General features: G+C 46.1%; 1 protein-coding gene across 2 annotated transcripts; it reads left to right on the forward strand.

Moving 5' to 3' along the window:
• Window positions 1-14,062: 14,062 nt before the first annotated feature.
• Window positions 14,063-39,422, forward strand: EMC3 (ER membrane protein complex subunit 3). Of its 2 annotated transcripts, XM_032785388.2 has the most exons (9): window positions 14,063-14,113; window positions 16,995-17,163; window positions 18,858-18,915; window positions 20,858-20,951; window positions 24,095-24,199; window positions 30,133-30,214; window positions 30,400-30,479; window positions 33,485-33,567; window positions 39,165-39,422. In XM_032785388.2, exons 2-9 carry the CDS (start codon window positions 17,009-17,011, stop codon window positions 39,291-39,293), a joined length of 786 nt encoding a protein of 261 aa, XP_032641279.1. In that variant the 5' UTR covers window positions 14,063-14,113; window positions 16,995-17,008; the 3' UTR covers window positions 39,294-39,422. The 2 variants fall into 2 exon arrangements, with proteins under 2 accessions (XP_032641279.1, XP_074929068.1); XM_075072967.1 differs by lacking the exons at window positions 30,133-30,214; window positions 30,400-30,479; window positions 33,485-33,567; window positions 39,165-39,422 and adding an exon at window positions 26,681-29,554.
• Window positions 39,423-57,090: the final 17,668 nt, after the last annotated feature.

The raw sequence follows: 57,090 nt of genomic DNA on the forward strand, positions 1-57,090 counted from the left end.
ACTGGGAGCCAGTGGGGTAGGGGTTGGGGCAACAGAGGAGAGAGGAGAGGCACGATGGCAGAGGACACCAAAATACCAGCCGTAGTGGAGACTGGGCTCAGGGAGACAGAGGACTGACATTGTGGATGGGGAGTTGAGACTAAGGGGCTAGGATGGGCTAGCAAGGAGACTGCAATTGGGGAGGCAAGCCTGAGGAGTGAGGACTGACTATGTGAGGAGAATGGACTGGTGGGAAGGAGAGCAAAAGGAATGGGAATGTGGGGAGGCACAGGGAAAAGTCAAGTTTGGAGGGAATGGCAGAGAGTCTGTACCAATAGACACACTTCTCTCACAGCTGTAATGGAACTAAAAATTACTGATCCACCATTCTTCTTGGCTGTTCAGCAATTCCATGAAACTCAATGCAAGTGTCTCATTCTGTCTAGAGATGACAAATTTACTATTTGCTATCCGCTCAAGTGGCAGAGGGCCATTGAGTGGATCTAAAGATTCAGGACATGTGAGTGTCAATATGATGGCACATATGGAATTGTTTTTTCGGGTTAGTATTTTTAAACTAGGAAATTACAGGTACAAAAAAATGTTAAAAGAACATTACTAAGCTGCAAAGTCAAGCACTCAAAAGTTACAGTTGAGTAAACTTGCAACCTTAAATCAGTCCCCTTGTGCTATATGCATAACGACAGTCTTTAACACATGCAATCCGTACTATTTTTTCTACAGGACCCTGGCCTCATTTGAGTGCACGGATGTACCTGCACTCGGGATGAATCAGGACTGTGTAATGAAGAAGGTGTTTGTCTGTAGGACCCCTTCCTCTTGTGAATGAGTCGAAGGTGTAAGTGATTGAGCAGAGGACTGGCAGGGACAGAAAGGATGGTCTCGTGGTTAAGGCAGTGGGTCACTGTTTGTGTGTTCTTCACTTTATGCATGCCTGACTGAGACCCTGCGGTCCGATTAGGCAGCAGCATTCACATCTGCAAATGAAGTCAATGGAAGCTGTGCTCTGAATGTATAAAATGCTATATAACACAAAGTACTCTGAAAATCAGATCCTAGTTGTTCTCAAATTGGGAAACTTAATCTTACTCCTCTGGGCCATCATCACCGTTCCACTTCATTGGGATGCTGTGAAGATAATTTAATATTTCAAGCACTTGAAATTATGTTAATGACCACCACAGAAAGTTCTTTGAGGAATTAATCATGCTATCTTCGAGCAGGGTTTGTGCAGATTAGAATCTAGGGCCACACACTGAACATGACACAAAAAAATAAGTGAACAGTTTCTTATAAAGTGAGCACTGTCCATCTGAACATGTAATGAGGCACAAATCCATTTGAAAAAAAACAGTTAAGAGCATGTAATTAAAGACTGCATCATAACTGCATATGCGACAAGGGGTGAATTAAGATTAATGGCATTTCCTGACTTTTTTGCTGCTAGTCTTGCATCTCAATAACGATCTTTTAAATCATTTTGTGCGCTTTGCATATAATAGTCTATGTGTTTGCATAAATTTTTCATGGATTACATAGGATGGAGTGTTTTATCTTACTTTCTGAGACTCTTAACAAATGGACTATTATAGCTTTTTATAAAACAGGCTCTCCACCCTCCACCCTAGAAACAGACTATGTTAATCTTATTGCCAAAAAACCTGAAGAATATTTTTCGCAAAGAAACATATACCATATCTCACTTTTCTACAATCACTCATATGAACAGCACTGAATTCAGCAACACCTGGGGCCACAAAACTTCAGAACAACCTTCCCTTTTACTGCCTTTTAACAAATTTGCATTTTAATCTAGTTCTCTCTCCAAAAAACATGTGAATTAGTAAAAATGTGTTGATTTCAAGGACCATCAACTTTGACAGCTAGTGTTCCCTTTCATGGCATGGATTTAAAGAGTTTGTCTGTGGATCCAACAGCTTTCCCATTCCAATGTGGCATTCCTGCGGCTACTATGGCCTTGCTTTCTACTAGTGTTACTTTTTACATGGAAGTAGCGTATTTTAATTTCTTTCATGCGTTAGCTGGAACAAGGTGGAAGGCTGAATGTGTGCGTACTATTTCTGTAGACTACGTGTGCAACTTTTGATACAGGTTAAAAAGTTAAATGTACATTTAACACTATTACTGTCTTTGAGTCCCTCTGTAAGTTACAATTTTCAATGTTTTCTTCTGTCGTTACCATCTGAAGATAAGCAAAAACAGAGAAAACGTGTACATCGAGCATCATTATTTCTAATGTGCTCAGAGCAGGTAAACTGAAAATATTTTTTTCTTTCAAATTTATTTACAATCGTAGGTACAGAATGGGATTTTAAGATTGGTAATGATTTTCCCTTCAGCAATTTTTTTCTAGCATAGATCAAAGTGATAGTTAAATTTTACACTCCGGTTTCTCCATGTCAAAGGCCAATGTTGCCTGGTAATTCGCACACCAGTGTGCAGTGAGTTTATTTCATCAAAAAGGAGACATTTCATCACTTTCCTAGAGAATTGTGCATTTTATGGCTATTCTGCCAAAGATATCCTTTTACCCCTGAACATTTTGACATATCTCTAGCTCTAACTCTGTTTTTAAATAACCACTTCTTTAACTCCTGCCTTCTAGCTGATCCCAGTTTGCAACATTTTGGAAGAAAAAACCTGCAAGTTGTTGTCATATACTGAAATCCACAGGGAATCACATTCTCAAATATACACACCCCCCAAATTAGTATTGCCCTTTTACCACCAGCTCCTGACTTGATTTTCCAATGTTCTTGAAATCACTCAGAATACAGTAACATGCAATTCAGAAAAAGAAACACCACCAGGGGAATCACACACACATTGATTGCAAACACGGAGCCAAACAGATTTCCTGCCCCCAAACCCTGAAGGTCTCCTTCTTTCATTTACATCCCTCTTACATGATCCCGTTGTTGAGTCTCCCACCTCAACTTAATTGGCTGAAGCAACTTAAAATGATCAACTGAAGCCAAATGTCGTCCCATTAGGAACAGTCTGGAGGCATTTCCCCCTCCCTCGCTTATCTTGGGGGAAACTCGTGATGATGGGGGTATGGGGGGGGGCTTACATCTGCCTCCCATAGCGAGATCCACTACTCTCATTGGAACCTGAGATTAGGGAGAGGCACCGTGCATCCCCTCTTCTCTCCCCACTACACAGGGTGTGTGGGGCAATCTCTAGGACTTGAGGACTGGGCCACACAGACCTCTCGAGTTAGGATTGGGACCCCGGCGGGGGAACGACAACTGGACCTCTTTCCCCCTTTATTTGGAAGTTGGGAATGGGGGCACTTGGGTTGGGACAAGGGCGGGCGGGTGGCACGCTCTCGGCCTGGAGTTCACCCCGCCAAAACAGATGGCCCCGGAAGATTTGCGGGCTGCTACAATGAACAACGCGCTCTTCGGTTCGCCCCATCTCCCCGTTGTCAGCACAGCGTCTCCGACTCCGAGGCGAGTGTCTCGCAGCGACGGTCGCATCATGGGAATATACTCTCATTACCTCCAGATGTCGAGAGGCATGCGTGCTGGGAGTCTAATATCGATAAATAATGTGAAGAGTGTGGGATTAAGGAGGAGGGCTGTTAAGGAGAGGAGACTTCCAACGAGTCATATACTGCCAAGGCTCGTGCCCTTCCCCCCCGCTCACGGTGCGGCCATAGGCCCAAAGGGTACCGCCGATTCCTACTAGTGGGAGGTCCTCACAGTGCATCAGTTTGGTCCGCAACCCGCAGCTTCCTATTTCACCTCTTAACTTATGTACTGATCTTTGCCTACGACAGAGACGCCCCCGGCGCCTCGGCTGGCAGCGCGCAACGTGCTAAAAGCAGCATCGTGGCGGAGTGGACACAAAGAGCTGGCGCGGCGGGCTCAGGCGGGTCCCCGCCGGGGAGCGCCGGCCCGGGGCTCGGCTCCATCTGCTCAACTCAGATGACCTGCCGACCGCCGGCGAGTACTGCATCTCACTCCCGACGAAGAGTCCGGCGCCCGATGACCTTCTCGTGGCGCCCCCCCGTTGCCATCGCGGTGAGTAATCCCGAGTCGAGTAGTGCATTGACAACTTTAACTATGTGACAACCCAGCTGCCGGGTCCCGGTGCACTGGAATAATAATGGAGCCTCTTAATACTGATACATTGGGACACCTCGACCGGTCAGGCTGACCTCCATGCAACGCAGGCGCGGAGACAGGGACTCGGTGAAGCGTACACTTGGTGTGACTTCGGGATGACTTGAGCTCCAGCCAGTGGCGCCGACCTACTGGCGCCTTTGGTGGTAAAGAGTCTGCAGTGGCAGCGTTATACTAGATGCATCCCGGCCGACCCTTTGGTGCTTGGTTCCCTAGGCGATAACCTGATAAGGGACTGCGGCGCTGAGTGCACTGGTGCCATTCCTAAACCGAATCATAGATACTAAAGGGCAACATCGGTGAGCACCTCAACTGAGCCAAGACTGTGGCTGTAGCAGTCTGGGTGCTCCCATGTTTAAGAAGGGATGGGAATTCAAAACTGGAACAGGTTCGCGGGGGCGGAGTACGGGTAGGACTGTATTAACCGAAGGACTGCGTAAAAACTGTCTATTGCAAAGGAAGACGTTAGGAGGCTTGGGTGTCCGTTAGTATAGTATAAATAATACACAAAATAGAACCCTAGCAAGGAAAGAATACCGGCAGACGACTGGCGAAGTTCGGACTATGTTGCTGATCAAAACTATCAGTGGAGAACAGAGAATCTCAACAAGATATAATTAGGGGATGGATGAGAAATTATTTAAGCTTAGTACCAATGTAGACTATGTAGACCAATGAGGTGTAACGAAACTGGTACTTTACGTCGGAGCTGAAAGGTCATAGGTACGGAAAGTTGTCGAGCAATAACTAGTGGACGAGAGAATGAGAGTTTCTGGGTAATCGTCTCACAATTGAGAGTGTAGGATGGGATTAAAGAGGTCAAGAGACGTCATCTGGCTGAATGAGCGCTGCATCGTGTGTATTCCAGTTTTATGTGATATGAAGAATGTGAATAAATGCTATACTAGTTGAGTATTATCAATTAATGCATCATTGACTCTTCTCATTGTCGACTAGGCAGTCGAGTCCATACAGATCGCCCAATGGTCTGTGATGGGATGGGATCTGAGTTCTTGCAGAATTACTTTCTGAGTGTGGGCTGGTGAGTCTTGCCCACATGCTCAGGATTTAGTCTGATCCGCCTTTGGGGTCGGGAAGAATTTTCCTCCGGGGCAGATTGGCCGGGGGCCTTGGAGGTTTTTCGCTTCTCTGCATCGTGGGGCTTGGGTCATTTGGCATGGTGGATTCTCTGACAGCTTGAGGTCTTCAACACAATTTGAAGACTTCAGTAACTCGGACATAGGTTAGGGGTTTGTTATAGAAGTGGATGGGTAGGGTTCTGTGGCCTGCTTTGTGCAGGAGGTCAGACTAGATGATCATATTGGTCCCTTCTGACCTATGAGTCTATGAGGTCAGTAGAGGGCACTTGCTAAGGCTGATTGTACTGTGGTTCTTCTAGCTCCTGTCTGGAGATTGATGGATCAACCAGAGGGGAAGATTCCAGGGCAGCTGAAGACCTAGAAGATCAGTGACATAAGGCAGCTGTCCCTGGGTGGCTGGCCATGGTGACACTGCAGTTTGGTCTATCTCAGTTTAAGATCTACAGGACTTAGTATATAGTGAATACACAAGTTACACCACTGCTGAATCTGTGACATCAGTTTTTTCAATAACAAGAACTGCCCTACCGCAAGGTCTGGAAATCAACCACATGCGTTTGAGGGCCATCATTAGTTTTACAACTTTCTTTGTTCTCCAAATCAAGAGAGCTAATTTAGCTCAGACTTGGCTCAAAAATATCACCCTGAATCAGAGACTAGGTCTGGAAATATCAGCTCCAAAAGCAAGGCTTGGATTGGCCCACTGTGCATGCATGTGTCACACTGGCACCTCTTTGAGCTGCCCACTATCTTGCCCCTCTCATCAGTTCCACAGGCCAGAGACAGTGATACTAAAATTCAGAAGTGCTACTACCTGACACTATGGAATAGAAACCTCAGCTCAGACAGCTACTTTGCCATCAGAGGGAGAACTAACAACCACCAAAGGAAAGTCAGAGTTGTCACTGAGGGATCAGCAGGAGCCACCAATGCCACAGACCATTTCCTGTAGGTAAGCAACAGGAGGAGCAAGTCTGAGGAGCTCCTGTTGCCTGCCTACTGCCGCTCAGGAGTACCACTGTGCTCCCTGCATACAGAGAGAAGGAGCATCTGTACAGTATCAACACAGCACCCAAAGAGCAGTGAGTTCATCCAAGCACACTTGGGTCCAGAGACCTGACCCTCTGCTCCCCCCCACCCTGTCACAGCAGAGGATGCGAGACTTCCAGCACTTAATCCAGAGACCATCAGTGCACCCAGCAAGAGACCAGAGTCCTCCACTGAACTGAGAGCTGGAACCTAAGACCTTCAGTGCTTGGAACATCAGACTTCTACTGGAGCCATTTACCCCTAGGTAGGGGGCAAGTCACTGCTTTTACCATCCCCATCCAGTACAGACTGCCACCAGGAAAGGCTACTTTAATATACTATCTAATCTCTAACAGGTGAAATTCACTTCTATTCTATTCTTTCTATGTGCTGAGGTTGTGCCCATCACCATATTACCTGAGGATGTTAGCGGATGGAGCTTAGGTTGTAGGGATAGTTGGTGGAGTACCAGCTCCTATTTTCCCCCAGTTTGACCCCAGCTAAAAGGTAAGAGTTTTCAACAATACAAGAGGACGTAGGCTTGTCATAAATAGATAGCTACGGGTTAATGTTTCTTTTACCTGTAAAGGGTTAACAAAGGGAACCAAACACCTGACCAGAGGACCAATCAGGAAACCGGATTTTTCAAAGTGAGGGAGGGAATGCTGGGGTTTGTCTTTGTCGGCCTGTGTTTCTTGGTCATAGGAAGAGCTTTTTCTATCTCCAACTTCCTTCTACCTCTTACCATTGGAGAAAAGAAAGCATGGTTTCTAGTGGTATTTTGTTGTACTGTGGTTAACCTTGTGAGTCTGCAAAATGTGCTATCTTGTTCGAATCAGACTGTTTATGTAGTCTTTAAGCAATAGCCTCGGGTTATGTCATCTTGAACAGAGTTTATTCGTTATGTCGTTTTCTTTCTTTTTTTTTTTTTATTATCAAGCTTGCTTTAAGACGTTTGAGTTTTCTAGAATAAGCCGGAAGCTACAGGGGAATTGATGCGAGGCGGGAAAGAGATAAAAATCAGCTCTGTTCCTTGTGTTGAGGTTGCTCTTGTGAGAAGAGAGGGAACAGGCTCTTGGTATGGATGTAAAGAGACGCATCAATACGCTCAAGGTACCCCAGAGAGGAAATCTGGGTGGAAGAGGAGGGGAAGGGATGGTATTGCCCTTGCCGTAAACTCAGATCTGGTTCTTGGGGGTCTCCCAGGAAGGTCTGGGAGACCCAGAGGGGCCAACCTGGAAGTTGGATGTGCCAGCGAGCGATCCAAGCTGGTAATTAGCTTGGGACAATACAGCACCCAGATTTGGACGCTAAGGCCATTTGGGAAGAGCGATGAGAAGCTGGAAACACTTAAGCACCTAGGACTATCACTAGATTCAAGAGTTTAAAGCAAAAGACCATTAGATCATTTAGTCTGACTTTAAACACCGAGTGACCTGGAACCAGCAAAGGTGGAACTAGCAGGCAATAACTCAGATTCAACTTGAGAGAGATATAATAGATACGATTGTATTTTGTGTGTGTTACATAACCCTCTACCCGATGAAATACGCGTCCTCGGAGCCAAAAAACCTTACCTGATTTATAGGTGAAACCAGTAAGAGGAACTGCTGATCCCGGAGCACGCTTTACCACGTATCCGAATCCGTGTTATGTCGGCTCGCCTTATATGGTGGTAGAAGGTGGATTTGTAAACGGTTTGCACTATGGTCCAACGGTCCGTGTCAGGTATAAGTTATTCAGAATCAAAGGGATTTAACATTACATGAACTGCAATGTAGTAAGATCCTGTCTTATTCTCTTTGAAGTAGGTAGTAAACTACCTGGAAAGGTGGAATTGGGCAGTTGCCTATGGTAACCATGCAGCTAATACCAGTGGACTTAGGAAATAGAAGATCTACTTCAAAGCCACGAGACTCGATTCACCCAGGCAACCTGATAAGAGAAAGAAACCTGATAAGTTCACAAGGACAAGGTGCAGAGTCCTGCACTAGGACGAAGAAGCCCATTCAGTACGACATAGGGACCGAATGGTCGAGAAGCAGTTCTGCGAAAACGGACTAAGGTTACAGTGGACGAAGCTGGCTATGATCCACAGTGTGGCCGTGTGCCAGAGAGCTAATGGCATTATGGGCGTTATAGTAGAGGAGTCAGCAAATCGAGCGATGTGATCATCCCGCTAGTGACATTGGTGAGGCCTCATCTGGAGTACCTAGTCCATTTGGGCCCCCACCTACAAGAGGATGTGAAATTGGAAAAGAGTCCAGCGGAGGGCAACAAAAATGATTAGGGGGCTGAAGCACATGACTTATGAGGAGAGGTTGAGGGAACTGGGATTGTTTAGTCTGGAGAAGAGAAGAATGGGAGAGGGAGGGATTTGATAGCTGCTTTCAGCTACCTGAAAGGATTTTCCAAAGAGGATGGATCTAGACTGTTCTCAGTGGTACCCGATGACAGAACAAGGAGTAATGTTCTCAAGTTGCACTGGAGGAGGTTTAGGTTGGATATTAGGAAAAACTTTTTAACTCAGAGAGTGGTGAAGCACTAGAATGGGTTACCTAGGAAGGTGGTGGAATCTCCTTCCTTAGAGGTTTTTAAGGTCAGGCTTGACGAAGCCCTGGCTGGGATCATTTAGTTGTAGATTGGTCCTGCTTTGAGCAGGTGGTTGGACTAGATGACCTCCTGAGGTCCCTTCCAACCCTGATATTCTATGATTCTAAGAGGATGTCAATAGCCTGCCAGAGATCTATAAAAGAACTCGAGGGCCCTGGTCCTGTTATCTCAGATCTGCTTAAGCTTCGACACGGGAAGTTTGAGTCGTAAGACTGAGGTCTCCTGCTCCAGTCTGAATCACCCTGATATATGGAACTAATTCTGAAAGAACTCTTTGCAACTCTACAGCGCACCATCTTTACTATGAAACTGACCTAAGAACTTTATTCAAGTCTGTATGTATAATGATCTTTTATCCAATACTTTGTCTCTCTTCTTTTTTAATAAAATTTTAGTTTAGTTAATAAAAATTGGCTGTAAGCATGTATTTGGGTAAGATCTGAAATATTCATTGACTTGGTGAGTAATGTGTCCAATCCTTTGGGATTGGTAGAACTTTTTATATGATGAACAAGATTTTCAATAATCCTCATCATATTTGACTTGGCTGTCTGGGTGGGAGCCCAAGGCTGGATTGTTTTAAGGGACCTGTATTTTTGGCTTCTGGGTAACCAGTAAGGTATGTCGAAGCTGTTTTGTTGTTGGCTTGGTGAATCCAAGGCTATGTCTCTACTACTGCAGTAAGTCGACCTAAGTTACGCTACTTCACCTACATGAATAACGTAGCTGTGTATGGGGAGATTTTGGCAAACCAGTAAAGTGCCTGAAACCACTATGTCTTATTGCTAAAAGCAGCCTAGTCAGCAGACTTTAGCTTAACCAAGGCAGGAGAGGAGGTGGTTTTGGGTGCCACAGAAAGGGCAGCTTGACCCTGTGTCCTTCCTGATAAGAATTGTGTTGAAGTTGCTGATACATGCATTTTAGAAGAGCGGCATGTGCCCCAGAAATGTCTATTGGGGCCTCGATGCTGCAAACTCTGGAAAAACCCACACCTGGTTAATCAATAATCAGAAGGAACTTCTTGCTTGACAATTGAAATTGCTTACTTAAGTTTTCTTTAAGGGATATGTCATTCTATTACTAATGTATAAATAAGGGGAAAAGTTTGAGGTAGTTGGACTCCTTTGGACTCTCTCTCCAGATACATCTTGCAGTCTCCACCAGCAGACGGAAGATTTGGCCACCAGAAGCCTGCCGCTGTGTCACTCAAGAGCCACACTCAGCTTTGGTAATTATCAAGGGTTGGGGGTGTTTTACTAACCTGTTGTGGACGTGTGTAAGTGCTTGAGACTAAGTAAAGTTTAGCTTTAAGTGAAAGCACTCTTGTGTTGTCCTGTTTGTGCCAGTCATCTATTGGTCAGACAGCCATGTCTCCCCTGATTTATTTCATGATGCTACCTTGTATAGAGTAAAAGTTATCAAGAACTTTGTGTTGAAAGAACCCTGGGTCACAGCTGGAGTCAGTGTAGCTTAGATCGACTTACTGTGGTGTCTACACTGCACTGGGTGGATGGGAGACACTTTCCCATCAACTTACCTTACTCTTCTCATTCGGGGTGGAGTACTGGGGTCCACGGGAGTGCAATCTGCAATCGATCTGGCAGGTCTTCACTGGACCCACTAAATCAATCCCCAGTGCATTGATCGCCAGAGCGCCGATCCAGTTGTAGTGTAGATATATCCTAATATTTAGGATATCCAGCAGTTTTGGGATCATCTGTGAAGGGTTAAAATCCATGTGCATTTTATATAACAATCTGGTATATGGATTGTGCCAGCTTTTTTCCAGACCCAAAGTCCACAGTTTGGTCAAGAGACCAGAGGCCTAGCAAATAGTGATCAGCTAAGAGAAAGCTGGGGTAAACAAGATAACATTGCCTTTGCTAAGCTCTGCTTGGTCAGTAGAAATGCCAGAATTCAATATATATATTTTACACTAATAACATTTTATCAAAGTATAAATTAAATGTTAACTTGCTAACTTGAGACCATGGGCTGAGACATTATGTAACCTTTTAACCATTGGCTAACGTGCTATCTTGTCTTGCTGCAAAACCTATCCCGGGATGTGGAACTGCCTACCCCGTCATTTTCCCCCGCCCATGGAAAATCTATATATTCTATTGTAATCAATTGATTGACAGTGTCTCTGAGCCTAATAAGCAAGGTGACACTCCGCCAGCGCTATGTGTAATAAACTCCTATGCTTGACCTCTACACGGTGTGGATTTATGTCCTTCAATCTGCCCCATTCTTTGCAGTTTGCCCTGATTGAGCAATCTCAGTGTTGGCCCCGCTAGGATCCCAGTCACACAGGCCATTACATTTCACCCAGTTTCCACTGTACTGATCCCAAAAACTTGTGTTTGGCTAAACTGTATCTTCCAGAAAGGCATCCAGTCTCAATGTGATGATATCAAGAGAGCCATTTCCTTCGGCAGTTTGTTCAAATGGTTCATCACCCTCACTGTTAAAAATTTGTGCCTAATTTCTAATTTGAACTTGTCTGGCTTCAGCTTCCAGACATTGGTTCTTGTTATGTCTTTCTTCATTAGATGAAAGAATCCTTTAATATCCAGTATTTTCTTCCTGTGAAGCTACTTATACACTGTTGTCAAGGTATTATTCCCACTTTGAACTTTAGCGTCCAGAAAGTGGGGACCTGCATGTACCCCTCTAAACTTAATTCCTAGCTAATCGACAGCGCTGCCACCAACCAAAAATATAGTGTTTGGTACCTCCTGTCCCCCAAAAACCTCCTGGGGAACCGACCCAAATCCCTTGGGTCAAAACAGAGACAAATAAACCATCCCCTCTTCCCCTCCCAGACTTTCCCTGAGAGGTACACGATCCAAACCTGCCAAAACAGAGAGGAAGAACCTTCCCCTCCTTCCTCCCCACCACTCCCTGTAGATCCAGACCCAATCCCTTGAGTCACACAAGAAAAAAAAATCAATCAGGTCTGAAAAAGAAACTTTTATTAAAGAAAGAAAAATGAATAAACACCTATCTCGGTAAATCAAGATGGAAAATGTTTACAGGGTCTTCAGCTTATATAGACTAGAGGGATTCCCTCCCCCCAGCCTAAGATACAAGTTACAGCAAACAGAGGTAAAATATCCTTCCAGCAAAATACACATTTGCAAATAAAGAAAACAACCATAAAGACTAATCCACTTTCTATCTAGTACTTACTATTTTGAACATGAGAGACTATTTCAGAAAGATTGGAGAAAGATCTGGTTGCACGTCTAGCCCCTCTTAGCTCCAAGAGAGAACAAAGAACAAAACAAACAGCACAAACAAGACTTCCCTCCACCAAGATTTGAAAGTATCTTGTCCCCCAATTGGTCCTTTGGTCAGGTGTCAGCCAGGTTCGCTAAGCTTGTTAACCCTTTACAGGTAAAAGAGACATTAACCCTTAACTATCTGTTTATGACAACTGTAATCAAGTCACCTCTCAATCTTCTTTTTGATAAGATAAACAAATCTCTTTAAGTCTCTCATTGAAAACAATTTCTCCAACCCTTAAATAACTTTTGTGTACGTTTTCTGACTCTCCCCAGTTTTTCAAGATTCTTTTTAAAATGTGGAGACCAGAACTGGACGCATTATTCTAGTATTAGTCTAACCAATGTGGTATACACAAGTGAAATCACCTCCCTGCTCCTACCCCCATTTATACATCCAAGGATTTCCACAGCATCACACAAAGAGCTCACAGTCAGTTGCTTGTCCACTATGATCTGTACATTAGACCTATAAATAAATTACCCTTCACAGGCATACTTGTGTCCAAAGAGGACAGGGAAATCCCATTCATGACAAATTAAGATACATTGTTTTTAGACTTGAACTGTATAGGTTCTGGTATTGGCACTAGGTCCACACAGATGGAGCTGTGCGCCTATTTGGAGCCCCAAAGGGTTGTCCTACACAGCAGTACTGGAGACCTAAGTCACTAACAATATACACTGTAATGAACTGAAAGAATGCAACAGGGACAGAATCTATTGTTTCAGGTGCTGCCTGTGGCTAGCACTTTGCAAACTTATTACAAATGATGACATGATGGAAGATGGTATCACAATAACACACACGCCTCCAAGACAGAGTTAAGATGACACACAGTATGGACAGTGGGATCACCAGACCCAGAGCACTTCCTCTGCAGCCTTTCCCTCCCATCAAGGCAGCCTGGACACTCCACAAGCAGGGCTGCCAAAATTTAATCTCCAACAGGCTCTTACAATAAGGGTGAAGAGCACCACAGTACCCAGGGTTATCATAGAGATATGGGGGGGTCACCCCTCCACACACACCCCATTACCATGGAGATAGGAGTCACCATCCGCACACACACCCTGCTACCATGAAGACAGAGAGCACCATCCCCACACACACCCTGCTATCACAAAGACATGGGAGGGCACCATCCCCTCATACACTCCGCTGCCACAGAGACGTGGGGGGCACCATACCCCCACACACCCCGCTAACACAGAAATGTGGGGGGCACCTTCCTACACACACACACCTTGTTACCATGGAGATGTGGGGGCACCATCCCCACATACATCCTGCTGCAACAGAGACATGGGGGCCACCATCCCCCACACATCCTGCTGCAACAGGGACATGGGGACCACCATCCCCACACTCACCCCACTACCACAGAGACATGGGAGGGCACTATACCCCACACACCCCACTACCACAGAGACATGAAAGAACACCATCCCCCACAAACCCCATGACCAGGGAGATGCGGTGGGGGTGGGGGAAGCACCATCCCTGCACACACCCCGCTACCACGGAGACATGGGAGGGCACCATCCCCCTCACACACCGTTACCACAGAGATGTGGGAGAGCACCATCCCCCCCACATCGCATTACCACAGAGACGGGGGCACCATACCCCCCACACACCCCGTTACCACAGAGACGGGGGCACCATACCCCCCCACACCCCGTTACCACGGAGACCGGGCCGGGGAGGGGAGGAGGAAGGGAAGCGCAAGGCCCCGTTGCCAGTAGGAAACAGCCCCACGGCCATAGAACCGCGGTTACCGTTCGCGCCGACAGCTCCAGACTCTACTCAAGTTTCCCGCCAGGCAGTGAGTCCTGTCTCGCCGTGATGACCTCACGATTACGTATTTCCGGGACCCTGCGGAAGGACTACGTTCAATCAGTCCCGGAAGCGAAGGCAAGGCGAAGGGTGAGGAGGAGCTAAGGCCCGGGCAGGGGACAGCAGGCGGCTGTGGGGCCGGGGAGGGCGCTGGGGTCTCGGTGCCGGGCGGGGGCAGCAGGCAGCTGTGGGGCCGGGGGGGGCACTGGGGTCTGTGATGTTCCCCTCTGGTGTTATCTGGATTGGTGATCTGCTAGGTCACCCCAATCCTTGCTCTGGGAGCCAGCCCTACCCTGCTCTGCTGTGAGAACCCCCACTCCTGGGCTGTTCATGCACAGCCTCTGGCATGTAAGCTGCTCCTAGCTACTTGCAACCAAATGACGCTAGCCAGTGTTTCCAGTCCCAGACACAACCCTAGGAACCTCTGTCTTGTAGTATCCAGTTATGCCTGCTGGATGCTGCAACATTATATGAATTCGTCAATTTATGTACCACGCTTGTTATCCCAAGAGGAGTCTCAGACATGCTTCAAACCAAAAACACTGCTTCAAGTAGAATAAACAAATTATTAACTATGAAAAACAGATTTTAAGTGATTTTAAATCAAAGCACAAGAGGTCAGATTTGGTCAAATGAAATAAAAGCAAAATGCATTCTAAGCTGAGTTTAACACTTTCAGTCGCCTTACAAATTTAGATGCTTCTCACCACAGGCTGGCTGGTTGCCCTTCAGCCAAGCTCTCCCCTTTGATCAGTGCTTCAGTCGCTTGGTAGTGATGTCTGTAGATGGAGGTGGAAGAGAGGGGAAGGGCATGGCAAACATCTCTCCCTTTTATCGTGTACATTCTTCCCTCCTGGCTTTGCCCCCTGCTCCCTTTCAGAGTCAAGTGGGCATTACCTCATCGCATTCCTGAACTGACCAAAGGAAAGGGGGTGACTCACTCAAGAATCCAACAGATCCTTTGTTGTTGCCTAGGCCAATGTCCTTCATTCCTGTGAGGCTAGGCTCGGTTTGTCCCATAGATGCCCTGATGAGGTGTGAGCTCCCCCTCTGCTTCTGGAGAGTTTTTGCCTGGGCTTGCTTTAAGCCATGAGGGCACATTTTCAACCTCATAACTATATACATAAAATTACAACCTATAACATTACTATAACAATTACTACAACATTACCATAACAACAATGCTCAGTACATCATGAGCCTTCCAAAGACACCTGACATGACAAACTTAGTATTAGATACCACACTATCATATAAGGATGAACATGGGGGTGCTTGGTGTTCCCCCGAGGTGCAAAATGTCACAGGGTCTCTGTGCCGGATTGGGGGCACCAAGTGACTGTCAGCAAGGAAGGGGGTTGGGGTCTCTGAACTGGCCACAGGGCAGTAGGTGGCTGTCGGCCTGGGGTCTCTGTGCTGGACTGGGGGCAGCTGTCAGGCCTGGGGTCTCTGTGCCTGGGGGGGGCAGTTGGTGGTTATCACGCTGCAGAGGGGGCTCAAATCTCTGTGCCAGGAACAGGGTAGAATGGGGTCTCTGTGCTAGGGAGGGGACAGAAGAAGTGATGAGCGCTGGCATGTGGCAAATTGGACATGATGCCCACACACGCCAACCCTGAGGATCAAGCAGTTCCCCACTGCTACTGTTGCTTTAACTTCCATTCTTGCATATAATGATGGGCAATTTGTGATACTCTTCGTCCTTGTCATCACTAGGAAAACTGTTGTATTCATAACTCAACTTATTGATCACAGGGTGACTAACAGCAGGGAAAATCTCAGTTAAGACAAGTCAGTCTGTAGTTCTAATTGGGTGTTAGCAATCGTCAACCATCCAAGGAAGGCAATGATCCTTGCTGGAGACTCAGTCCTCGCAAGAATCAAAAGAACATTCAGCAGGAGTCAGGCAGTGTGGTGGACACACTTCTGAAGTTAGTGGGCTAGGAGCTATGGGTGATTGTTCATATTGGCACTAATGACACTGTATCAATGAATAGCTCACAGATATGATTTCAGGGAACTCAGAAGCATGCTGAAAAAGAATGTTCAAGCGACCTTTTCCAAGCTCCTTCAGAAGATTCTGGCTGTGAACCACTGTCTACATAAATGGTGTACAGTGGAGGTTTGGGTTGTGTGGAACATTGCTCCTCCTTTTATGGGAAGAGGGGCTGTGTAGTTTGGATGGCCTCTACCTCAGTAGAAGGTGGCCCAATCTCTTCAGGGACAGGCTGACCAGAGTAGTCAGGTCAGGGGGTTAAACTAATAGCAGGAGAGGGTAAAATGAGGGAAGATATGAACACTCAGCACAAAGTTGAGATGTTGAAACAAAATTAATCAAGGAACCAATGGATGTGAAGAGAAGAAATTATTGAATTGCCTATACACTAGTGGTAAAAGCCTGGATAACAAACAAGAGGAACTGGAATTACTATAATATATAGGGGGAAAACACTTGTGATCATGGGGGAGTTTGAGTAACACATACTGGTGGTCTCATGCTGCCAGTACTAAACCATCACTGGAATTTCTAAACACTGTACATAGTAGTTTCCTAACTCAAGAAGTATTGCAGCCGACACAGGGGAATTCTTTATTAGACAGTGCAGTAGGTGGCTTTTGGGCCGGGGAGGGGGTTGGGGTCTCTGTGCTAATAGATGAAGAGCGAATGGATCACAGAACTAAAAATTAATGGTAGCTTAGGTACAAGTCATCATGACTTGATCACATTTACAATGTGCAAACAGAATGAAGTCCAGACCAGAAATATATACACTTGGTACCTTAAAGGAGCCAATTTCACAACACTGAAAACAGTTATGAGCCAAATCATGAGGTACCTGCTGTTAATCACCACATGCTAGCAAATACAAGTTCAGAACACACCATTTTTCTGAAAGAAAATATACCCTTCATGAGTGGAAAGTGCTACAGCATTCTGGGTGTAACACATAATCAGGTCCATTTTGTTTACCAGAATCTGCTCTAAAGATGAGCGAACCAGAGCTGCTGCTGGACTCCAATATCCGATTATGGGTGGTTCTTCCAATTGTTTTCATAACATTCTTTGTTGGGATGATTCGTCACTACGTGTCCATCTTGCTCCAAAGTGACAAAAAGCTCACTAGAGAACAAGTGTCTGACAGGTAAGTTAACAAGTGCATCAAAGTTTTCCTATGGTCTTTCTAATAAAGCTAGGATAAAAGAATATTAAGTTTGCAAAGTCAAGCAATCAAAAGTAAGGAAATACCAGAATTAAAGTTGCGTATGCAAGCTTAATTTGGACTCCTTGTCTGTATGCAGTATGATACCGTTTCTAATTACATGATCACATTTTTTCCACTGAACCCTTGTCTCAGTCAATGAACTTGATGGATAGAGCTTACTGAATGAACAGCTATTCAATATTACTTTTTCTTATTCACTGTGTGGTCCTAGGCCATATTCACTGTGTGGTCCTAGGCCATATTTACTGTACTATTCAAATCCTAGTATGTATTAGTTTCCTCATGAACTTTTCTGTGGTGCTTATCATATAGCATTTGAGGATTTCATGAACTTCTGGACAAAATTCCATTGGTTCCCAAGTTTCTCTCCCTGGCCACAATGGAAACAGGGTATTGAACTAGATGAACTGAAGACCTGATCCATGTGAATAATTTCTCTGTCAGCTCAATTATCCTGCTCTAAAAGGGTGGAAAGATGCCTTTGTTGGAAGGAGTTCTTAAAACAGGATGGAGAACTCTCCCTTATGAGACAGGGAGTATTCATTCATTATGTTCATTTATCTTCTTTTTTTTTTTATCTGGCTGTCCCTAGTCATGTTTGGATCTCATCTTGAGCTGCAGCTATTTTTTTCATCGAGTACTAATTTTGCAGTTGATTTACTCACAGTATCACTGCTTCGTCTTAATGAAGACTGAGGATAACTGAGGAATCTATTCTTCTGTATTTAAAATTAACACTGATTCTCCTGCTGCTTTGCAAAATGCATTTCCTCTTAAATCTCATTTAAGTTGAGGCAGCAAAGATTTTGCTGAATCAAGTCTATTTAATGCAAGACCAGGGGTAGGCAACCTATGGCACGCGTGCCGAAGGCGGCACAAAAGCTGATTTTCAGTGGCACTCACACTGCCTAGGTCCTGGCCACAGTCCAGGGGCTCTGCATTTTAATTTAATTTTAAATGAAGCTTCTTAAACATTTTAAAAACCTTATTTACTTTACATACAACAATAGTTTAGTTAGATATTATAGACTCATAAAAAGAGACCTTCTAAAAATGTTACAATGTATTACTGGCATGCAAAACCTTAAATTAGGGTGAATAAATGAAGACTCAGCACACCACTTCTGAAAGGTTGCCAACCCCTGTGCTAGACATATTTTTGGTTTTCCTATAAAAATTGCCTTTAGGCCTAGAAGAAGCTGCTGTTATCTGTCAGAATTCTGCTTAAAGGAGGCCCAAAAATCCATGAAGCTGCTTCATGGAGTCTAAATGTCATTCCAAAGGGTACATATACAGCCTGTGATAGAACTTAGTCATCCTCTGAGGAAATCTTTTCCCAATCTGGATGGAGGAGGAAGAGGTGACCTTCTTATTCCTCACCTATCCTGATTTATGAGTGAGATGCTCCAAACTGTGAAAATTACTACTCTGGAAATGAGTTTCTAGTAATAGGAAGGTGTCTTTATATTTGTGTGGTAGATGTTGCTGAGTCAGCCTCTCTCAGCTCAATTACTGTCCAGCATGTTGTTTGCATACAGCTCACTTGCAGCCCTCATTTCTATTCTCTGATATTGATCTTTGATATTCCTGCAATAATGGGTTTTTTTTTTTAGCCAAGTCCTAATTCGAAGCAGAGTCCTCAGAGAAAATGGAAAATACATTCCAAAACAGGTATGTGCATGTGTGAGGCTGCATATTTGAACTGCATTATTCTTTTTATGAAAGCTGTATAGAGAAAATGATAACATAAATGAACATAGATTTATAAATTCCTAAGCCAGAAGGGACCAATGTGGTCATGTAGTCTCGCCTTCTGTATAACACGAGCCACGCAGCCCTCCGCAGAAAATAATTCCTAGAGCACATCTAGAAAAACATCCAATCATTATTTTAAAATGATCAGTGATAGAGAATCCACCATGACCATTGGTAAGTTGTTCCAGTGGTTAATTACTTTCACCGTTAACATTTTACCCCTTATTTCCAGCATCAATTTGACTTGCTTCAACTTCCTGTCATTGGGCAGTATGTTATCTTTTCTCTCGTAGAGAGAAAAAATTATTGAAGAGCCTGGTATCAAATATTTGTTCCCTATGTAAGTACTAATAGACTAATCAAGTCACTCCTTAATCTTCACTTTGTTGGCTAAATATATTGATCTCCTTGAGTCTACCACTATATTCTAATCCTTTAATCATTTTCATGGCTCTTTTCTGAACCCTCTCCAATTTATCAACATTCTTGTTGAATTGTGGGCACTAGCACTGGACACAGGATTTCCCCAGTGCCAAATACAGAAGTAAAATAATCTCTCTGCTCCTACTCAAGATTTCGCTGTTTATGCAGCCAAGGATTGCATTAGCCTTTTTGGCCACAGCGTCGCACTGGGATCTCATGTTCAGCTGATTATCCACCATGACCCCCAAATCTTTTTCAAATATTAAGTGCAGAAAGTAGTATTAATTCATTGTTAAAACTGAGACTTGCTCTCAAATGTCAGACAGTTCCTAAAGTAGTTAAGCTTCTTGTAGTAAGATTCATGTGGTCATTTTGTACATACAGTGTTACATGTTTAAAAAGAAAAGCAGTAATGTGGAACACTGCAGGAGGTCACGGGACATGGGCTGATTGACCCCAACTAGGACCAAACATTCACCATCAGCATTGATTAATTGCTTTCAAAATATAAATAGTTTGTTCTCAGCCTCCGAGAATGTTGGGAAGCCATCTTGGAGAAAAAAATAAATGTAGAAAGGTGTAAGTCTCCTTGGGAGCAAATGGGTTCTGTGCATGAAGCAGTCAATAATGTTTGAGATGTGGATGCCTCAGAGAGAATTTCAGAGATAGACACCAACCTGGGGGACATTGAAGACAGAAGCTCTGAAATTGAAGTTTTATTGAAATTACTGGGATCCAGGGAAAAAAACCAACTGACTTCAAGGCTGAACTTGATAAACTTACAGAGGGGATGGTCTGATGAAACTTCCTACAGTGACATGTAGCCATTCTGCGACTGCTTGTAGCAAATATCCCCACTGGCCAGTGATGGGACGCTAGTTGGGGAGGCCTCTGAGTTACTCCAGGAGAATTTTTTCCTAGGTGTCTGGCTGTTGGGTCTTGCTGAAATGCTCAAGATCCAACTGATTACCATATCCGGGGTTGGGAAGGTTTGGCAGAGGTCCTGACAGATTTTTGTCTTCCTCTGCAGCATGGGCCACAGGCACTTCCAGATTTAAAATAATGTAAATGGTGGATTCTCTGTAACTTGAAGTCTTTAAATCATGATTTGGAAAACTTCCGTAGCTCAGCCAGAAGTAGGGGTTTATTACAGGAGGGGTGTGGATGAGGTTCTGTGGCCTGCAATGTACAGGAAGTCAATCTAGATGATTAGGATGGTCTCTTCTAGCTTTAAAGTCTATAAACCCTGGCAGGCAGAGCAAGACTGTACATGAGGTTAGTGCATCTCTGCAGGAGAGGAAGGAGGAGATATGGAAAAGGTAAAAATGGCAAGCATGCGTCTTGAACGCTGGAGAGGAATTCTGCTGTTTGTACATTCAGTTGCACTTGTCTGGTTCCCAGCCCGGTTAGAATTTGTTTTTCTTTTTGTTTTCAGTCTTTTCTGACACGGAAGTATTTTTTCAATAACCCAGAGGATGGATTTTTTAAAAAAACAAAAAGGAAGGTAGTGCCCCCTTCTCCAATGACAGGTATGTTAAGAGATCATTGCAAAAGACATTCTAAGTAAGCTGGTCACTTTCTTGACAAGGCTCTAGCGCTCTTGTAACTTGCTATTTTCATTTTCCACCCTTAAAATATAAACAAAGTAATAAGAATAGTAATAAGATGTTGGTTTGGCTAGGATTTACAAGCAATTACATTGGGCTCACAAGTGTTGGTATTTTTTGTTGCCTTGTCACTTGCTGACCTCTGATGCCCTCACTGATATCCTCCACCGCTGCTGAAGTGAGGCCAAGAAGCTCGGGTAGAGTCTTTTGGGGGTTACCATCTTCAAAGGGTAAACTGCAAAAAACTGAAAAAACTGGCCTTATGCTCTTTTTTGTTGCTTTAAATGAATAAGGAGTAAGCATTTGGGGGTTTTTCCTCCTGCATGTTTTTAACCTTAGAATAATCAGGAATGTCAAGTCTTGTCTGCCCTGGCAGACCTGCTGAATGTCTCTGAAAATGTGTATTGTTAACTCTGTGCAGTGTTGTTGTAGCCATGTTGATCCCAGGATATGAGACAGAAAAGGTAGGTGAGGTAATAGCTTTCATTGGACCAACTTCTACTGGTGAGAGATGCAAGCTTTTGAGCTACAGCAAAGTGTTTCAAGGTTAAAACTATTCTAGCTGGCTGAGAGTGTCTACACTACAAAACCTCTGCCAGCATAGCAGTTTTGGTGTAGGCCCTAGTGTAGATGTAGTCTACACCAGCAGGAGTTTTTCTGTTGGTGTAGGAACACTGCGTTCCGTACAATGTTAACTATCTCAACAGAAGCACTCTTCCATCAACATGTCTGTGGCTAAGCTGAGGGTTTTGGCAGCATAGGTACGTTAGTTGGGAGGTGGATTTTCACATCCCAGACTGATTTAGTTCTGCTGACATAACTTAAGTGTAAACCAAGCTTAAGTCAGATTTCTAATAAGAAGAAAGGAAAAGAGAGGCAGAAGGAATGAGAGGGAGGGAGGAAATTGACAGGGTGAGTGGGTGTAAGCAGCAGGGCCGGCTCCAGGCACCAGCTGCCCAAGCACGTACTTGGGGTGGCACCTTATAAGGGGCAGCCAATCTGGGTTCGGCGGGGCAGCACTCAGGTTTCTGGTTTTTGGTTCGGTGGGGCGGGACGACGATCGGGGGGTGGGTTGTTTTTGGTTCAGCGGGGCGGCACTGGGGTTTTTGGTGGTGGTTGTTTTTGGTTCGGCAGGGCGGCGCTCGGAGGTGGGGGTTCTTTTTGGTTTGGCCTGGCGGCACAACGGCACCTGGGGGAAGGGGCATTTTTGATTCGGTGGGGCGGCGCTGGGGTTGTTTTTGCTGTTGTTTTTGGTTCAGCAGGGCGGCACTCTGTGGGGGGGTAACTTTCTTTTTGGTTCGGCGGAGTGGATTTTTTTTTTTTTTGCTTGGGGCAGCAAAAACATTAGAGCAAGCCCTGGTGAGCAGGAGCCATGTGTTTGCTGCTCATGACACAGGAGTGGAAATGGTGGCACTGCCTGCTTTCCTTGCCTCATCTCGTTCAGTCACAGCATCTTTCAGGATTAGGAAAAGGCCCAGTTATGTGATGACAAATCCATCAAGCCCCCAGTTGGTTGTGACAGCTGTTATATGCTTCCTGCTGCCCTACACTCGAACTATATTGTCAAATGCTCTTCAGAAAAGCAGTGGTCCAAAGGGAGGGCAGCCTTGTCCCATCAAAAATGGCCAGTAAAAACAAGTTTTCACTGATCCATGTATTGTCATCTCCGTTATTTTAAAATGGTGCTGGTCTCTTACCATAACACTTCTGTACCCTCAACAGAAGCCAGGTAGTCCTTTTAGGCCTTGGCTACAGACAAACTTGCTTCAACTGCATCCCTGTGTGGCCACCAGGGCCAGCTCTACAGTTTTTACTGCCCAAGCAGCACGCTGAATTGCCACCGGGTGGCGGGGGCAGTCTGTGTGCCCTTAGGGCGGCAGGTGTGTTTCCGCGGCGGCAGCAATTCAGCAGCAGCTTCTATGTTTAGCTGAAGCCGCCGCGGACAGCTAAACATAGAAGCTGCCGCCGAATTGCTGCCATTGCGGAAACGCGCCTGCCGCCCTAACAGTGCACGGACTGCCCCCGCTGTCCGCAGCGCCAGTTCGGCGCTCTGCTTGGGGGCAGCGAAAACACAGGGACTGCCGCCCCTTGCAGATTGCCGCCTCAACCACCAGCTTGGAATGCTGGTGCCTAGAGCCGGCTCTGGTGGCCACTCTTATTTCAGTTTAGCATAAAACTTGTTCCTAACTGACTTAAGCTAAATTTAAATCCGTGTCCACCTACAGGTTTGCACCAGTTCAACTAAATTGGTTTAAACTGACACCTTTTGTTATACTCCATGTGTAGACAAGGCCTTAGTCCTGACAGCCCTAGCTCTCACCATCTCTTTGTCTCTATTCTCTACTTTCTTTTAACAATAATTTTATATAACATGCTTATTGGTTGTGGCCTTTTTGCCATCTTTCCCCTTTTGGGACATTTGTGACTTCAGCCCAGGCTAGAGTTTAACACCAACGTCCTCAAGGCTTGGGGAGGTGGATGCAACAGAAGGGAAAAGCTAAATTCAGTTATGCCACTCATAGAGTCTTCCTGAAGTCAACTGGGGTTAGGGTCAACTAGAAGTTGGCTCCAGCACCCAGCAGGGAAACAATTGGCCTTTCTAACTTCCTAGCCAAGTTGAAATTTTTCAGAGGAAACCGCTGAGCTCTGCTGAGATGCAGGTAGAGTTCTCTCCTAAGAAGCTCGCAGGAGGCAGCATTCTTGTCAGTACTATGAATTCAGAACCCTAGACTCTGTCTTGCTGTGTGTCCCCATTTCAGGTCAATGTAATAGATTGCATAGATGAAGTGACACCACTTTATTAACACTGTGTGCTATTGCCCTCCTTTGTAAAGCGCTTTGAGATCTACTTATGAAAAGCACTATATAAGACCTATGTGGGGATATTGTCATCATGATTAACTTCTCCTTCACTCATTGATACAACCCACTTTTTCAGTCAAGCTGCGTGACCTCTTACATTGTTTTCCTTTAACTACTGTCAGAAAGGTAGGCTGTGAGAAAACATCTGGGAAGGCAGCGTGTAATCAGTGCTTAATGTTCTGTGTTCAATCTGTACCTGATAGATCCTACTATGCTGACAGATATGATGAAAGGGAATGTAACCAATGTTCTACCCATGATCCTCATTGGCGGTTGGATCAACATGACATTCTCTGGATTTGTAACAAGTAAGTGTTATGGAGCAATATGCAATGGTTGCCTGTAGGCATTAGGCCCCATCAGAGCCTTGCTACCTCTGCCTAAGCATGGGCTGAGCTAGTGGAGTGAAATGTGTGTGATCCTGGCTCTAAAGAGGCACAGCAAATTTCTCCCCTCTTGACCAAACAGAAAGGTAGGTGTGGAGATTCTCCATTCCCATCAACAATAACTACACATATAAAATGATGCTAAATTAGCTTTTACCACTCAAGAAAGAAATCTTGAAGTCATCCTGGATAGTTCTCTGAAAATATCCACTCAATGTGCAGCATCAGTCAAAAAAGCTAAGAGAATGTTGGGCATTATTAAGAAAAGTATAGATAAGACAGAATGTATTGCCTCTATAAAAATCCCTGGTACACCCATATCTTGAATACTGGGTGCAGATGCGATTTCCCCATCTCAAAAAAGATATATTGGACTTGGAGAAAGTACAGGAAAGGGCATCAAAAATTATTAGGGGCATGGAACAGCTTCCATATGAGGAAAGAAGAAGAAGACTGGGACTTTTCAGCTTGGAAAAGAGATGACTGGGGGGCGGAGAGGGAATAAGATAGACATCTGTGAAATCATGATTGATGTGAAGAAAGTAAGGAGGTGTTATTTACTCCTTCTCATAAACACAAGTACCAGGGGTCACCAAATGAAATGAATAGGCAGCAGCTTTAAAACAAACAAAAAGGAAATTTTCTTCATACAACTCTCAGTCAATGTGTGGAAATCTTTGCCAGAGGATGTTGTGAGGGCCAAAACTATAATAGGATTCAAAAAAGAACTAGATAAATTCATGGAGGATAGGTCCATCAGTGGGTATTGGTCAGGATAGGCAGGGATGGTGTCCCTAGCCTCTGTTTTGCCAGAAGCTGGGAATGGGCAACAGGAGATGGATCACATGATGATTACCTGCTCTGTTCATTCCCTCTGAAGTCCCTGGCATTGGCCATTGTCAGAAGACAGGATACTGGGCTAGGTGGACCTTTGGTCTGACCCAGTATGGCCGTTCTTATGTTATCTCCTTCCAACTGAGAAACCCCTCCAGAGCCCTTTTCTACGGGCTAAGTGTCCCATCTGCAAATACAGATGACATAAAGCAGAGTTGTCAGAGCTGGAATGCATGTCTTCATTTACAAATTGGAGAGAGGCATAAAGAAGTGTTTGTGCGCAATGTGCTGAGGTACTTTTGCCATGCTTGTTTTATAATGTTACATCACTCTGTTCTACTGGCAGAGTGGATAAAAAAACAAAATGGGATTTTTATTTAAAATCAGATTTTTTTATTTGAATAAGTTTTTTCCTCAAAAAAATGCATCTAAAGATAGTTTTAATTCAGATACATTATAGTTCAAAGATATCATCATGGAATAGGGATTATAAAGTCTAATTCTATAGTATGAGACAATATATTCTTGTAATATTTAAGAAAAGTTTTGTAAATGAGTTCCAATAGTTCATGGATTAGGGACCCAATTTTACTGAGTTCCAGGGGCTTCTGTATAGATTATTTATGTTAATCTTTCTATCTACCCAGTGGGACTCAGTGCTCAATCTAGAAGATACTATCAGAGATGCTTAGTTTTGCAGTTCTCAAACTGTGCATTTGCATCTCCAGAGATAATGCTTGTTAACAGCAAAAATGTTTTTAAATACATAGAGGTGAGAAATAAGACCTCAACCCTGTTGTTCCTCTGCAAATTTGTGCACACAGAGTCAATCCCTTACCTCTCTCTAAAAGTGCAACATTTCAAAAAGTTCAATGAATAGAAGATTGTTGGGGGCGGAATAGATCTGGACAAGGAGAAGACGTCTCGAGATAAATGTGAGAAGGGAGGGACAGGCAGTAGAAACAAAAATGAAACTGTTTGAGCAGCATATTCCAGAAGTCTTGAGGTCTTTCTGAATTTAGCCTTCATTGATTTGAGATCTACCACACCATTCTCTCACTAGAAAGGAAAACCTATAATGGCAGCAGGCCGTGAAAGAGACCCAGTTTGGGAATATTTTAATGAAGTTCCTCTACCTGTGAGTAAGACAGGCATGTGTGCAAAATGCAAACAGTGCAACAAAAATGCAGGGCCTGCTTGCCCGAATGAAACATCATGAGAAGTGTTCCTTCTCAGGAGGAAGCAGCGTTGAAGATTAAAGGAACATGTCTGAACATGCAGGATCTTCAGGTTGGTAAACTTTATTTCATAATTCTTTAAGGGCTGCCTGTCTTCCTTCTGGACTATTCTTGAATTCTCATGTTTGAGCAAAAAATATATAGTTGTTACTCTATGATACTATCATTTCAGATGCAGTTGTGATAAAAAATAAATAGCTGAAATAGGCAGATCTTCCTTTTACAATTTCACCTCGAAAGTAGTACTGAATGTCAGTGAATGCAATGAGTAATACTAAATAAGCAGTACGATGATGATAATTAAATAACTGCATTGACTTATTTTGTTTAGGAGAATCCATCCTCAACATACAGGATACTGAAGACTATCCACTTTCAACATCGCTGTCATTTTCTATAGTTTCAGAGTTATCTGCCAATGATAGTGTTTCAGTCACATCATATATGTCACAATATATCACCTGTAGCAAAATGAAAAAAAATCTCCATCATCCAGAAACAACCATAGATAAGTTTGTGAGAAGAACCAGCAGATTACCAAAAAAAAAAAAAAAAAGAGGTAATTGATGAAAAATTGCCTGATTTGTTTATGCAACAAACTCTCCTTTCCATATAATTGAGGACCCACACTTCATTAACATGGTTTAGGTATTAAGACTAGGATACGGTCCACCCAACAAAGCATATGTTGCAGGCAAATTACTGGATAAAGTGTGTGAAAGAGAAATTGAGCAGTGTGCAAAAGGTCTAGAGTGTAAAATTGTTAACCTGAGTCTTGATGGGTGGACCAATGTCCAGAATGATCCTGTTGTATGTGCTTGTGTGACAACAGAAAAATGGAATGTCTTCCTTACAGAAAAAATTGATACATCAGGAAATGCACACACCGCAGAATACTTACAAGAAGTAGCAGTAAAAGCTGTAACAAACGGTAAAAAAAAATTTCAAATGTCTATTATGCAACTTGGTCACAGACAATGCTGCAAATGTATTCAAGATGAGAAGAAATTTAGAAGAGCATGAAGAGAGTCCCAAGCTAATAACATATGGCTGCAGTGTTTATTTGATGCACCTCCTAGCCAAAGATTTCAGTGTTCCAGAAATAAAGGCTTATGTTGTTGAAATTCAAAATTCCTTCAGTAACAACCATTTTGCATCAGCTGCTCTGAAAAAAGTGGGAGGAACAAGCCAACTGTCCCACAAGGCATGTGATGGAACTCAGTAGCGGACTGTTTTGAGCACTATATCAAGAACTGGCTTAATCTGCTGACAGTTTGTGAACAGAATCGTGAAAAAATAGATGGCACTGTCACAACCAAAGTTCTCAACATTGGTCTTAAGAGAAACGTTGAACACATGCTGAGTACCCTGAAGCCTATTTCTGTAGCCTTGAACAAAATGCAGGGAAATAGCTATTTTATTGCTGACGCTGTTGAAATTTGGAAGGATCTGAATGAGATTAAAAAGAGAAATATGCAATGACAGTTAAATTACAAGCATTTAAAAAAAAAAACACGAATGGGACAAGCACTATCGCCAGCTCATTTTCTTGCAAATATTCGGTACCAGAGTCAACCCTGAACTGCTGAAGAAGAGGAGTTGGCTATGACATGGACATCCAGCAATCGTCCCTCCTTAATGCCAATTATAATAAACTTTAGAGCTAAGGGAGAACCATTCAAGAAATATATGTTTGATGATGATGTTTTAAAGAAAATCACAGCAGTGAACTGGTGGAAGTCACTCAAACACCTGGATTCAGAAACTGAAGTGATAATCTCACTTTTAACAGCAGTAGCGTCTTCTGCTGGTGTAGAAAGAATATTTTCTTCCCTTTGGACTAATTCATTCCAATTTGGGACCTGAAAAAGTAGGAAAGTTTGCTTTTCTTTTCCAGTTTATGAACAAACAGGAAAATGAAGGAGAAGATGACTGAGTTAGATGCAGAAGCCAATATTTTAAATTTCTCATGTTGACGTGGCTGACAAAGTCGATGTAATTTTCAGGGTTTTTTAAAATATTTCATTTAACAAAATGAAACCTGATTTTTAAAAAACTTGAATGTTTTGTTAAAATATTATGTGTTTGCTGTTGAAGAAAAAAATCCAGAATACATAACGTTGTTTTAGTTAGATAAAGAAAATTTAAAGGTCTGTCTCTTGATGTTCTCCTCCTAATACAGCATGGCAAGAAAATCCTCCAAATAGTAATGATTAACTTGTTGAATTGGAGATAGTTCGCCTCTGTAAAGGTGCATGACTGACCCCTGCAGTGCCTCCTGCTGGTTGTCTCAGAGAATTAGCTCTTTTCCAGCCACGGAGCACCCTCTGTAGGGCTGGTGTCCTGCTTGTAGCTGGCCCTGTGTCCCTCCCAGCCCCCAGTGCCCCTTTACCCTGGGACTGCCCCCTAGAAATACCCCTACCAGTCTCTGAGTCTTCCCACCCTGGGGAACCCCCACCCTCTATCCCCATCTTGCCTCAGTCATGGGCTACTGCCAGTTACCATCTGGCCCCCCGCTCACTGGGACAGACTGCAGCATAAAAGCCACTCATCATAGGCAAGGGGATTTGGACCAGCTGCCTTCCTCTACCACCTAGTACCTCTGTGGGCCTAGGACCAGGCCCTGCAGCCTGGGGAGTTGCCAGCCTGGAGTTCCCCTGGCCTTTCCCCAGCCCTGCTTCACTCCCAGTACCCTTTCTGCAGGCAGCCCGGCCCTGCTCTTTCCCAGCCTGGAGAGAGACTTCTGATGGGCCTCTGACTCACAGCCTTTTTATACAGGCCAGCTGTGGCCTGATTGAGGTGTGGCCCAGCTGCAGCTGCTTCCCCAATCAGCCCAGTTTAACAGCCCTCAGCCACAACCTTCTCCCAGGGCTGACTTTAACCCTTTTTTGCTGGAGTGGGGAAGCCTCCCCACTACAACCTGCCAGTGACTTCATGAATATCTGCTTCAATTACCGTTGGTAAATGAAATAACCAAACAATCATTCATTTTCTGTTATAGCTGTAAAACTATAGTGTATAGTGTGTACTTTCTAAAAATGAAACCTACATCTGTCTCTTGAGTTGTGAAGAATATGTATTAAGGTTATAACAACCAACAAGAATGCACTTTTATGTAGAAATCCATGATTAAACTGAGTCTTCCTGACTAGTGATTTAAATCATGATTTAAATCAAATCCACCCTGCCTACTGGCACAATTGTGATTAAGCAGACATCCACTAACATCTAGCAGGGAATGGGAGATACTGAGTAGTTATGGCAGAGTTGCACTCCATTTGATGCAATGGCTCGTTCACTGAGTGACAGTGGAGTGAGAAACACTTTTTAAAAATAGCAAAATATGACAGTGAAATATAGACATTGGTAGGTGCAGTTGAGAGCAGGCGTAGCGCCAGAAACTGCTTGAAATTTTTTTTATTGCCTAGATTTGAAGTTGGCAGAGTATGTTTCCTTCCAGACATGTACGGGAGTCAAGTCACACTAAGTAACTAGTGCAGTGGGTTCCAAACATATATACTTTCCTTCAGTTCTGGGTTCATTTTACTCCCGCCATTTGTGAGATGACTCTTGTCCATCATGGATGTGTTAATAGCAGTGATGATTTGGTTTATTTTCAAAAACCCTTTAAAATTTGACTTTTACTGGGAGTTAAAAATAAAGTGAGTTTTGTGTACATCTTCTTGTATGTATTAACATTTTTCAGCTGAATAGCTGGTTGTGGAACAGCTCTGCAGTTGCTTACCATTGTTTGTGAAATGATCTTGTTTACCTTCCTTACAGCAAAGGTACCATTTCCTCTGACGCTGCGCTTTAAACCAATGCTGCAGCAGGGAATTGAGCTGCTCACTTTGGATGCATCCTGGTAAGAGTTTTGTTTTTCAGTCAATACATCACAGGCTGGGGATGGTGGAACTTTTTTATGAAAAGCTTAGAATGAATGAGTGCCTCTGCCTGTGCAAGCATGCCTGAAGTGAAATCAGAAAATAGGCATTCTACATTCAGGCACTCATTGAGCTGAAATCTAATCTTTTTGTTTTGGTTTGTCAGGGTGAGTTCTGCTTCGTGGTACTTCCTGAATGTGTTTGGACTTAGAAGCATTTACACGCTCATCCTGGGTCAAGATAATGGTAAGACCCTATTGTTTCTATTTAATTAACTGGTTTCTGCTTGTGTTGGGGAGTTCATCTGACTGTTAATAACCTTCTATAGTTCCAGGTTTCAGAGGAGTAGCTGTGTTAGTCTGTATCAGTAAAAACAACAAGGAATCCTTGTGGCACCTCATAGACTAAAAAAATTATCGGGGCATAAGCTTTCTTGGGATATAACCCACTTCATCAGATACATGGAGTGGAAAATACAGTAGGCAGGTATAAATACACAGCACATGAAAAGATGGGAGTTGCCTTACCAAGTGGGGGGTCAGTGCTAACAAGGCCAATTCACTTAGGGTGGATGTAGCCCATTCCCTTTTCCTTCATTAGCCTCAAACAGGTGGGGAGAAATTGCTCTAAATCTGCTTGGATTTTTAGCTTTAAAGAAAAGTGCAAAGACTTAACTAGTCTTCGGTACTAGATGCGGGGCAGAGGGACACCTGGTTGCTGTCAAAAGTTTCTTGGCTGGGAAACTAGGAGTTCACATCTTGCTTCTCCCTGCACACCTCATATTAAAAGTTCTTTCGGCCCCTGCTTACAGGGGAGAGAAACACAGGAGTTGCAGCCCCTGCCCACTTCAGTAAGCCTCAGCCATCTCAGGGAAAGGGCTGGAAGCAGCTGTTGGGTTTGAAACTCATGCCAGTTCACTCTTTTGCCTCCAATCAGAATCTCTGATCCACTGGAAGGGTAGGAACAGCAGAAAATAAACTGAAGTTTATATCAGAGCATCAGGGGCTGCTGTACTGACTGCAATAATGTCTGCAAATGTCAGGATGGTGGGTGCTACTAAAGAAGAATATGCAGCCAAGGTCCTGAGAGTTCATTGTTTCAGGCCTCAGTCTGGGACAAAGGGGAGGGGCATAAATTGGCTCAGTCTGGCCTTCTGTCGTCATCAGTCTGAGTCTCCATGGCTCTGCCCTTTCAGGGATTGTCATGTCCATCTTTATGATGGTTCTGAGAAAAGACTCTTCCCCATTCCCTATTTAAAAATCATTGACTCATGTTGAGAAACCCTGATGTGAAATCCCCACCAAGGACTATGAACAAGTATTACAAGCTGACTCAGGCAGCATGGTTTAGTGGTCGCAACATGGCTTAGTAGCCACAGGTTGGATCATTTGTTGCTGTGTTCAGTTTTCCTCCATTGCATTAGAAGTTACATCCCTAGGAGGGATTAGATAGCTAGAGAGAACCCCCCACAAAACTCAGTTTTTCTTCTCTGAAGATCCCCTGTTAAAATAAACAGAACTAAACTGCCTTTCCAATCATCCCGTTCACAAAAGAGCTCATTTCTTGAGATCCCCAGAGCTCTGTCATCAGCAGGTCCCAAGAGTCACCAGAGGGCTGTTCTTCCAGTACAGATCTCTACCATTCTGGCTGGTAACTGCCCCAAACCCTTCACAAAGAAGATGGTGGATGCTGCAGCTCTAAGAGAGAAAAGCTAGTGGTGTTCTGCCATATCTGGGTGAGTGGAGCTGGCCTTCCTCAATCTTTTCAGTAGACTCTACTTTAATCAACATATGCAAATCTTTTTTCCAGAACCTCAGTCTGATAATAGATGAGACGAGTTGTTCCATCCCAGCTCAACAGCAGACTCTCACCTGGTAGTCCTTCAGCACAAGGAGAGCTCTTGCTTAACTCTCCACGGACATAATTCTAAAATTAGATCACTGGGTTCTTCTAGTATAAGACCAGGAGTTTCCAGCCAAGGATCTTCCAAGTCTGCCAGTTCTAGTGCCATATTTGCAACTGCACACTGAATCCATTAGCTATTTGCCCAGAAGTCAGAAATTCATTTCTCTGCGCTGGACATGCTGTTTCCTCCACTACTAGTGCAAACTGCACAGTTGGCATCTTGAGCACAGTGCTCAAAGGAATGATGCTCCGAGTAGTCATAAAATGCCAGGCTCTCCAGCCCATCAGATTGGTATCATATAGCCTAGAAAATGTTTCCATTCATGTAATTGAGCTTCTAAAGGAAGTTTGATTACAGCCTCCTGGAATTAAGAGAAGTACAAATGGCCTTCAAGCTGCTGGTTAATGGTCACCCAAAAAAAACAAACCACAGCTGGTAACCCACATCACTTACCAAGGAGGTAGTAAAAGCAGAGTTCTTCCCAAAATGAAACTACTGCTATTCCACTGGGCCAAGCACAACCGGCTTTTTATTATTTGAGTGACACAAACAGGGCCATGCAGCTGGATCTGGTTTATAAACTTCTACAACTGCAGGTTAGCAGAGATTCCCTACCTTGCATTTATCAAGGTTCACTCCACTTAAGTCACTGCTGGTTTTTACACCAAGAAAAGTGATGCTTTAGTGGGAAAGCTGGGCAGAACCCACCACCAAAGGGGGTAATAGCATTCTCCCCACAGCTTCTCTGGACATTGCAGGCTCAGTAGGAGCATCCTCTGGGCAGAAAGTTACTGAAACCTTTCACTACGGGCAGTTTACCTATTCAAGCTGAGTTTTGTTTTTCCTTCATGGTTTCTGGCCATTAGCCATTTTAGCGTAAGTTTCCATAGAATGTTTTCAGTTTGGAGATCTGTGTAGCTTTGCCTTTTGCCTAGTTAAATAGTCAGTGGGAATGCTAAAAAGATCCTGCAGTGGTGGAGAGTCTGAGGTTGGGTGTTTTGTATCTGTGGAAGCCATTAAGTTGGAGAAGGCAGGATCTGTCAGCAAGGGGACAAAATGTAAACTTGCACATGGAGGAAAGTTACCCACACACCTGCACTGGTGCTCAGCATGGCTCAGGGAGGAATTAACAGATGAAAAAAGTGTTCCTTTCCATGCTGCCTCATGAGCATACATTACTTTCATCCTGCAGGGTCAGCATAGCATGATCATGGTGGGTAGGTGCCTGCAACTCTCTAGCTTACAGTTCAGATCCGGAACTTCTTCTCTAGTGGTACAGTGCTTTCAAGAGCTCTCTGTCTGTGTGGAGTAAGTAAACATCCATTCTTTTTTCTCTCTGTTGCAGCTGCAGACCAATCTAGGGTAATGCAGGAACAGATGACAGGAGCAGCAATGGCCATGCCCGCAGATACTAACAAAGCCTTTAAGGTACAGTATTGCTTAAATTTCCAACTTCACTTTTGTGTGCTGTACTCTTACAAACCTGTGTACTGCATGCAGCCCCTCTTCCCTTACTCACTGCCTGGAAAACACAGGTCCTCTGAAGGAGTGAGGAAAGAGGATGAATGGAGATCTCTGAAGGTAATATTCTGCTAACTCCTGTTATAGATAAGTAGCCTAGCTATCTCATGAAATAGCCTCCACATTTTCCCTGTTCCTGGAGATTAACGGAGCAGAAAGATCCACCTCAGGAGGAAATGCTATGGAACAGCATTTTCAAAGTGGCCCATTATGCCTTGGCATTGAGAGATAGTTCTTCATAATGATAGCCAAACACTTTTTCCACAAATCTGAGCTGGCATATGACTAACACAGAAAGCAGAAGCTTCCATAGTGTTAGTGGAATGGGCTTTCTGGTCATCTGAAGTAAACCTAGTTATTTACAGGCCTGTCTGAATACAAGAAAGGATCCATTTGGATAAGCTCTTCATTTATTTTCCTCTTTGGACTTTCCTCCAAGTGCAGCAAATAACCTGGATGACTTCACAAAAGAGGTGGTTGGGTCATTGTGAAGCTGAACACAAGGCCAACTCATGGAGCAGGTCTGTGATGGAGCTTGGGGAGGGGGCGGAATCAGCAGAGGGGTCTAGCTCAGATGAAAATCTGTTCCTCTTTTGGCAAAATTTTTGAGTGAGGTAAAAGTACAACCTCATCTTTATGAAAAGCTACCAAAGTGGTCAGGGGAATGAGTTATCAAGGGTTGGAGTATCCTCACCTGCCTGGCACAGGAGAGCTCAGTCAGGAATGTAGCTCAAGGACAGAAAGCATAAAGAGCACTCAGAAGTTCTGAGTTTAGTGATGCTCAAATTTAAATCCAGCAAAGCTAGTGAAGCCAGCACTGGAGAGTTGAAGTGCCCGAGACTCTTCCTGTATTGAAAAACTTACCTGGCTGATGAGCAAAGATAAAAGTCAGAAACAACAGCCAGGTGAACTTTCAGGGAAGATCAGGGTTAGGTGGACTCCTAGATGCATCGTTCCAAGATCTCTCTGTAAAAGTCTTATAGGATTTCATCAGCACCTGACTGTGTCATCTGGAAATCCAGAGAGCTGGGAGTCCTGTGATGCCGATGGTTAAAGGTAGGGAAGCTGTGTCCACGTGTGAGGCTTATCTGTCACTCAAGAAGAAAAGATTAGGCATGACTGACAGGAACAGAAAATTCTGAAGCCTGAGCATTAGATTAATAGAATTTGGGCCTAAGTGAATCATAGAATATCGGAGTTGGAAGGGACCTCAGGAGGTCATCTAGTCCAACCCCCTGCTCAAAGCAGGACCAATCCCCAACTAAATCTTCCCAGCCAGGGCTTCATCAAGCCTGACCTTAAAAACCTCTAAAGAAGGAGATTCCACCACCTCCCTAGGTAACCCATTCCAGTGCTTCACCACCCCTAGGGAAAAGTTTTCCTATATCCAACCAACCTCCCCTACTGCAACCATTATCCTTGTTCTGTCATCTGTACTACTGAGCACGTCAGATCCATCCTCTTTGACCCCCCTTTCAGGTAGTTGAAGCAGCTATCAATCCCACCTCATTCTTCTTTTCTGCAGACTAAAATAATCTAGTTCACCTCAGCCTCACCTCATAAGTCATGTGCTCCAGCCCCCTACTCATTTTGTTGCCCTCCACTGGACCTTTCCAATTTTTCCACATCCTTCTGTAGTTGTGGGCCCAAAACTGACACAGTACTCCAGATAAGACCTCACAAATCGAATAGAAGGGAATGATCAGTCCCTCGATCTACCAGCAGTGCCCCTACTTTATACACAAAATGCCATAGCCTTCTGGCAACAAGGGCACACTGTTGACTCATATCCAGCTCTCATCCACTGTAACGCCTAGATCCTTTCTGCAGAACTGCTGCCTAGCCACCTTGGTCCCTAGTCTGTATTGGTCGCATGGGATCTCCATCCTAAGTGCGGACTCTGCACTTCTTGAACCTCATCAGTTCTTTTGGCCTAATCCTCTAATTGTCTAGGTCCCTCTGTTGAGCCTATCCCTACTGTCCAGCGTATCTACACTCTCTCAGGTTTGAGTATCTGTAAATTGCTGAAGGTGCATCCAGCCATCCTCCAGATCATAGTGAAGATTATGTCATGTGTGCTTCATCTTGCGTTGTGAAGCCAAGGCAGAGAGGAAAGCATAACTACTGGAAACCTGAACCCGGGAATCAAAGAGTCCTGGAAAGCTACTCAACCTCTGCCTGCTTGTGACACAATTACTGGTACTTGGGGCATTGGCCTACAATGTCAAGAACTATCTTGTCTGCCTGCACCTGACAGAACTATGACTGCCACGATTCTCCAAACAGTCTCTGTACCCACTCGCACACCAGGACACTCCTATGATTCCCTTCCTGATTAATGGAAATGTAATGGTGTAGTAACTGCCTCCTCTCCCCCCCCCACCCCCACTAGCCTGGTCCCCACTTCCCCACAAACCATGGGCAGAGCATTCTCCTGGTGCTGTGTATGAAGGGAGTCAGGCTGATGGTCTGCCCTGAAAAATGCTTTGGTTCAGTGAGTTTCCTGAGCTCCTTGGTGAAAGACACCATTCAGCCACAGGCCCAACCTGTGGAGGGATCAGCCAAACCCTAACCAATGTCTAGCCACTGCTTATTGATGAGCAATCCCCAGAACACCCCTGCTCACACATGCGTGGTAATCCCATACTTCACAGACAACTTGTCTTAAACTGAGCATAATCTAGGAGTCAGACCAAAACTCAAAGCTTATTCCCAGACCAGCTATGTGGTGACATTGTGACAAATTTTGTTACCATCTGCCTGAGGCAGGTGATTAGGCTGAGACCGCAGGGATTGTTTGGGGAGGAAGAGATGAAACCACCAAGGTCTAAGTTTTAACTGTATTAGTTAAAATATAAAACAACACTGGAATGTGGGGCGTTTCCACGTCACTTAGAGGAGGGAAGAAGCGTTAGTGCCCCAAGCCCTAACCCATTTCATACTTACACACCACTGAACCCGAGGCTGGCCAGCCTAGGGTGTAATGTAAGAAGAGGGGAGGGGTGGATGGGAGTTCTTGTTCTGAGCCAGTTGTCTGGTCCGCTTGTATCTCTGAATTGCTCCAGCCTCAGGAGGGTTTTTAGTCCAGGGGTTTTTTGGGGGGGTGTTTTGTTCCACGACTTTGGGTTGGGTGCTTTTTGTACCAGTTCAACTGGCTTTCTGTGGTCTCCTAATTTTTCCAAAACATACTCGCTTCAGGAATGCGCCCCTCTGCTTCTCACCACCCTTGTTGTTTTGCCTGTGGTTTTTATTTTGCAGCCCTGGTTTAGTGTACTTTTTTTTTTTTTTTTTTAATGGCTGCTTGTGGCTGAGTGGGAGATAACGCAGCTGCAGATTCTTGTCTAGTGCCATGACCTTGAACTAGGCGCCATAGCATCTTGTTTGTTGGACTGACTAGTAGCTACAGTGTTGAGTTAACTCATTCTCTGCTTTCTTCCTCCTTCCCCCTCTTGGCCTCTGTACTCTGCAAAGGAATCTTCCATTCCACTCACCACTTTTGACCCTCCCCAAAATGCCTGTGATGCTTGCAACAGATAGTACAATATACAAGCTAATTGCCTCCCCCAGGGGGATGCCTTGAGGGAGGGGGCCATTGGGGTGTGACAACATAAGGAGTTTGTAACTGGTGGGGTGACTCAGCAGAAAAAGGACAGTGATCATCCACAAGGATTTCTCTCAGCTGGAAGAATCTTTTCCCGTTTAAATCAAGGCATGTTACCATTCGCACCACAAAGATAAGCTTCACTAGCCTGGGGTTCATCTATTCCCCTGAACCTAGAGCTCTTCCTTTCCACATCCATTGTTCTAGGCCTCAGCACCTGTTCAAGGAAAGAGGGGAAGTCCATTTAATCCCTTGCTTACTGAGGTGAGCATCCTCTGTCACAATCCTTGAGACTGTATGCCACAGACAGGAAGGAAATCAAAAGATCTTTCTCAGCTTTGATAGAAGCCACCAAATCCTACCTAGCTATCTCAGCCTAGACTGTCTTTGCCCAACCTCAGACCCAGGTGCCTCTTGCTGCTAGGAGCTCTCACCTTAATTCAATAAGGAAACTCAGTGGCTTCATTGGTTCCAAAGATGCAGAATGAAGCAGTGATGCCATCCTCCTGACCAGAATTTTGACCATTCATCAGCACATTCTCATATAAGAGAGACCCTTTCCTCTTAAGATTGATGAAAGCGAGAGCACTCTTGGGAGCACTGCTCAGCGATCATCAGTGTCTTCCTCAGAGAAGACAAATTACCATGTCCATGAAGTATGCTGGACTCCAGCCACTTCTTAACAAGAGTGCTGGGCAACTTCTTACCTACATCAATAAGAACATAAGAGCGGCCACACTGGGTCAGACCAAAGGGCCATCTAGCCCAGTATCCTGTCTTCCAACAGTGGCCAATGCCAGGTGCCCCAGAGGGAATGAACAGAACAGGTAATCTTCAAGTGATCCATCTCCTGTCACCGATTCCCAGCTTCTGGCAAACAGAGGCTAGGGACACCATCCCTGGCTAACAGCCATTGATGGACCTATCCTCCAATGACTTTTTAGAATCTAGAATCTGCCTGTTTTTAATAAAAGGCAAATAAGACTTCTGGCATGTTTGTTTCTTCCCTGTGATATTTTAAGTCATCCTACATTTATTTTTCTGAGAACAGAGAAGTTTCATTACCATGCAGACCTGTGTATAAGCTCAGTCACAAACAAACCAACCATGTTAGTTTGTCTTTAAAAATAGAATTCTCATGTGTTTGCTTAGTATGGTTACACTGTAACTGATTACACTGCTAATGACTCAGGAAGTAACAGGGACTTCTGCCCCACTGTCAGTGAGGTGAAAATGGTACCTGTATGGAAGGTTGGGCAGAAATTGTGCTAGACTGATGCTCCAGCTGCAGCCCTGGAACTGCTCACCTTAGCGGGTCTTCAGGAGACTCAGCCTTAGCAGCCTACTCCAGTCTTACAGTGTGCATAAGCTCCACAGTCTCCTGGAACTAGCAGAGGTGATAGCCTCAATCCCTATGGATGTCATCAATTCTGACATGAGGCCTGCAGCATTCTCAGAGGTGCAGCTAATCTTAGCAGTGTCTCCCAAGTGAATTGCCAAGAGGCACTGCTCCCCTGGGGACAAACAAATCCAGCCAATGTGGCATTTGTAGTCTCAGGTGTTTTAAAGGGAGAACAGCACTCCAAAAGTTAGAGGCCTTTTCAGAAAGAAGAAAAAACTCATTTTTCAAATTCTTTGTAAGCATGAAAGGCCTTACATCACTGAAATGCTTTAATTAACCAACTTTTCAGATATGTTCTTCTATAAGAGTAGACTACTTGTGAGTAATTTCATGCAGAAAGTATTTGTTTTGAGAGAAGAGTGTGAAATTGGGTATAGTCCTGTTTATTTAAACAAGACATTGCACCATCCTGGAAGAGAATATGCACAGGAAGTGACAAGAGAACTGTTTTAATACTCAGGCCTCTCTTTCTTCCCCTCCTTCTATTTACTCTCCTTGTAGACGGAATGGGAAGCTTTGGAATTGACAGATCATCAGTGGGCATTAGAGAATGTGGAAGAAGAGCTCATGGCAAAAGATCTACACTTTGAAGGCATGTTTAAGGAAGAGTTACGGACGTCTATCTTCTGAAAGCAGAGCTGAGTCTGAACATATGCTTTGCATTTTCATGCAAAAGGCGTTTTAAAAAAAAAAAATTGGTTACTTACTAAAATACACTGTACTTTTTGATGCTCAGAATAAAAGAGACCATGTTCAGAACTGCCGTTACCTAACTTCCACTGTGAGACTCAAAAGAGTTGTTGTTCCCATCTGTCTTCAAGGTATATTTGATCCAAAGGGGATCAGTATAGGTTTCCTGTTACTAGGAGAGGTTTTTATTTATCTTTTTTGATGAAGACATGCATCTTTCAGTAATGGCAGCTAAAGCAAGAGGCTTATTGACAAACAGTAACTTCTAGTCCTATCATAAATAAATTAAAAATAGGGTTTTGGAGATAAAGACCTCAAAACTTCACTACAGCAGCACATCAAACAGATCAAGTAATGCACTAGTCACCTGTATTTTCTCCTTTAAAATGTCATCCAGACAGCTGGAAATCCAATTGCTCTTTGATGTTAAAACAGTCAAACAAAGTAGAAAATATAACCATATCAGAATAAGAAATGCAGACCTGAAGTATAAAAAACTATATCACTCATCTTTCAGAATTAGCCCCCGGACTCAGTTTCCTCAGGTTTTGATTTTTCCTCCTTGTGTTTATAGCCTTTTCCTGTTTTATCAGGTTTTGTTTTCCTCTGAGAAAACCATACAAAGAAACAAACCTTGAAATACCACTGAACAAATATCACACAAGCAACTGTTGTCAGAATTATTGTTCCTCTGAAAAACCAAGGTATAAAGTGCAGTTTGCATATGTACGTGGCCTGACTTGCTATGTAATATATATTCCACTGGTTTTGACATAAGATGATGTGTAACAACGGGTACATGAAGTACAGTCCAAATTCACACTGTCCTTGGAAAAAGACAGTTACTCACCTTGGTAACTGTTGTTCTTCGAGATGTGTTGCTCGAGATGTGTTGTCATTATCCATTCCAATTAGGTACGCGGCAGCACCACTTGCACGTCTGATCGGAAAAATACCTTATTCTAGCAGTCACCTGTTGGGTCAGCTGTGGAGTCCCTAGCGTGGCGCCTTATTGGCCGCTGGGCAATACCCCAGCGTATGACCGGCCGAGCCCCAGCACCCCCTCAGTTCCTTCTTGCAGCTTCTCTGACAGAGGGGGACGGAGCGGGTTGGGGAAAATGGGGGGAAATTTTTATGGGGGAGGCAACACAACTTCTTGGAAGAACAACAGTTAACAAAGTGTGAGTAACTGTCTTGGTCTCTTTCGAGTGCTTGCTCGTATCAATTCCAGTTAGGTAAATCGCCAAGCCTTAACCTCGGTGGTTGGGGTTGGAGTGAAGTACCGTGGATTGTGGATCGCGCCTTGTCACGGAGTTGTGGGTGAGGTCAGCGGCCTAGCACCCCAGGCTTCCTGTTGATTTTCACCATGACTCCTCAGCGCAGCCTGTAAAGCAGCAAGGTTTATTATAGGATGGACAGGAAACAGCAGTCCAAAGGTAGGTTTGGCAGGCAGACAAAGGATCCTCTGCCCAATTAGATCCATCGTTGGTCAGCAGGTCCAGGCGCTCACCAGCCCTGGGGGCTCAGAGCCCTGTCCTGTTCGTTCCCTCCATCTCCCAGACAGCTCTGAAACTCTCCCCCCGCATGCATCGTCCCCCCAGCCTTTGTTCAGCTTCTCGGTGCAGAAGGTGTCACCTGCCTCTGACTCCCTCCTGGGTCTCACTGTCAGTGTTCTAGGTATCTTCTTCAAGGCCGAGTCTTCTGCTTCCCTCTCAAGCAGATCGTACCCCTCCAGTGCCCACATACACCCCCACCTCAGCCTTCGATTCACAGACTCACAGGTAAAGAGTCAGTCGCCAGTTCGTCTCATTCTCTTCTGCCCTTCGGGACCGAACTGAGCGGGGGATCACTTCAGCCAGTGACCTGGGGAAGTTCGAACCCTACGGCACGTCAGGGATGCCCAACATCCCTGTCCCAATTCCTTGGTGAGAATTACACCAGCCCTTCTGTTTCACGGCCCTATTAATTCGGGGGTGCTCGGGGGGGGGGGGGGGGGGGGGGGGGCCGATGGCACTCGTAGTTCACATGTGAGAGGCTTATGAGTCCCGTGCCCTTTTCCCACCCCCAATATCCCCTGGGTTCCGTGGGCTGGGTCTTTCCTAGTGTTCCAGGGTCTAGGGGGCTGTAATTCGGCTCTCTTGGTTCGAGCCCCCGCCCCCCCCCCTTTTGACCTGGGCCCCCCTCTGGAAAGGCTCCTTTATGATGGGCAAGGGTCCTATTCAGCCATTTTCCTCTTGTCCGGGGGGCCTTTTTCTACCTCTGGCAGGGGTCCACAGGATCGGACAGTGCTACCTAGACATTAGTACAAACCCAGGCCGTAACAAGTTCCAGTAGCAGCTCTACTGGGTACACCAGGTTTCCTGAGGACGGGGACAGGAGGATGTCATGGGCCCGGCACAGCAGCTGGTGGCGACACTTCCAGGGTAACCACCAGCTGCCTCTTGATCCCCCCGACTCCATTTTCGCCTGGGGAAGCCATTCTCCCGGATTCAGGAACCCTTCTCCCACAGAAACCTTTTCCGGCAACTCCCCCAGTGGTCTACCACACCGAGGTTGGCCAGGTCCCCTTCTTCCTGCAAGGCGGGATCTTTCTGCAACTCGGCCTGGAACTCAGCAGCTGGACAAGAGATGGAGACCTGCTCTCTCTCTCACCGGCTGGTCTGAAAGCCACAAGTCCTCCCTGAGCCATGTCCCTGGGCGTTCCTCCCGATCCGGGTTAGGGTCTGTGCTCGGGCAAGGTACCGTCCCCTGTTGTCAGGGCTTGTGCCCCTTGCTGCAGCTCTGGCTCTGGGTCACGACTAGGGCACCCTGGGAGCTGCTGGGACCAGTCCTCCAGGTCCCCCGCTCCCCCAATTCAACACCTCGCGTGGGCAAATGGTGGGTGTCCCCATGTCCTTGGGCCTCCTCCTTGGCCCCTACTTCAGGTGTACCCTCACCACAGGCACCTGAATGGGGTTCCGCCACCCCATCAGGGTCAGATAGGTGGCGGCACCACCTGATCTGGAGGCCACCCACCCTCAGGCTGGGCCAGCGTCAGCTCTGTCAGTGCCCTATCCCAGTATCCATTTGACCTTCTCCGCATCCACCTCCAGCGGAACAAGACACTCTCTCCGCAGGGACCACCCCTGTGCCACCTGTAAACCAAAAGAAACCTGATGTCCGGAGCAATCCCAGCCTCCCCAGAGGAAGCTGGCCTGGGGCCCTTCCTCCTCAGCATCGTGGTATCACGCTGCCAGCCCCCTGCCTGGCAAACACTGCCCCCTCGATCCGGCTGGGTCTTACCACAGTCAAACCCTCTGTGGGTTTGGGCTGCTCAGTCTGTCCCTGAGCCTGAAGGCACTGGGCCCATATGTGGCCTCTTCTGGCCACAGTAATAGCAGCTCCATATCCCATGGGTCGCCCTCGAACAGGGTTCTCCATATGTTCCCCTTCCACTTTGGGAGTCTCTCCAGGGTCACACTCTTTCCGCCCTGGTGGGGTCTGCTCCTTTGGGACTCCTCCTGTCAGTCATCCCCTGACGATGTCCACAACTTGCTGCCAGCTGGCCTGCGTGCTACGGGTTCTCTGGCTTTCTGGTCCATCCCGTTCGCCTCAGGGTCGGACGTGGCACTGCTCATACACAGGTGCTCACGTACAAATAGGTCAAGGCAGGTCTCTTTAGTTGGGCCCAGCTGTCCACTTTGTGGTTCATACCCTTCGTGCCGGTTGGCCAGTTGTAGGTATGTGACTTACGGGTTTTTTACGCTGACTCCAGAATCTTTTCCGGTACCGATCTCAGGAGTGAGCCCAAACGTCGCGGAGTGGGGGCCTTTTGAACAGTTTGTAGTCCCCTGTCTCCGCCCCTTTCATTCAGCTGTACACCTACCAAGCTGAGGAGTCCAGTAAGGGGGTGAGAATCTGGAGCCTGTCCTGCAGGGTGGGAGCCTGTCTGCTAGGGTCATCCCTGTGCAGCTCGCAGGCATTCTCAAAGGCCGTTAGGAAGGTATCTATGTCCTCCCCCTCCTTATGCTGGGCCAGGAAGCACTTATCAAAGCTCCTTTGTAGTCTTTGTCCCCTCACTCACCGCAGCCGGACCTCGCTAGCTCCTCAGCCAGGCCTAGTTCCAGCTCATGCTGACGCTGGTTTTCCTTCTCCTCCCGCTCACGCTGGTTTTCCTCATGCTGACGCTGTTTTCCCCATTCCTCCACACTCCGGCTTCAGATTCTGTGCCTCCTAACTCGAGCGCCTTTCTGGTCATTTTCCAGCCGCATCCATCCAGGGACGGGATCTCTGCGCGGACGATCCCCTGCTGGCTGCCGGGGTCAGGGTGCCCTCGGTATTCGCTGGGCTTCCCCCAACCCTCCCCTAGGTGTAGGTAGGCAGGGTCTCAGGATGTCCTCGTTCGGCAGTCCTGGCCCCCTCCCAGCATGTTCAGGCCCCCGGGGCCCATGCTGCATCTGCTGGGCGGCTTGCCCTCAGGGACATTGGGCTCAGTTTCAAGTGCGAGTGACCTTCTCCTCCAGCTGGGCAATTAGCTGTCCCTTGGTGACCTCCAGTGCACAGCCCCCCTCTGCCGGCACAGCTCCTCAACAGGTCGCTCTAAGGCACTTTAGCATACATCTTCCTCGCTGGCCACTTGCAGGCCTGTGCTCTCAGCTTTTCCACCGGTTCCAGGGAGACCCTAGTTCACCAGCCCTTCTCATGTTCACTTCCTCTCTGCCAGGTCGAGGTGCAGGACTCCTCCACTACCTGGACCACTTGCTGCGATGCCCAGGGGACCCTGTTACTGCTAAAGTCCTCTCTGATCACACACTCCCAGGGGTTAATTGCCCCCTGAAACCATCTCTCTCTGAATCTTCAGCATGCTTGGTACCTGTCAATCCCCTTCGTTTACTGCTCCCCGGTCACTTACTGCAGGAAGCACTGTCCACGGGTGCAATACATCCCACGCTACCACCCAGTTGTCACGGATGTGTGGGTGAGTCAAGGCCCTGCAGCCCCCGGCTTCCTGTGATTCACCGTGAGCTTCAGCCAGCCGTAAAGCAGAAGGTTTATTTAGATGACAGGAACACAGTCCAAAACAGGTTTTGCAGGCACAGGCAACAGGATCCTCCCCAATTAGGTCCATCTTGGGGTCCCAGGAGCACCACAGCCCCCTTGGGGGCTCAGAGACCTGTCTGTTCTTCCCTCCATTCCCCAGCCAGCTCCTGAAACACTCTCCCCCCAGGATCTCCTCCCCCCAGCCTTTGTTCAGGTCCCAGGTAGAGGTGTCACCTGGCCTCTAACCCCCTCCTGGGTTCTCACATTACATGGTCAGGCATCTTCCCTCAAGGCCAGTCTCCCATCCCCCAGTGCAGATCATCCTCCCAGGCCAAACCCCCCACTCAGCATTCATAGACCACAGTAAGAACAGTCCCAGTTCATCACAGCCCTACCAAAAGCCTGTCTAACGATGGCATAATGTGAGACAAATGTATGCACTGAAGACCTAAGTAGCAGCTCTGCAGATCTCCTGGATTGGCACCTGGGCCAGGAAGACTGCCAACGAGGCCTGAGCCCTTGTGGAGTGAGTGGTGAGATGAGGGGGCGGGGGTGGGACCCCAGCCAGATCATAGCAAGCACGAATACATGACATGATCCAAGAAGAGACCCGCTAGAAGGAGACTGGAAGACCCTTCATCTGGTCTGCTACCGCGATGAAGAGCTGAGTCGTTTTCCGTAACAGCTTTGTACACTCAATGTAGAAGGCAAGAGCCCTACGAACATCGAGGGAGTGAAGCCAGTGTTCCTGACTATTGGCGTGAGGTTTTGGGAGGAATAAGCCCCTTCCACCCTTACTTGTTGATGTAGAACATTGCCGTGGTCTTGTCTGTGAGGACCACCACACCAACGACCATGCAACCGCTCCTGAAAGGCTTGACATGCAAGACGCACCGCAGTCAGCTCCTGTACGTTGATATGGCGAGAGAGATCGGACAAGGCCCATAGACTTTGCATCTGGATGTCCCAAAGGTGGGCACCCCATCCCAGGGCTGACACATCTGTGAGGAGGGACAAGGAGGGCTGAAGAGTGTGGAAGGGGACTGCTTCGCATGCCACCCTTGGGTCTAGCCACCATTGGAGGGAGGCCAGGACCCCTTCCGGTACAGTGACCACCAGGTTCAGGCTGTCTCAATGTGGGCGGTAGACAGATGCCGGCCAGGCTTGAAGTGGTCGGAGCCGAAGTCTGGCATGTTTGGTCATGTATGTGCAGGAAGCCATACGACCAGGAGACTCAGGCACATTCTTGCCGTCAAGGTTGGGAAGCTTTGTAGACTCCGGATGAGGCCTGTCAGAGCATGGAAATGAGCATCCGGCAGGAGGGCTTGGGCATGGATGGATTCTAGGACCACCCCGATGAATTCTATTTTCTGGGTTGGTTCTAGACTCGACTTCGCCACATTGATAAGAAGACCTAATCAAGAAAATGTGTCCGTGACCACTTGAATGTGGAACTACACCTATTCTATACCTGTATCCATCGCCGATGAAGGGAGGCTGCCACGACAGCCATACATTTGGTGAACACTCAGGGAGCTGTGGAAAGGCTGAACGGAAGCACTGCAAACTGGTAGTGTTCATGGTTGACCACAAAGCAGAGAAAGCGTCTGTGCAATGGATGGATTGCTATGTATAAATACATGTCCTTCATGTCAAGGGCAGCGTACCAGTCTCCAGGATCCAGGGAAGGTATAATGTTGCCCAAGGAGACCATGCGGAACTTCAACTTCATCATGAATTTGTTGAGTCCGTGTAGGCCCAGGATAGGCCAAAGCCCACCCTTTGCCTTGGGGATTAGGAAGTAACGGGAGTAAAACCCCTTGCCCCTTAGCTCCCTTGGAACCTCCTCGATCGCCCCCATAGATAGGAGCATTTGAACCTCCTGAATGAGGAGTTCCTCACGAGAAGGGTCCCTGAAGAGGGACGGGGAGGGAGGATGAGGAGAAAGAAATTTGGAGAGAGTATCCCCTTTCCACTGTGCGAAGAACCAAACAATCTGTGGTTATAAGGGACCAAACACAGTGGAAGTGGGATAAATGATTCAGGAAGGGTAGGGTAGGATCCTGAGCAGTCGGAGCGTCCCTTCAAAAGTTTTGCTTAGGGCCTGCTGAGGGCTTGGAAGGGCCCTGGCCCTGGCGGGGTTGGAAGGTTTCCTCCTGGTATTGCGCCCCCGCCTCCTATAGAAGTCCTGCCTCAGCCGAGGAGGATAGGAGCGTTGGAGCTGACGCTTAAATGGCTTCCACTGAGTAGCCAGTGTGTGCATCCCCAGTGATCGCATTACGGCCCTTGAGTCCTTGAGGCTCTGACACCTCGAGTCAGTTTTGTCTGAAAACAGGGCGTCTCCATCAAAGGGGAGATCATATGATATTTGCTGAAGCTCCGGTTGTAAGCCAGAAGCTTGCAGCCAAGATATATGTCTCATTGCAATGCCTGAAGAGAGGTAGTCTGCAGTGTCCAACAAGGCCTGTAATGAGGTCCTCGCCACCATCTTGCCCTCTTCCATCAGGGCCCCAAACTCTTCTCTGGATTCCAAAGGAACCAGCTTCTTGAACTTTAACATGGAGTTCCAAAAGTTATAGTTGTATCGGCTCAGGAGCGGCTGCTGGTTTGCAATCCGGAGCTGAAGGAGTAAACTTTGTGCCCAAATAAATCGAGGCGTTTGGCCTCTTTTGATTTGGTTGCCAGGGCTTGCTGACCATGGCACTCCTTCTCATTCACCAAAGCCATCACTAGTGAACAGGGCTGTGGATGTGTGTACAAGTTGTCATATCCCTTGGAGGAGATGAAGTACTTCAGCTCCACCCCTTTGGCAAACGCCTGCATCCATTCCTCCGACTGCTAGATTGTCCTGGCCATGGTCTGAATGAGTGGTAGGGCCACGCTAGAAGGAGTCTCTGCGGACAAAATGTCAACCACAGTGTCCTCCACCTCTATAACCTCCTCCGCTTGGAGGTTCATATTCTGCACCACCCTGCCTAAAAGATTCTGGTGGGCACGGAGGTCTATTGGGGGCAAACCCAAAATAGCAATGCCTGCCACCGCCTCATCAGGTGAGGATGAGGATGAGGAGGAAGCCACAGGAGGAAGACGATCATCTGGGCCCTCTTGGTGAGCTGTGTCTTGGAGTCCTGAGCCCGCAATCTGAGCGTCCGGACCCGGAAGTTAAGTTGGAGGAAGGTTTGGAGCCTGGATGAATGATGCCCCAGTTTCCATGCCCCCAGGAGCAGGACGGCTGACAATGGCCTCTGGCACCCGCAGCTCAGAGGGGGCTGAATGCGAAGCCTCTGATGGAGCACCCTGAGCCTGGTGGTACCCCAGGTCATCCAAAAGGGCTATTGAGTAGACCCTTGGACTGGACCTTGTCTTTACGCCTGCCAATGAGCAGCCCCTGAGTTTGGATGGCTGTGATCCAAGTGGCGGTGGTTGAATAGATGCGATCCCGCATCTGACTCCATTGAACGACAGGCAGAATGCAATGGCCATAGTGGTGCCGAGCAGGTCTGCGCCAAGTCACGTCGTTGTGAGGGAGATCGGTACCATGAAAATGGAAAGCAGTGCCGCAATGGGGAGCGGTGCTGGGGTCTGGACCAGTGCCAAGATTTGGACCTAGTCCGCAATGGTGATCATGATTGGGAGTGGCATCTGGACTGAGATCTGCTCCTGGATGGTGACCAGTGTACAGAGCGGTGCCACAAGTACGACCAGTGCCACGAGTACAATCAGCGCCACAAAGGAGAGCAGTGGCGGGACTGCGAGCAACATCGGAAGCAGGAACGGTGCCGAGACTGGGATCGGTGCTGTGGCTCAACCGACAGTGCCGGTGGGTGGATAAGGGCCAGCTTGCCCCAGGGTGGGACTACACAAGCAGGAACTGGTGCCTTTGTCTGCTGAGTGGATGCCGACGCTGTCATAGCTATCAGATCCCTTGCAGCCAAAAATATATCCAGAGTCGATGGCAACTGGACTTCAACCACACTACAGGTCGGGAAGTCCAGACGCACTGGACTCAACAGCTCCACTCTCGATGCCGGAGTCAACGGTACCAAAGTCAGAACTTGTGCCCCTGGTCGCTCCTCTGTGGGATGTGGCACTGAGGGCAGATCCAGGGAGGCTGGCTGAGGTGGGCCAGCCTTTTCCAGTCTACAATGCCGCTTCTGACCAGGTGAGTGGGAGCATTGCTGGACTGATGATGTTAGCTGCAGTGCCAGGGAATGCCACAGGTCTCTTTCAGAGTCTGACCACAGTGCAGTTCCTAATGTTGCCGCCGGGATGCTGCACACCAAAGCGCTCAGTGCCGGGTCTTGGTGCGGTGCTGGAAGTTGAGGACTAAGAGCCGCCTCCATGAGGAGCTGTCACAAACGAAAGTCCCGCTCCTTTTTAGTCCAGGGATGAAAACCTTTGCAGATCCTGCACTTCTCAGTCTGATGAGTTTCCCCAGACACCTGAGGCAAGAGTCATGAGGGTCACCCGATTGATGGTACTGCAGCTAGTGCTAAACCGCTGTGTGACAGTGGACACTCACATGAGTGCCTCCTATCATTTAGATGTGTGCTGCAATCTTTTTTTCCCCATCTACCTGGTGCCCCCCTGTAAGTTGTCAACCTTGCTTGACAAGTCTTCAGTGGCTCAGCCCTGCAGCCAAGTAACAGTCAAAAAATGAATGAACCTCTTGCAGGGTAGCAAAGAGTTTAACAAACTCCTCAGGGTCTTCAGACCTATCCATGAGCCCCTTTAACTCCCACCCATCACTCAAGCTTGTCCCCTTCTCAGGCCTTAGCCCACTTCCCCAGTGCGGGAACCCAGGCCCACCTACCACTCCTAGTGAGCCTATCTGCAGCAGCCACTTACTGCCTCCTTTAGTTGGTTGCTGCTTTTTTCCCTGGGTCTCTTCCCACCTGGTGCCTTTCCTTTCACCCATTACCTGAGGGTTAAAGCTCTCAGGTCCTCTCTCTCCAACATCCAGTAAATGCAGCCAGTCAGGCTCCTGTGGCCACCATGAAGTACCCTTACTCACCCCACTGATTCCAGCCAGGAACTGACCTTCCAGGGCCCTGCAGTCCTTTTATCTGAGCCTGCTGGGCTCTGATTGGCTGCTAACATGGAGGACTAGAGGACCCACTGCTCCTTCTTGTGGTGGTGGCAGGTGGTAGGGGGTGGCAGGACCACAGGGCCTCCAGCAGGGATTTATAAAGGACCAGGAACACCCTGTCACTAGCTGCCACTACAATACAAAGGGAGAGCTAATGCATTAAGCATTCTTCAAAGCTGAATTGTTTGGGGCCTAGTACACATCTGATGTGTTTTCTAGGACCTATGCATAGCCAAAGGGTCATCAGAGAAGAACAACAGAAATAAGCAACAGGGCACTTAGCTGCCCCAATTTGTCATACAGATTAACTTAAAATTTGTGAATGAAATAGTCACATTTTATTTTCAGATAAGTTAAGTAGGGAACAGAGGGATGGATGGACTTGGTTGGAAGGCGCTATGGTACAGGCTATTGCTGCAAAGCCAAGAGCCATAGGCTTAGATCAACAAAGGGACTTAAAAAGCACCAAAGAGTCCTGTGGCACCTTATAGACTAACAAATGTATTGGAGCATGAGCTTTCGTGGGTGAATACCCACTTCGTCAGACGCATGCACCCACTTCAGCATGTGTCTGACCAAGTGGGTATTCACCCACGAAAGCTCATGCTCCAATACATTTGTTAGTCTATAAGGTGCCACAGGACTCTTTGTTGCTTGTTACAGATGCAGACTAACGGCTACCCCTCTCATAAAGGGACTTAGGTGCCTAACTGCCACTTTAGGTACTGAAGTGCATTATTTAGCTCAGTGGTTCTCAACCAGGGATACACATAGCCCTGGGAGTACTCAGAGGTCTTCCAAGGAGTGCATCAACTCATCTAGATATTTGCCTAGTTTTACAACAGGCTACATAAAAAGCAAGCAAAGTCAGTACAAACTAAAATTTCATACTTGTTTATATTTGCTCTATATACTATACACTGAAATGGAAGTACAATATTTATATTCCACTTGATTTATTTTGTAATTACAAAATGACAAAGTCAGCAATGTTTCAGTAATAGCGTGCTGACACACTTGTATTTTGATGTCTGATTTTGTCAGCCTGTAGTTTAAGCTTTTAAGACCAATCAAACTCCTAAAAAGGGTATAGTAGTCTGGAAAGCTTGGGAGCCACAGATTTAGCTCCTCAGAATGCCTGTTGAGCTGCCATTAACCCTGTAGGTGCCTACAGTCCCGAGATAAGGCATTTACCTGCAGAAACTTAGGTGTCCACATGCTGGAGTTGTCCAAGCACTGACATTGCTGAGCAGCTCAGGATTCACAAACTAGGCATTCCCCCACCTGTCTCATCTGTGGGACCTGCTACAGTAGGCATATTCATGGCATGCCCAACCTGGACAAAAGACAACCAAGGAAGGGATGCCCCTCCTTCCAATCAGACAGCCTGATTTGGAGCAAGGACTTACACCCAGGTCCCCTCCTCCCAGGTGTGTGCCCTAACCACTGGGCCATTGGACATAAGGGATCGCCACCTCCTTCTCTTCCTTGGCATTTCCTGTGGGCTAGTTTAGGTGGCTCCCCACTCATCTTGCTGACTTTTGTGAATCCAATTCCTAGGCACCTAATACATTGTATAGAAAGCCTGAGCACCTAACTCAGGGCTGAGGATTCCACCGGGAAGCATGGTACCTAAAAGTTACATGCAGCAGGAGTGAGTCTACGTCCTTTTTGTGAATCTTGCCTGTAGATTCTAGGCTTGGATCTGAAATTGTGTGCTGTTTTTGTTGGCACTTTTTGCCAGCCCTGAGTGAAGATACACTGTGCTGTGCATGCATGCTGTTAGTGTACATTTTTACTGCATACCTACACATAGCCTCAGTCACTGCACAGTTAAACATCTACTCACGAGTGAGGAAGATATTTTGCTGCTGTCTAGCCATATAGTGCAAAAGAATAATTTTTTTAAATGAAAAAAAAATCCATACAAATACTATATTATTATATCTGAAGGTTGCACAGTTAGACATTGTCAGGCAATATGACAATTAAAGTTGCATGAATGACCATATAAGGTACTGTAATGGGGTCTTGTAGCACAGTGCAGACTCACCCTTGCGGCTCCTCCTGCTGGTGACTTCTGGGAATTAGCTCAGTTCCAGCTCAGGAGCACCCTCTGCAGGCCGATGATCCACATGTCCTCTGGCCCCCTGTCCCTCCCTGGACCCGGTGCCCTTTTACCTGGGGTGCTGCCCCCAAGCAGTAACCCCTTTCTTTCTGGGTCTCCTCCTCCCAGGGGAACCCTCCATCCACTAGCCCCACCTCGCCTCAGTGTATGGCTATTGCCAGTCATCATTTAGCCCTCACCCCCTGGGGCAGACTGCAGTATCAGCCTACTCATCACTGGCAAGGGTGGGTTTGGACCTGCTGCCTTGGCCTACCCCTGGGCTGCCCTCTGCAACCCCCAGTACCCCTTGGCCAGAAGGCCGCAGCCTGGGGCTCTTCAGGCTGGAACTCCCTGGCTCCTCAGCCTGTCCCCAGCCCTGCTCCACTCAGGTACTTTGTCTCTAGCTCCCTGCAGCCAGGCCCTTCTCCCTCTACAGGTAGAGGAAAACTGCTTGCTCCTGGCTTCCCTGGCCTTCTTATAAGGCCCTGTTGCTCAGTTTGGGGTGTGGCCCCAGTTGCAGCCACTTCCCCCGATCAGCCAGCTACAAAGGAGAGAGTGGGGGGAGGCAGAAAGACCTGTGACAGTGGAGGGGCAACACCCCTGCTGCAGGCTGCCTCCCCGAGCACAGTTCAGAGGCTAAGTCACGCTTCCAGACTTACGCAAAGGTCAGAGTCAAAGAACTGCCCTGACTGGGGCAAACTAAGTGGGTCTATCACAGAATTACACGGTGTTCCCAGACTAGCCCAGGAACTCCTCAGATTCTCTGTAGCAGCTCTACTAGCCCTGCCAATCCAAAAATCTGTTTTCCTCCAGCACAGCCAACAGCATGTACTTCATACACAGGAAATCTCTTGTGGCAGGAAAAAAAAAATGGGGCATAGCCGCTGCAGGTCACCACCACTGTTCCATTGTTGCTCACCATGGAATCGCACTTAAAGCTGAACCTGGAAAGAGATTCTCCCACAACTCCCTCTCTGAATGCTCTCCTGAACTCCCCTGTGAGCTGCCTCTGTTCACAGCTCTTGAGTTTGCATAGCAAGTGACCTTTTATATGAAGTTTCCCTGCTTAGCTTAGGTCAGCACCACCCTTTTACATCAGGGAGTGATGAACCACTCAGAGACTTCAGACAGCTGAGCTGATCAGCACTCCCAGGGTCAGAGCCCTGTGACCCTTATCAAGAAACCAGCAAACAGAACTGTCTTCTTCACTTAATCAGCTGCGACACAGCCTTGGAGTCCATACACAGAGACCAAATAAACAAAAACGCACAGATGTGCCAAACACACCACTTACCAAGTCCAGCTACTTCCAAGCGCAGAGTCCGTGGCTACATCCTCTGAAATTCTCCTGTTGGCTGCCTTTGTTCATGACAGAGAGTCACAGACTTTAAGGCCCAAAGGGTCACCAGGTCATCCAGTCTGACCTATCACAGACCACCGAATACCCATACCCTAAACAACAGAAACTAGACCCACTACAGCTTCCGAGGAAAGTCGAGGATGAGGGGGAAGAGGATACCCTTTTTCTTATTTGTATATGATGAAAGACATCATAATAAGCACTGCTTCATTGTGCTTTTTTGATTCACTATCTAAAAACCTAAGATGGTTAAAAAGGATGTTAACATATCAGGCTTCTATATGCATTAATGTTACTGTGAATCCAGAAATACTCAAGTTATGTCTATTAATGTCTTAAAAAATGTGCACAAAAAGGAGACATTTGTATGCTGTACTTCAAACATCAATTTTTTTTAGAAGGTGGTACTTGAGCCAATAAATTTTCTGAACCACTGGATGATCCAAAATGATCTCTTCTGACCTTGAAATGTATGTATATCAGAATACAAATGTTTAGATTTATTTTAAGCTAAGATTAAACTCTGAATTTCCTGCACATCTGAGGCTCAGACATGCAAGATGCTAAACCCTCTGGCCCATATTCAGTAAAGCATTTAAGCACGTGCTTAACTTCAATCATGTGAATGGTCACATTGATGTCAATGGACTACTGGTACTTAATGTTAAGCATGAACTTAATGGGCTCCTTTAAACCTCTTGGATGTAAGCTATCTGGACCTGCTGATTTTAAAATGTCTAACATTGGTGGCTGCTCTTTAATATCCTCCAGAGATACAAGTGGAGTGAAAAGAGTGCTATCATCACCATATCATGAGAATATATCCTCTGTTTTTTCCCCAGATGCAGAAAAATATTTATTAAACACTTGTCTTTTTTACAGAATGAATGATAGAATCATAGAAATGTAGGGCTGGAAGGGCCCTCAACAGGTCATCTAGTCCAACCCCTTGAATTGAGGCAGGACTAAGTAAACTAGACAACCCCTGTCTGGTGTTTGTCTAACTTGCTCTTAAAAACCTTCAGTCTCACAGCTTCCCTCAGCTAACCTGTTCTACTGCTTAATAATCCTTATAGTTAGAAAGATTTTCCCTAATATATAACCTGAATCACCTTTGATGAAAATTAAGCCCATTACTTCTTCTCCTACCCTCAGTGGACATAGTAAACAATTGATCACCATCCTCTTAGTAGCAGCTCTTAAAGCACTTGAAGACTGTGATCAGCTCTCCACCCCCACCCCCAGTCCTCTTTTCCCTAGACTAAACATGCCCAGTTTGTTCAGCCTTTATTTGTTGGTCATGTTTTCTAAACAGTTTCTCATTTTTGTTGCGCTTATCTGGACTCTCTTCAATTTATCCATATCTATCTTAAAGTGTGTTGCGCAAAATTGGACACAGTATTCCAGCTGAGGCTTCTCCAGTCCTGAATGGAGAGAGAGAGACTTGCCATCTGCAATTAATACATGCCAGAATGATACTTGCCTTTTTCAGAACAATAGCATATTGCTAAGTCCTGTTCAATTTGTGATCCACTATAACCCCCTAGATCTTTTCTGCAGTTCTGCTGCCTAACCGCATATTCCCCATTATGGATTTGTACATTTGATTTTTCCTTCCTAAGTCTTATACCTTGCACTTGGCTTTATTGAATTTCATCTATTTCAGACCAATTAGCGATTTATCAAGATCATTCTGAATTCTAATCCTATCCTCCACAGTGCTTGCAACCCTTCCCATTTTGCTGTTATGCACAAATTTTGTGTACATTTTATTCCAGCATCCAAGTCATTACTTAAAATATTGATTAGTACTGTATCCATGACAGACACCCAGAGAGAGGGGGGGGCTCACTAGATATGTCCTCTCAGTTTAACAGTGAACCATTGATAACTACTCGTTTAAGTATGTTTTTTTCAACCAGCTATGCACCCACCTTATAGACAGACAAGGTGGGTGAGGTGATATCTTTTACTGGACTAACTTCTGTTGGTGAGAGAGAGAGAGAAGTTTTTGAGCCACACAGCACTCTTCTTTAGCTCTGTTGTTGGTCCAATAAAAGATATTACTTCACCCACCTTATCCCGGGACCAACATGGCTACACCTACACTGCATATACCCAGGAATGGCTTTAGGGGCAGGTGACCCAGGCGATTGCCTGGGGAGCTGGGCTTGGAGGGTGCCATTTTTGTTGTTAGCAACAAAAGGGAAAATAGAATGAAGTAAAACATTTAGGTATTCTTTATGTGGATTCATTTTTTACTAACTTCCTAGAATGTTCTGGACCTTTGTAGAATCTCATGGAACCTTCCAGGCTTTCTGAGAACTACATTTTCCTTGAACCTCCTAGAATATTGTTAACCAGCCTTTTAACAAATGGGGGGAGGCACTGAAGATGCCCTTTGCTTGACATGCCATTTGGTCTAGAGCTGGCCCTGAATACACCCCCCCTTATAGTAATTTCATCTAGACCATAGTTCCCTAGTTTGCTAATGAGAATGTCCTATCAGGCTGTGTCGAAAGCCTTACTAAAGTCAAAATATTTCATGTCTACTGTTTCCCCCGTGACACCCTGCCACTGCAATATTCACCACTGCCATATAATTAGGATATGTTTTGTACAAAGTATGCCTTATGAGGTATCATGCTAAAAGTCTTGATCTGCTAGACATTAATATCTCATTCGATTGTATGTGCTATCATTGTATGTGAAGTTATGAAGTTTGGCTATGTATGTCTTACTGAAACATAGCCTGAGGTTGAAAATACCCACAAGCAGCCTTTGAGGTACACCAGTAAAAAGGCCAAACAATGTTAATGACTTATTGAGGAAATGCACACAAACACAAGGATTACTGTGGGAACTGTATACAATAGAAACCTCTCAGAGATAGCACTACACACTGGGAAATGTTTGACCCAGGTCCCAGCAAAAGAGCTTTCCAGCAAGTGGGGAGAAGCTATAAAAGGGGGAAATGACATCATGATGGTACCTCACTCTCCTTACAATAACACACCTAGAAACACCTGAGACATAAAGAATGAACTAGGGGAAGTGATGGTTCCAGGCTAAAGGGATTTTTAGTCTGTGAATGGAACACCTGGAGAATTCTAAGCTGCAAGCAAGTGCAGCTTGCCCCTTAAGAATCTGCAGCCTACTTATATACAAAGAGATGATACGAACTCAGGGGCAAAAGGCTGATGCATATTCCTCTCCACATTGAGGGAGGGCTGCAATTTATGAGCTCACGCTGTACAGTTCCCTGTGAAGTGCAAGATGGTATAATTTTGGGTTTATACTCCAGACAGGGTGTGTGCCTGAGGAGCTGGTAGTTGCCCTAGCTGTAGTTTGCCCATGCAGGGGCTGGTCAGAGAGCCTGCATGTAACTGCAGCTAGGTGTGTCCTTACCTGTATGTATGCTGGTGAAAGTGCAGGCTGGAGGGCTTTGCAGCTTGTCACAGCAGTACAGTGTAAAGGGGAGCCCAAGCTGGCGGGTCAGGGGGGCTCAGTGATACCCCAGATCCAGGTGACACGCGGGAGGTGGGGAAACCCGTCACACCCCTATTCATGAGACTGGTTTCCCTATCAAAGAAGGAAATCAGATTGGTTTGGCATGATGTCTTCTTTACAAATTCATGTTGGCTATTACTTATAATGCTATTATTCTCTAGGTGCTTACAGTTTGATTGTTTAATAGTTTGGCCAGTATCTTTCCAGGTATTGGAGTTTAGGTTTAAGGGGATATGATTTCCCCTTTTTAAAGATAGGTACTATGTTTGCCCTTCTCCTGTCCTCCATAAGTTCTTGGAGATAATCACCAATGGTTCAGAGTTTGCTTCACTGTGATGGGGCAAGGCCAGATGGCTACAGGAAAGTAGTGAGGAAAGGTATGTTAGCCCCAGGCTAAACAAATCCCTGGTACCACGGTAACCAAATGGCAGTTGCTCCAGGTTAATCAAGACACCTGGGTCAATTAGATCCTTCTGGAAGGCAGTGGAGATCACTACATTGATTGGGACACAGGAAGCCAAGCAAGGGCTGGCTGGAACTAGTTAAAAGCCTCCACGTTAGTCAGTGAGGGGCATGTGTGAGGAGCTGGGAGCAAGAGGCACAAGGAGCTGAGAATGAGAGGGTGTGCTGCTGGAGGACTGAGGAGTACAAG

Source organism: Chelonoidis abingdonii, chromosome 16 (genome assembly GCF_003597395.2).
Source record: "Chelonoidis abingdonii isolate Lonesome George chromosome 16, CheloAbing_2.0, whole genome shotgun sequence".
NCBI lineage: Eukaryota > Metazoa > Chordata > Testudines > Testudinidae > Chelonoidis > Chelonoidis abingdonii.

Coding starts and splice junctions, on each gene's coding strand:
- EMC3 (XM_032785388.2), top strand. CDS start 17,009: ATGAGCGAACCAGAGCTGCTGCTGGACTCCAATATCCGATTATGGGTG. Junction 17,164..18,857: donor AGAGAACAAGTGTCTGACAG/GTAAGTTAACAA, acceptor TTTTTTTTTTAG/CCAAGTCCTAATTCGAAGCA. Junction 24,200..30,132: donor ATTCTCTGGATTTGTAACAA/GTAAGTGTTATG, acceptor CCTTCCTTACAG/CAAAGGTACCATTTCCTCTG.